The sequence below is a fragment of the Mobula hypostoma genome, chromosome 1, assembly GCF_963921235.1.
Source record: "Mobula hypostoma chromosome 1, sMobHyp1.1, whole genome shotgun sequence".
In the NCBI taxonomy this organism is placed as follows: domain Eukaryota; kingdom Metazoa; phylum Chordata; class Chondrichthyes; order Myliobatiformes; family Myliobatidae; genus Mobula; species Mobula hypostoma.
The window spans coordinates 151,043,388-151,115,476 of NC_086097.1; the positions used below are offsets into that span (position 1 = coordinate 151,043,388).

General features: G+C 41.6%; 1 long non-coding RNA gene across 1 annotated transcript; it reads left to right on the plus strand.

The window, feature by feature from the left end:
• Nucleotides 1-17,290: 17,290 nt before the first annotated feature.
• LOC134342392 (uncharacterized) lies at nucleotides 17,291-45,063 on the plus strand. The gene is made up of 3 exons (XR_010017015.1): nucleotides 17,291-17,537; nucleotides 42,421-42,496; nucleotides 44,903-45,063. It is a non-coding gene; the product is annotated as an uncharacterized LOC134342392 (long non-coding RNA).
• The last annotated feature ends 27,026 nt before the right edge of the window (nucleotides 45,064-72,089 follow it).

Here is a 72,089-nt window from a genome sequence, read left to right on the forward strand (position 1 = left end):
AGCTGGTAAACAGTGCAAACACAGATTGCAGTGATGGAGTAGATGTTATATTCACATTCGTATTTCTTAAAGCATCGATGGAAGCATTCAGCCTCTCAATTCAAAAAGGTTGCACAGAGCAATCCCATTCCCCCATTATTTACTAGTGATCTATTTTCACATGCCTATCAACTTCTCCTTTCAGCAACCTATTTACTCCAGGGGAAACTGGCAATTAACTTACCAGTCAGCGAGTCTTTGAGACATAGGAGGAAACAAAGCAACCAGGGGAATGAAGCAGTCTTCTCAAAAAATGTCCAAAGACCACACAGCAGCATTCAAAACCTGGATCAAGTTCAGACCAATGGAGTGCGTTAGTCCTTTATAGTGGACTGCTTGAACTTAAATATTACTTCTTCATGAGTTCTTTTGCAATTTCATCCTTTCAGACAAGTGCAGAGCATGCCAACATTCTGCTGATTTGCACCAAGTACCCCTTAGCCCCTTCGTGTTGGCATGGCGAGATTTGGAGGAAAATCAGGAAACTATACAATGTTCCCACTTGTGGGGGTCAAGATTTTATAGAGTGATGAGTGCCTGGAATATGCTGCCAGGGCAAATGTGCTGAGGTGATTAAAAGCCTCTTTAGACTGGCACTTGAATTTGCAGCGAATGGAGAGATATGGATATTGACCAGGCAGAAGGGATTAGTTTAGTTAGGCTTTTAATTACTAGATTCATTAATTCAGCAGCACATTGTGGGCCCAAAGGCCTGGTCCTGTGTTGTCTGTTCTCTTTTCTATGTTCTATGATATTTGACTTCTGCTTGAATCTATCAACATAATAAATAATTTGTCTGAACTAATCACTAATTTTTCATCAAGCCTTTTTCATGCAGTAATGCCAATTTAAGCATGATGACAATGTGGAAATATCCAATATGTTACCGCAGCAGTTTCAATGCCCCCTGGACACAGAGTCGCTCTGCATTATACATGATGATCCAGGAAGAATTCTTGGATAACATGATCCTGTCTGCCTGTGTCTGTTTCAGCTCTGCTATGGGATCTCTGAGGTTTTGGTATAATTATCAGTTATTATTAAATGACTGCACAGGCATTTGAAATAAAAGAAAAACAAATGATTGTACAAAACCATTTAATTAGCTTGACCTTTTATCTGCATTTTCAGGACCTCTCCCTTCTGCAACCACCCATCCTTGCACCAACATGAAGCTATGACTTCTCTCCAATTAAAAATAATACCCTTCTACATGCATTTCAGATTAAAAGCTTTGAAGCTCAAATAGTATTTCAATTGGCGTGAATACTAATTGTGTCTTTAATTATAGTTAAATCTATTCTAGTAAATTTTATTAGAAAAGGATTCTGCAGATGTTGGAAATCTTGAGCAACACACACACACACACACACACACACACACACACACACAAAGCTGGAGGAACTCAGCAGGCAAGGCAGAATCTACGGAAAAGAGGAACAAACAGTCCGTGCCCCTTCACCTCGAGGTAGGCCTACAATGAAGAAGTTTGATTCTCCTCAGTAAGACTCCCTCTCACTGCTAACCCTCAGTGGTCTCTCATGCTCTCTGCCTGCCAGCTTGTTCTCCTTCCCTCCTCCTCACCCCCCATCCTGTTCTGGCTTCGCCCCCTTCCTTTCTAGTGCTGATTAAGGGTCACATCCCAAACATTAACTGTTTATTCCTCTCCATAGATGCTGAGTTCCTCCAGCATTTTGTGTGAGTGGATAATTAGAAAGGGAGGTACTGTAGTTGCTTAATGGCAGAGAGCAGCTGTAGGAGAAGGTTAGCTGAAGCAGCGAGTTTAATTTTTAATTAAAAAAGATCTTCATTGTATTTCTTTAATAAACAGGGCATTGGAGAACAGGGAGGCGTTTTACACAGTCCACCCATAATATTTTTCATTAGTTTGGGAAGCGTAGGCTAGAGCTCTGTGTGAGTTAATACCCTGGAGGAATGAAGGTGCTTAGCACCAGAAACCAGTTAATTTGAGAAGGGAGACTGAAAGCAGTATACATAAATAAAGTGTTGCTCAGCTCACTTCAACCTGCGTTGCTGGGAGGAAATAATGAACCCATATTTTATGTTTCCCCCTTCATGAGAGATGGAAATTTCTCTCCCTTTTCACTACATAGATGCCGACCAAGACAGTTCTACATCACCTTCATCCAAACAGACATTCTGCATGTCGAGACTAAATAGTGTTTAATATTCAAAAGGAGAACCTTACCTGTTGTCTTCAGGTAAGTAATCTCTACATCAGTGACAACAATCAGTATTCACAATCTTATCTCTATATTTTTATCCTCTTCCCACTTCACTCTGCAGCCCCACAGCAATATCAGCTCAGATTTGATAACAGTACAAACCATGAATTTGAGTCTAGGATCCTGTGGTCTCAATAATTTTGAACTCACAGGAGAGTGTGTTTATCTGTGAAACCACTGGCTTTATTTTTGGCAGTAAATTTTATATTTAATGGCGAAGACCTGCAGTTATATAGATTTTCATGACCTCGGGATGTTCCTCAGTGCCAATGAAATACGTTTGGATATAGTTTTTATTGTAAAGAAGGCTACAGATTTGCAGCACAGAGGAGGTTATTTGATCCATAGAGTCTGTACTGGCTCACCATTAACAGCACAAACAGTCTCATTTTCCTGTTCTATCTATGTCACCTTTCAAACTTACTTCAATGCACTATTTAATAGGATATAATGCCTGGATGAACAAGTGGTATGACTGTTGTGGCAGGGCTCAAATATACCAGACCAATGTAGATTTAAAAGCAAAACTCACAGAAAATACAACAAAGTAGGACACATACAAAAAGCATGTTGGGCAGACAAAAATAAATGGACTGCACAGGTAAGACAAAAAGCTAAAAAGTCAAGTTGCAGTTTCAAAAACAGCACTAATCTTCATGCTGCTGATGGAAAATATGATAATCATGAAAGTGACACAGGACTGAGTAGCCTTGAGATTTGCAATGTGCAAACCGAAAATAGACAAGCAGAAGTGAATGGTAAATTAATTAAAAGGAAATTAGACACTGGTTCGGCTGTTCCAGTCATTCCATAAAATGAGTTTTAATAGAATTTCAAAGATGCTGAACTGAAGCCTGCAGATATCCAACTAAGAACTTCTACCAGAGAAAAGATAACTCCTGTGTGAATGATATTCATAACAGTGAAACACAACAACCAACAAGTCACACTGGGCTTGTTTGTGGTAAAACCAGGAGGGCCAGTATTGTGAGGGCATGAATAATGAGACAACTACAGCTTGATCGGAGATCCATCCATGCCACCTCCCCTGCAAAGGAGTCAACTGACAGCGAATTAAGAAAGGTACTGGGTGATGCCACAGCAGTGTTCAAGTATGACACTGGAAAAGTCAAACATATCAAGGATAAAATAGTGTCCAATGAAAATGCCACACCCATGTTTTGCAAATCCCATCCCATTCCTTATACCATCTGTGATTGATCGCCAGTGGACTAGATTGCATGGGGCTGAAGGAATTCTTTCGAAGGTTGAGTGGAGCCCATACACAGCACTAATGGTCCCAGTAGACAACAAGAATAGGTCTGCCATCATCTGTGGTGATTTTAAGATCACCATCAAGTTGAGGTGATTCAATATTGAGTTGGAGTTTGTGGTTGAGCAGGGAGGAGTGTTATGTATTTAATATTTCAGTAATATTGCAAGTACATTGTTTGATTAAGCATTCTTTATTTAAATAATTCATTACAGGTTGAATGTAAAGGTACATGAAAGGCACATGAATGGTACATGAACCGTCATATCATGTATACATGTGTGCCCTTGCTTAAGGTAAAAATGACGTTAGACTCACATTGCCAGCTCCCTTATTTTCCTTTTAATTAGATCTTTTGTTTTGGAATTACAGAATATACCAAGGTGGGTTTGACGTTGCTGTGTGAACAGACTAGACCCATATTCTCTTGAGATTAGAAGTACTGGGGAGATCTACCAGCTTCATACAGTTCGATACATAGAGGATGTTTCCCCTGGCTAAGGAATCTAGTATCAACAGTCTAGTGTTTCAGAACAAGGGTAGAGCATTAAGTACAAAATCAGGGAGAAATATTTTTGGTAGTAAAACTATGCACTTCTCTACACTGGAGTGTTATGGAGACTCAGATGTCAATATGTTTCTGGATATTAAGGGAATCAAGGAATGCAGGGATAAGTACAGAAAATGTTACATTTTGTGGAGAATTCCTCCACTGGCCACATACCTGTAAAAGTAAAGTGGGTGATAATAAGTTAGGAGTCTGGTTGACTTCTGTTGCTATTGTTATTTTCAGAAACTTCCCTAGAAATAAATATTGGATGACTTATAAAGTGTGTTGCTGACGTAAAATTACTATTTCACACTACCACAGGAAGTCAAGATCTAATATGTCAGGTGCAGAAGTGTTAAGTCTGCTGGACGTATTTGAACTTGAGCTACATTAACACCACTGCATTTTCTATCAATTTTCCATCTCACTGTAATATTTCAAAATTCCCAAATTCAATCTTAGTTGCCTGTTTTTTCAGAATTTGGCAAAAGAAGTTTGTGAAGGAACTCTCCCAGGCATCTAACAATTATATCAAACACCCTGAGCTTAGTAAACATGAACAAAACATGCATGAACCTCAAATGCTGAAAAAATCTCTGTACTGCAAAGTGCTGCAGGACATTCCTTCAATGTCCTTCTCTTTGAATGATGCTAGTAATTCCCACTGATTAAATTTGCATTAAGAGCATAGGCCCAAGAATCTCTTTTCACTGATTATTTTATGCTGTCCAATTCTTTAACAACCATTTAATTTCTCAGTGGTAAAGACAAAGCTAAGCATGCTGGAAAACAATACATTGAAAGTACATTGCAAGTCTGTAAGATGATTAGAGAGAAAACTGAGTTCCAGTGTATCTATTCAGTTCTAATAAATTACCAGATTCTTTAAGGTGAATGAAAAGAAAAACTAGCTCTGGATCACCAATGTAAGACTTTGCATTTACATAGACCTTCATCATCTTACAGTCACAAAGGAAAATAACTAAAGACAGATTCTCAAAACCACAAAACCTACTCAAAAATATTAGAAATGCAAATCTAGCTTACTGAAGAAAAATATGCTGACATTTGATTTGTCTTCCTAATTTTCATTAAAGCAGGTGAGATTATTCTGTTCATATGAATCATGGTTGCACACAAACTAATAGACAGCTCATTTGGAAACCTGATTTCATGCCTGCATAATTAAAAGGAGGGACCCATCTATGTCCCTGTTTGGGAACAAGTAGGAGAACAAATCATGTAGAAATTGGATTCTGTTCTTTGCTGAATGGAATCCAAAGTGTAAATACAGAATTTAAAGTCAAAATCACATTCGGCTCCTTTTAAAGTTAATTTATTGCAGGAATTAATACAAACAAACGCTGATCGTAAAACTTACTGGCTTTTATGCTAACAACAGGAATTCTGCAGACGCTGGAAATTCAAGCAACACATATCAAAGTTGCTGGTGAACGCAGCAGGCCAGGCAGCATCTCTAGGAAGAGGTACAGTCGACGTTTCAGGCTGAGACCCTTCGTCAGGACTAACTGAAGGAAGAGTTAGTAAGAGATTTGAAAGTGAAAAGGGGAGGGGGAGATCCAAAATGATTGAAAGTGGGAGGGGGAGGGGGAGATTGGATCTCCCCCTCCCCCTCCCACTTTCAAATCTCTTACTAGCTCTTCCTTCAGTTAGTCCTGACGAAGGGTCTCAGCCTGAAACGTCGAATGTACCTCTTCCTAGAGATGCTGCCTGGCCTGCTGCGTTCACCAGCAACTTTGATGTGTTTGGCTTTTATGCTGATATTTAATCCACAGATTGAGCATTATCTTCATAAAATTATGCACTCAGGAACAATAGCACATTCTCCTGCAGCAGCACACATTACATTATTCCAGTTATCCTTTCGGTGTATGAGATCATCACTGACATGTCCAGTATTTACTGCCCATCCTTAGGTGACTGAACTGAGGGGATTGTTAGTCCATTTCAAAAGATATTTATGAGTCAACCACAATGTTGAGTGTGGTGGGGTCACAGATTGCCAAAAATGAAAGTGCACACCTCTAGAAGTACATATGGGTAAGCAAGCAGTGCTTTCTTTTTCTGATTGTGTTTCCTTGTAAATAATGTGTACAATCTTATTTTTTTTTTGCTTTTCTTGTAAATGCTTCTTACATGATGCGGTGTGTCAGTGAAGCTGCTGCAAGTAATTTTTTTTTATTGCACCTGTGCATACATGTACTTGTGCATATGACAAAAGAACTGAAATTTGACTTTAAGTATAATCCATTCCCTTCGCTGAAGAACATTAGCGAACCAAAATATACTTACAAAAGTCCTGTAGCTTCAAGATTATTACTTATACCAGCTAGTCCTTTCCAGGTTATCGAGTTAATCACATTTAAATTTCTAGGCTGTTGTTATGGGATTCAAATTCATCTCTCTGGATCAAGACACTGATCTCTCTTATTGGCAATCTTTAGCACTTTATATGATGGAAGAAATGCTGTATATGGTAAATTAAAGAAGCAAAAGGAAGATGAGAAATTTTGTGAAGCAATGAAGATAAGAACTGAAGAAATGATTTTGAGAAAGATATTGATAAGTGGTAGTAAGCTTAAGATGTATCTGGGAAGATGGTTTGAGAGGAATTCTTCCATTAAGAATTGGGGAATTTCAATCAAATTTTGCCAGGTTGCAACATTAAAGTGTAAAATTTAAAATTTCATCTGACCCATAAGACCATAAGACCCACTTTACATTAGATCAGAGTATTCCCTGTACTGGAATTTTGGATGAGGTTAATCAGAGGGATTAATTGAAAGGGAGTCAACAAATACTACACTAGTAAACTGGTAATGATATGGACATGGACAGATTTTATACTTCTATTGTGAAATATTTAACAAGATGTGATTCTGCTTGTGGGGGAGATGGACAGAAGAGAGTTTTTGTGAGGAAAATGGAATAGGTAGAGTAGTACAGATGTTATGCTGGACAGGTAACTAGCACATGTTGAAGAATAATGTATATACACAAGGTTTCTTTTCTGAAATTTTGTAATAGTTTACTTTTTTTTCCAAATCTCATACCTACACATTTAGTTTGTCTTCTCTTGACTTTACTGTATATAGCAGTATTCTTGAGGTCTGAGATAAGAACAGAAAATGCTGGAAAGGCTCAGCAATTCAGGCAGTGTTAGTGGATAGGGAAACCAATTATCACTTCAGGTCAATGCCCTTTGTCAAGATGGGGAAGTTTGCACAAAGATGCAGGGAGTGTTGAGGAGGAAAGGACAACATTGAGGGATTATCACTGAATGGGTAAAGCCAGTGTTGGCATGAGGATAAGTTATAAATTAAATTAGCTGGTTAAAGAGCTACAAAGAGCAGTTAGGAAATTAGAATCCAAGTCAAAGTTCAAAGTTCAAAGGAAATTTATTATCAAAGTACATATATGTCTCCATATACAATCCTGAGGTTTGTTTTCTTGTGGGCATACTCAGTAAATCCAATATCCATAATAGATTCAGTGGAAGACCACACCCAACAAAGCAGACAAACAACGTGCAAAAGACAACAAACTGTGCAAATACAAACGGAAAAAATAAATAATAATAATAAATATCGCGAACACGAGATGAAGAGTCCTTGAAAGCGAGTCCATAGGTTGCAAAAACATTTCAGTGATGGGCAAATAAAGTTGAATGAAGTTATCCCCTCTGGTTGAAAATCTTGATGTCTGAGAGGTAATAACTGTTCCAAAACGTGGAAATGTACATCCTGAGTCTCCTGTACCTTCTTCCTGATGGCAGTAGTGAGAAGAGAACATGATTTGGGTGGTGAGCTTCCCTGATTATGGGTGCAGCTTTCCTGCGACAACGCTCTGTGTGGATGAGCTTAATGGTGGGGAGGGCCTTATCCATGATGGATTGGGCCTTATCCACTAATTTTTGTAGGATTTTTCATTCAACAGCAATGGTGATGCAGCCAGTCAATATACTCTCCACCACACATCTATAGAAGTTTGTCAAAGTTTTAGATGTCATGCTGAACCTTTGCAAGCTTGTAAGGAAATGGAGGCAATGCCATGCTTTTTTTCATAGAAGGAGAAGAGAAGAAAGCCCTTAACTCTGAGTGGAGTCATTGGGACGCTGTCATGACGGCGTTTTTTAAGCAGGCTTTCTTATTTTTATGAGGCCAAGTTGCTAGCTCGACGGTCAACCCAGCATGGATGGAAAGTGTGCAAGGAAGCCGGCTAGATTTGAACCCTGGAGTCTTTGCTCCGAAGTCTGGCACTGATGTCACTACAGCTTTTTTTCATAATTGCACTTAAATGCAAGGCCCAGGACCGGTCCTCTGAAATGGTAACACTGAGGAATTTAAAGTCGCTGACCCTCTGAATCAGCTAAAACTGTTGAATCAGGTTTAATATCACTAGCGTATGTCATGAGATCTATTGTTTTCTGGCAGTTGTGCACTGCAATACATAAAAATATAAAAAAATATAAATTGCAATAAGAAATATTTATATATACAGTGAGTACATGGGTTCATTGTCCTTTCAGAAATCTGATGGCAGGGGGAAGAAGCTGTTCCTCAAACATTGAATGTGTGTCTTCAGGCTCCTGTATTCCTTCCTTGTTGGTAGCAATAATTAGACAACGTTGTGAACACTGATGGAGGATAGTAGATGGAATGAAGTCCAAGTGAATCGCTGTTTCATGTGAAGTGACTGCTTGGGTCCATGGGTGGTGGGAACAGATGAGATGATAAAGGAATAAGTTTGCACAAGGTAGAGCCATAAGGAGGTTCACTGGTCCTCCAGATTTGGGGGTTCAGCTAACAACCCTGACTGCTAAAACAGAACTGTTACAGAAACAGCAATGAAGAATCTTTCTACCTCTGAGTATGACAGTATTCCTGAGTCTCCACCTAGAACTTCCCGCCGCTGCCTGTAAGGAGATTATTGTATGTTCTCCTCGTGACCACATAGGTTTCATCATGTAGGTGTTCCAGTTTCCTCCCACAGTCCAAAAATGTACTGGTTGATAGGTTAATTGGACATTGTAAATTGTCCCGTGATTAAACTCAGATTAAAAATCGGGAGATTACTGGGCAGTGTGTAAGAGCCATAAAATGGGGAAATCAATGTTATGCCAGAGATATCCAACAATGTTGATGCCTTTGTCATCAACATTGACATAAGCATTCCTGGGGTCTGAATTTTAAGCCTTGCAAAGATTTTGTGGTGTTTCTTCCAAAAATTTAATAATATTTAATGGACAATGCTACTCCTTGAAAGTGCCATGTTTTAAATGAATGATGCAGTAACTCAGCCATTTGAAAAAGAATTACTGTGGCTCAGTTAGTTACTGTATTTGTTACATTTTGTCAAAAGAAAGTAAAATATCAGCAATATTTAACAAAATAACCTACTTGTAAAGTTACAAGGGTTTGTCTCTGTCCAAATGAAATAATGAAGTTATCTAATTGCTCTCACTTAACTCAAACATGACACCTCAGTATTATTGATGCAAGTTATTTTGTAAATTGAAACTACTAATTAGCATTTGGATCTATTCCCACAATGGTGCTTATCTGTGTCTTGCCCAAGTCTCTGACAAATCTGTCTGATAAATCCCTTGCAGAGATAACCAAGAGGGAAGATGAGGAAGATGAGGGTAGGGTGGTGAATGTTGTCTAAGGGGACTTAAGCAAGGATTTTGACTGGATCCCTCATGGCATACACACCTAGGAGGTTAGATCACACGGGATCCGGGGAAGATAGCTGACTGGATTCATATTTAGCTTATTGCTAGTGTGATGGTATTGGGTTTGCTGACGGTGAAGTTCTGAACTCAAACAAAAATCTTCAGCCCTATCTGATATAGATAACTACTGGTCCTCTCATTAAGGGGAGGTTATACTGTAGCCACCTACTTATCAAAGAATAAATTACTTCCCTGTTTATCCTCCATGGCGAGTTTAGCTGCCAGTACTCACTATCTGAGTAGTAGTCCTTCCCTCCCTGTCAAGGAGGAGATGATTTCAGAGAGTGAAATAGTTTAAACACATCCATTAATTTTTAGTGGAACACATTTAAATTGAGTTAACATTCTTAAAACATATTTAAAACTCAGAGAGAATTTCTATCTTATAAAAGATATCTAAATTAAAAATGATTTCTAAAACACAAAGGATTTCCAAAAAACAGGTACAATTCCTATAAGACATCCCAATGATTTGCAGACAAATGAATCTTCTGTCACAGAAATTGAAGGCAGAGGAATAGATTCTTGTCAAATTGATTTTTCTTGTTGTTTCTTGACCATTACTAACAAGCCAGACTGCTCTTTTACATGTACACTGTTCTTTGCTATTTGGTGTCTTCACATGCATGTAATAATTTTTCAGATACTTTTTCACACAGATCATCCAAAAGCTTCTGGGGACAGATATCACAAACAGCAAAATTTAATGCTGTGAAGCCTGACTCTCCGAGTACACAAATATCCCAACTATTGATAGATCAGCTATTTGATGTTCTAAGTGATAGTATCCATCTGGTCTGCAATAGCTGTTTTGCTGCAATTACTGTCTTACACTGTATCTCTTGAGCAATATGCTCTGTGCAGTGGGCCAGCAGCCTATGGACGGTTCTATTTGCTGGCAAAGCTTTCCTTTTAACTTCAGAGAGATTATTGCTTGCAATTTACATTAAGAACTGATGACTGGCTCCCGTTTATGTCAAGAAGCTGAACAAAGAACTTTGGATGAAAGTTTAACTCACTCTAAGCAACTCTTTAATCTCTAGAAGGATCAGCTGCTGTTAGAAATCTGAGCTTGGTAAAAAGGCCCCCAGCCTTGGACAGTGAAAATCCCTCACACGAGGAAGCTGACAGTACTGGTTGAGAGTTGTTTCTCGGACTGTGTCCAGTGGTGTGTCAATGCTGAGATTCTTGGTGTTTGTAATTTATATGAAAGATTTGGATGTGAATTTGCAAAGCATGATTAATAAGTTTGCAATTAATACTAAAATAGGTAGTATTGTGGATTGTATAGAAAACAATGAAAATAACAGGGGGATCAGCTAGAGATATGAGTTGTGGACTAGCAAATGTCTTTCAATCCAGATTAATGTGAGATATTGCACTTTGGGAGATCAAATCAGGGTGGGACTTGTACAGTGAATGGTAGGGCTCTGGGGAGTGTTATGGAATGAAGGGACCTAGGAGTGCAAATTCCAAGTTCAAAATAAATTTATTATCAAAATATATATGTGTCACCATACACAACCCTGAGATTCATTTTCTTGCAGGCATTCATAGGAATCCAAGAGACACAATAGAATCATTAAGAGTCTGCCCACAACAGGATGGAAAAACAATCAATGTGCATAAGAAAACAAACTGTGCAAATACAAAATTAAAAAGAAAAAAATAATAATAATGATAATAAATGAGCAATAAATATGAAGGGCATGAGATGGAGAGTCCTTGAAAGTAAGTCCATAGATTGTTGGAACATTTCAGTGATGGGTCAAGTGAAGTTGAGTGAAGTTATCCCTTCTGGTTCAAGAACCTGATGGCTGAGGGGTTATATCAGTTCCTGAACCTGGTTGTGTGGGTGTTGAGGTTCCTGTACATTTTTCCTGATGACAGCAGTGAGAAGAGAGCGTGCCCTGGATGGTAGTGCATAGTTCATTGAAATAAGCTTCACAGGAAGAATGTGTTTGACATGTTAGTCTTCAACGATCAGGGTATTCAGTATAGGAGTTGGGAAGTTATGATGCAGTTGTACAAGTCATTGGTGAGGCTGCATTTGACGTATTGTGTACAGTTTTGGTAACTCTGTTACAGGAAAGGTTCTATACTACTGTTGGTTATGCTGCTGGTATTTAGGAGAGCAATGGAAGTCCTCCATCTCTGGCGGTGTTCAGAGTTTCCTTTATCATGTCAGCAGCTTGGTTTTCACTACTGTCAGTCATGCAATTCCTGGGTGCAGGCTCAGGAATATCGTCGTACTCAGAAGTAGAAGGTTTCTTCAAAACTGTAACAGTTTTCTTTTACCATTCAGGGCTGTTGGCCCTGAGCTGAACCCACAAAAGCTGGAGGACTAGTGGACCACACTTAGTCTGGCCTCTACCCTTTGATCTGTTGGCGTGACCCTATCAAGAACTAACGCATGAAGCTGTGACTCCAGCCAACATAGCTCTCCAGGTCATTGAGGCTCACAAGCCTCCAAACCCTATGACAAGGTTGAGGTCCTCTCGGAGGATAGAAAAGAAATCATTAAACTAAAAAGAGTGCAGAAAAGATTCAGCAGAATGTTGCCTGGGCTTGGGAGCCAGAGTTATAAGGAGAGGTTGTGTAGCTAGGGCTTTATTCCTTCGAACGTAGGAGACCTAGGGATGAGTTGATAGAGGTTTTTAAAATCAAGAGTGATATAGACAGGATGAAAGCACATAGTCTTTTCTGATATAATGCATTTTCCCATGTTGGAAGTAGTAAAAGCAAGGGGGCATGGGTTTGCGATCAGAGGTGAGATATTTAAAAGGCAGAGCAGGGAAACTCCTTCACACAAAAGCTGATGTGTATTTGGAATGAACAGCCAGAATTATACCAGTGGCTAAGAAGAATAATGTGAGCTGCCTTAATAACTATTGCCAGGTAACTCTCACATCTACAGTGATAAAATGCTTTGAGAGGTTGGCTATGACTCGACTGAACTCCTGCCTCAGCAAGGGCCTGGACCCATTGCAATTTGCCTATTGCCACATTAAGTCAATGGCAGACACAACCTCAATGGCTCTTCACACGGCTTTAGACCACCAGGACAACACAAACACCTACATCAGGATGCTGTTCATCAACTATAGCTCAGCATTTAATACCATCATTCCCACAATCCTGATTGAGAAGTTACAGAACCTGGGCCTCTGTAGTCTCTCGACTTCTTAACTGGAAGACCACAATCTGAGCGGATTGGTGATAACATATCCTCTTCGCTGACGATCAGCACTGGTATACCTCAGGGGTGTGGCTTACCCTTGACTGTGTGGCTAGGCATAGCTCAAATACCATCTATAAATTTGCTGATGATACAACCATTGTTAGTAGAATCTCAGATGGAGATGAGAGGGGGTCAGGAGCGGGATATGCCAACTAGTGGAGTGGTGTCGCAGCAACAACCTTGTACTCAACATCAGTAAAATGAAAGAGCTGATTGTGGACTTCGGGAAGGGTAAGACGAAGAACACATACCAATCCTCACAGAGGGATCAGAAGTGGAGAGAGTGAGCAGTTTCAAGTTCCTGGGTGTCAAGATCTCTGAGGATCTAACCTGGTCCCAACATATCAATGCAGTTATAAAGAAGTCAAGACAGTGGCTATACTTTATTAGGAGTTTGAAAAGATTTGATATGTCAACAAATATGCTTAAAAACTTGTACAGATGTACCGTGGAGAGCATTCTGACAGGCTGCATCACTGTCTGGTATGGAGGGGCTACTGCACAGGACCGAAAGAAGCTGCAGAGGGTTGTAAATTTAGTCAGTTCCATCTGAGGTACTAGCCTACAAAGTACTCAGGATATCATCAGGGAGCAGTGTCTCTGAAAGGCAGCGTCCATTATTAATGACCTCCAGCACCCATTTTACCATTTTTCACTGTTACCATCAGGTAAGAGATACAGAAGCCTGAAAGTACACACTCAGCAATTCAGGAACAGCTTCTTCCCCTCTGCCATCCAATTCCCAAATGGACATTGAACCCGTGAACACTACCTCATTTTTTAAATATACGTTTGTATATTATTTCTGTTTTTGCATGATTTTTAATTAATTCAGTATACATATACTGTCATTGATTTACTTATTTATTTATTATTATTATTATTATTTTACTTCTTTTCTCTTCTTCTATATTATGTATTGCATCGAACTGTTGCTGCTAAGTTAACAAATTCCACGACACATGGCGGTATTAACAAACCCGATTCTGATTCTGAAATAGTGGTTGAGGCAGGTGCATTAGCAATGTTTAAAAGCCATCCAGATAAGTATATAGATTGTAGAGGTTTAGAGGGCTATAGGCCAAATGTAGGCAGATGGGGCTCGCTTGCTGTGCAGCACAATCAGCATATATAGATTGAGCCAAAGTGCCTCTGTCCTTCCTGTAGTGCGATCAATCAAGCTGAGTAACCTAAGGGGTTGTTTATTGGTGTGTGGCTGTAGAGGTCGACTCGGGATCTACATAGTCTGGTGCAGAGTGGACACGAGTAAGTGGCGGCTGTGGTTAGTGGTTGAGTTTTCGGTTGTTCATTCTCTCCTTTTGCAGCTGCTGCTTGTTCTCAGTGGCAAAGCAGAGGTCACTCACATGTAGTGCAACTCCCTCTCAAACAGATCTCCTACAGGTGTGTCTGTTAAGAGGAATGCCCTTCCCAGTTTTTGGATGTAATGTTGAATTTCCTAAGGCTGATTTTGATGTTATTTTTGAAGCATTTCCTTTGCTCACCAAGGGCTTGCTGACTTTCCTTCAACTGGGAGTAAGGGATCTGTTTGGGGGGAGATGCGAGTGAGGCATTCATATGGCATGACCTAACCATCAGAGTTGGTGATGTTTTATCATGGTGGGGATACTGTTCATGTTGTCCTCCTCCAGGACACTGGTGTTAGTGTGTCTGTCCTTCCAGATGATCATCAAATTCTTTCATGAAGTTCTTTGGTGGTACTTGTCCCAGGGCTGTCAGGTGTCTGCTGTAGGTGGTCCATGACTCAGCTCTACACAGTAGTATAGGACGGACAACTACTCTATTGACCAAAAGTTTTGTTTGGACCTGTAAGTCAGTCTTCAAAGCCCTTTTCCTTAAACTTGCATAGACTCCACTGGCACTACTCAGGTGGTAGTTGATCCCTGACGTTGATTTCATTGTCTACTTTTAAGGAGAAAATGCTGACAAGGTAGAGGAAGTGATCTACATTTTCAAGGCCGATATCATCAAATCTTATGGAGGACTGGATAAATGGCTGGTTGGACAATGGCTTTTATGGGACCTGTATCTTCTTTACATTAAAAACAAGTCCCTGAATTCCATATGCTTTGGGAAAAGCTTTCAGAATAAACTGGTCTTCTTCAAAGTGTGTTGCATTGGCATTGTGTTCTGCACACTGAAGCTCCATGATAGTGATGGTGTTGACCTTGCTCTTGGCCTTGAGCCTGTTGAGGTTGAAAAGCCTGCTGTCCATTCCATACATGATTGGAATTCCTTGTGGCAGGTCTTGACCAATGAGGTGAAGGATGATAGCAATAAAGATGGCAAATAGGGTGGGTACAATGATGAAGCTCTGTTTGACCCCCGTCTTGGCAGTGAAGAGTTCTGACTCAGGCCCACTATCACTGAGTATTGTGGCCGATATCCCATCATAGCCTCAGTTTTCATAAGTACTTGTCAGGACATCCAGAGAGCTTGGTGGCCTACTGTCTCAAATGCCTTTGTCAATCTATGAAAGCGAAGTTCAAGGATTGCCTTTGTTCATGGCATTTTCCTATAAATGGTATGCTGTGAAGGTCATGCCCATAGTACCTCTGGGTGGGTGGAAACAACACTATGATTCCTCAGATAATGGTAGAAATCTACTGACAAGGATATGTGTGAGCACTTTGCCTGTTGTTGACCAGGAGGGAGATCCCTCTGCAATTACCAAACTTGGCGTTGTCTCCCTACTTGAATATGGTCACTATTAGAGCATCCTTGCCTGAGCTCTGAGAACAGGAGTTCCTTTTCCCAGACATTCATGAGCAAGGCGTGTGGAGCAGACTTGATGGGCCAAATGGCCTAATTCTGCTCCTATATCCTATATCTATATCTTGCGTCTCACGGTATGTGGCGCAGTGGTGCTGGCCCACCTTCCTTGAAAATCTGTGCTGGGATCCCGTCAGGACCAATTGGTTTTCAGGCTCTTGATGGCATCATGGACAATGCTGTAAACATGGGGCCCATGCTGTAAGATTCTGTGACTCTGCATAGTACCTCTGATTTCCAGAGAACAGTCTGTGTGCGAGAGCACAGTTTCAAGATGACCGCAACAGTTCAACAAGAACAATTTTCCAGTGAGGTGGCAGTGCATTCAGTGTCAGCGGCTTCTGCAGGGTCAAAGAAGGTGCTACTGTCTATTTAAATGTATTTTTAATGATTACAAGGTCCTGCTATACACTAAGAACTTAATGTACCGCAGGTCTGTCCCATCAGCGAGTTGCTCATTGGCAAAGAAAATGAAGGACTATGCATCATGCTACAGCTTGAGTCGAAGGAGGCGTACAGTTAATAGTGAGTGACTGTCTTAGTCACTTTTCTGGTGGTCACAAGAGCCTGTTGAACATTATTAATGTAGAATGCCACAAGTTTGATTCACTGACTTATTGGCGGATGGAGAGGGAGCTGTTTGGCCTCAGTTGTTGCAAGCATAGGCCTCAAGCCGTGGTGTCGCCTGTTTACAGCCACCAGGAGAGAAGTGTTTGAGCCGATGCATTCCACTGGGGGCAGTATTGGGGGCATCCAGGAGACAGTGCTGCCCCCTTCTCCCCCTCCTCCCCACAGTGTCTGCTCAGCAGAAGACAAGCTCTATCGTGGTCGACTGCAGATTTCTGCAGCATTGATGGACTTTTTTAATGCTTGGCTGTTTGTATCTCACCGATACCTTATGTGCTTGCGATTTTGTATGTGCCATGTGTGCTTTGTGCTCTGTATGACTGTCAGTACTGTGTTTTGTGTCTTGGCCCCCGAGTAGCGCCGTCTCGTTTGGTTGTATTCATGAGTAGTCATGTATGGTTGAATGACAATTAAACTTGAATTGAATTTATATGGTGCTTTTCGCAAACTCCGGAAGTCACAAAATGCTTAATGATTAATGAGGTAATTTTGTTAATGAAATGCAGTCACCATGGAAATGTAGTAAACATGGCAGCTAAACTGTGTGCTGCAAGGGCACAGCAAAGAGATAAATAAATAGGACCTCTGGTTTTACGAGGTATTGATTGAGGGAAAAACATTGAGGGATCAATATTGGGCCTCGATTTAACATTTCATTGAAAGGCAGCACCTCTGAAGGTGCAGGATCCTTTTAGTGACTGAAGTTTCACAATGGATTATGCGATAAATGCTGGCCTTCCCAGCAATGCCCACAGCCCCCCAAAAGAAATCAATGAACAGACATCTCTGGAGAGAAATTTGAAGCCACAATCATCTGACGCTTAAGTGCTGCTGCTGGGACGTTGTTGATTCTGAGTAGCATCAGTGACTTTTTGTTTGTTTGCTCTTCTCGTCTGACTGGGGTGAAGGAAAAAGGAAAGCAGCAATCCATCTGCAATCCCTGCCTCTGGTTTGCTCAGCAAACAAAGAGCAGGAATGAAGCTTAATACTTACTGACTTCGCTAATGAGCTGTCAGGTGAGTCATTGCTTAAAATAGACTTGAAGTTGTGAAACACTTAACTGCCTGTGATGTAGTTTGGAAAATGTCGTGTGCATTATGACCTTGGATGTTGTTTGCAGACATAACATCGTCTCTATGCGACTGATCTGCCTGTACAAAGGCCATTTCACACAACTCCAACAGTACTATACTTCTGTGCCAGAATTTAAGCAAATTAAAATAAAGTAGTCCAAATAGCACATTATTCCCTCATACTCTGCCAAACAGTTCTATCATAGAGTCATAGAGTCATTCAGCAACAAGTAGGCCTCTTGGCCCAATTTGATCATGTTGACCAAGACTCTCCACTCCTAGTTTCACTGGCTTGCACTTGGCCAATATCCCTGTAAACCTTTAAAATCCATGTACCTGTCCAAATGTATTTTAAATTTGTTTTTGTACCATCAGCCACTTCCTCTGCCCACTCATTCCATATGACCCTCCATGTGAAGAAGTGGCCCCTCAGCTCCCTGTTCAGTCTTTTCTCTCTCACCTTAAGCCTCTGCTCTCTACCATCCAGCAAATAATGTTAGCTCTCTCTGAATCCCAAGCAATCTAACCTTCCAGATTAGACTTTCATGCAGGGCCTTGTCAAACAGCACCCCTGAGGATTATAGAGAAGCCAGTAAAGAACTCATAAAGAGATTTAGGAAAGCCAGGAGGGGTTATGAAATGTCCTTGGCAAGTAGGATTAAAGAGAATTCCGAGGCATTCTCTGTAGACATCAAGAGCAAGAGGATGTGGGTGAGGTTCTTAATGAGTACTTTAAGACCATAAGACATAGGAGCAGAATTAGGCCATTCAGCCTATTGAATCTGCTCCACCATTCCATCATGGCTGATCCCAGATGCCACTCAATCAACTTCCGTCTTAAATATACATATGGACTTGGCCTCCACCGCAGTCTGTGGCAGAGCATTCCACAGATTTACTACTCTCTGGCTAAAAAAATTCCGCCTTAGCTCTGTTCTAAAGGGTCCCCCCTCACTTTTGAGGCTATGCTCTTTAGTTCTGGATACCCCCACCATAAGAAACGTCCTCTCCACATCCATCTATGTAGTTCTTTCAACATTCGGTAGGTTTCAATAAGATAATCCCGCATTCTTCTAAATTCCAGTAAATACAGTACTTTACATCAGTATTTACTAAGGAGAAGGACATGGAGAATTGGGAGATCTGTGCTGAGTGCCTTGATATGTTAGGACATTTCAAGATAAAGGAGGAGGTAGTGTTGGGTCTCTTAAAGATGTTTAAGGTGGATAAGTACCCAGACCTGATGGGATATACCCCAAACTATTGGCAGAGAGAAGAGATTGTTGGGGCCTTGATTAATACCTTTCTGTCATCTCTAGCCACAGGCAAGTTCCCAAGGACATTAATATTGTTCCATTATTCAAGAAGTGAAGCAGGGATAACCTGGAAACTATAGACTGGTCAGTGGTAGGGAAGTCACTGGAGAGAATTCTTAGGGATGGGATTTATGAGCATTTGGAAAGCCATGGCTTAATTAGCGAGAGCCAGCATGCTTTTTACAGGGCAAGTCACGTCTTTCTAACTGGACTGAGTCTTCTAGTGAGGTGATGTGGGTGTTTGATCAAGGTAGGGTTGTCTACATGAATTTTATTAAGGCTGTTGACAAGGTCTTTCATGGGAAGCTCATCCAGAGATTAAGATGCATGGGAGCCATGGTGAACTGGCCATTTGGATTCAAGACTGGCTTGGCCATAGAACACAGAGGTTAGTGGCCAAAAGGATGTATTCTAGGTGGAGGTGCATCATGAATGGTGTTCCACAAGGACCTGTACTGGGACCTCTGCTGTTTGTAATATATATAAATAACATGGATGAAAATGTAGATGGTTAAAATGAGTAAGTTTGCAGATGATATGAGGATTGGTTAGTGATGTTGTGTATAGCGCAGAAGAATATAACAGAATATAGACCAGTTGCAGATATTGGCGGAGAAATGGTAGATGGAGTTTAACCCAGCCAAATGTGAATTGCTGCACCTTGGTAGGTCAAATGAAAAGTGACAGTACACTGTGAAGGGCAAGATTTTTAACAGTGTTGACAAGCAGAAAGATCTTGGGGTCCAAATTCATAGCTCTCTAAAAGTGGCTACACAGTTTGATCCGCTGGTTAAGAAAGCATTTGGCACACTTGCCTGTAATAGCTGAGGAACTGAGTTCCCAAGTCAGGAAGTTACGCTGCAGCTTTATAAAACTCTAGTTCGGCTGCATCTGGAGTACTGCATACAGTGCTGGTCACCCCCATTATAGGAAGAATGCTGAGGCTTTGGAGAAGGTGTAGAAGAGGTTTAACCAAGATGTTTCCAGGATTAGAGGACATGCGCTATAATGTACGGTTGGACAAATTTGGATTCTTTGCTCTGGAGCAGGAGAGACTGAGGGGAGATCTGATAGAGGTTTATAAGATTATAAGAGGCATTGGTAGAGTGAGACAGTCAATACCGTTTTCCAAGGTTTGAAATGTCTAATACCAGAGGGCATGAATTTAAGGTGAGAGGGGGTAACTTCAAAGGAGATGTGAGGGGCAAGTTTTTTACTCAGAGTGTGGTGGGTGCCTGGAATGTGCTGCCTGGGGTGGTGATTAGAGGCAGATACAAGAGAGACTTGTAAGAGACGTTTAGATATGCACAGAAATGAGAGAAAAATTAAAATACCCAGGAGCCTTGTGTAGGCAGATTAGTCTAGTTAGCCATTTGATTACTAATTAAATTGGACCACTACAACATTGTGGGCCAAAGGGTCTTTTTCTGAGCAGTACTGTTCTATGGCCTATGGAGTTGTTATGTCGCTAACATGCTATGAGGAATTTTACATTGTTGCACAGGTATCAAAATTATATTCAAATCATTTCAACAAATTTTACACCTAATGTCAAATCAAAATGATCAGACATTCTTTCTAAATACTGATTCACACCATGCTGCTGGAAGTCCATCAAGTCTGCCACCATTCCATTAGTTTTTGATCCTCATGCAGGCATTAATATCTCAAGGCTTACTTTCTGCAGTACTCTCTCTGAGCTAGTCTCTCCCCTACCATCTGCACAATTAGATTACTTCTATCCAGTCTGTTAGGTTACTTCCTAGTGTGGTGTATCCCTGTTTGTAATCCAGTATCATTGTTGATAGGCAACATGCCACACACACATTGCATTAGTCTGCCTCCCAAAATTGCTTGGTTCCCAATACTGTTCCACTGTTTGCAGTCAGTATCTTAGCTCCTATCCTTGGACATACTTTGCTCAGACACCTCCCCCCCAAACCTTAACTTTCTTCTCCTAAATCCACAAGCTCGATTAAGCGCAAACAACAGGAATTCTGCAGATGCTGGAAATTCAAGCAACATACATCAAAGTTGCTGGTGAACGCAGCAGGCCAGGCAGCATCTGTAGGAAGAGGTGCAAGCGACGTTTCAGGCCGAGACCTGACGAAGGTCCTACAGATGCTGCTTGGCATCTGTATCCCTTATCCGAAATCCTTGGGGCCAGTTGCATTTCGGAATTCAGAATTTTTCGGATTTCAGACCCCCCCCCCCCCACCATACCAAAAAACATGTATGTTCAAGTCCCTTACTTAACCTGTCTTAGTGCGGTGGTCTTTAGGACCCAGCGGCGCACCAAACCTACGCTCATCCTCCCGTATACTTTAAATCATCTCTAGATTACTTATTATACCTAATAAAATGTAAATGCTATGTAAATAATTGTTATACTGCATTGTTTAGGGAATAATGACAAGAAGAAATTTTATTTCCAACAGAAACATTCAATAAAACATAAAAATATGCAGCTTCAAACAAACTGAATCAAACACATGGTAAATGACTTATTGGAATAAATATAGAACATCACTGTCACTATAAAACTTCAGTAACTTGTCTTTCTGTTTATTTAAATCATATACAGTGGTAGTTCTGACACTATTTTCTTCGGTAAGACGCCGCACAGACACACCACGATCAAGCTTCCGCAATAACTCCACTTTCTGTGTTATTGATAATGATAGATGCTTCCTTCTCTTTTTCTCATTGTTACCCATAGGGGTATCTGCAGCTCTTTTTGACATTTTCACTGTGAAATTAAACACACAATCAACAGTGAACACAAAATATCAGCGGACAGCAAATGCACGTGTAACCAGTACGAGCGCTGAGCCACAACTGACGTCTGGCGGCCTCTGCTAGTGCTGCCACATCACACCTGAGTGACGGCAGCTGTTGGCAAAAAAAACTTCGGATTTCAGAGCTTTTTGGATTTCAAAATTTTGGATAAAGGAATGTGCACCTGTACTAACAACAGCTGCATACAGCCAAAGTCTTTTCTGGGACCCTTACTCTTTGTGATTTTTATAAATGACCTGTATGAGGAAGTGGAGGGATGGGTTAGTAAGTTTGCTGATGACACAAAGGTGGAGGTGTTGTGGATAGTGTGGAGAGCTGCCAGAGGTTACAGCGGGACATTGATAGGATGCAAAGCTGGGTTGAGAAGTGGCAGATAGAATTCAACCCAGATAAGTGTGAAGTGCTTCATTTTGGTAGATCTAATATGATGGCAGAATATAGTATTAATGGTAAGACTCTTGGCAGTGTGAAGGATCAGAGGGATCTTGGGGTCCGAGTCCACAGGACACTCAAAGCAGCTGCGCAGGTTGATTCTGTGGTTAAGAAGGCGTACAGTGTATTGGCCTTCATCGATCGTAGAATTGAATTTAGGAGCTGAGAGGTAATGTTGCAACTATATAGGATCCTAGTCAGACCACACTTGGAGTACTGTGCTCAGTTCTGGTCGCCTCACTACAGGAAGGATGTGGAAGTCATAGAAAGGGTGCAGAGGAGATTTACAAGGATGTTGCCTGGATTGGGGAGCATGCCTTATGAAAACAGGTTGAGTGAACTCGGCCTTTTCTCCTTGGAGCGACAGAGCATGAGAGGTGACCTGATAGAGGTGTTTAAGATGATGAGAGGCATTGATTGTGTGGTTAGTCAGAGGTTTTTTCCCAGGGCTGAAATGGTTGCCACAAGAGGACACAGGTTTAAGGTGCTGGGGAGTAGGTACAGAGGAGATGTCAAGGGTAAGTTTTTTACTCAGAGAGTGGTGAGTGCATGGAATGGGCTGCCGGCAACGATGGTGGAGGCGGATATGGTAGGATCTTTTAAGAGACTTTTAGATAGGTACATGGAGCTTAGTAAAATAGAGGGCTATAGGTAAGCCCAGTAATTTCTAAGGTAGGGACATGTTTGGCACAAGTTTGTGGGCCGAAGGGCCTATATCGTGCTGTAGGTTTTCTACAACTTCTATAACTTCTAAGTTTTACTGCTGAGGTTTGCCACGTTGGAACCAATTTTAGACTAAAATTAGGTTTTAAATTAAGATTAAAGCTCTGAGTTCACATTTAGTACAGGGGTTCCCAACCTTTTTTTTTACCATAGATCAATTCCACTGAGCAAGGAGTCTATGGGCACCTGGTTGGGAACGCCTGATTTATGATTTATAAAACCTAAATCTATAAGGGTGCATATAAAGGCAAAGAACAGAAACATTTGTTTCCTCCCAAAAGGTGTAGGCTATCCCTGGAGATATGGAAACTAAATAAAGGGTGCAGATATTTGGTTTATGATTATTGTCACATGTACTGAGGTACAGTGAAAAGCTTGTTTGAAAACTGTTCATACAGATCAATTCATTACACAGTGCTTTGGAGGCAGTACCAGCTAAAGTGAATACAGAATAGCGTGTAACAGCTGCACAGAAAATGCAGTGCAGGTGGACAATCAGATGCAAGATCATAATGAGGTAGTTCATCTTACCACACAAGAGGTCTGAAAACGATGGATCGAAGTTTCTCTTGAGCCTGATGGTACATGCTTTCAGGTTTCTGCATCATCGGCCCAGTGGGAGGGGGTAATAGACAATGTCTGGGGTGGATCGGCTCTTTGATTATGCTGACTGCTTCACTGAGGCACCAAGAAATATAGACAGAGTCCATGGAGGGGAGGCTAATTTCCATGATGTGCTAAACTGTGTCCACAACTCGCTGTAGTTTCTTCTGCTCACGGGTTGCCATGACAAGCCATCAAGTCAAATCAAGTCAAGTCAATTTTATTGTCATTTCGACCATAACTGCTGGTACAGTACACAGTAAAAACAAGACAATGTTTTTCAGGATCATGGTGCTACATGAAACAATACAAAAACTACACTGAACTACGTAAAACAACGCAAACCTACACTAATCTACAGACCTACCAGGACTGCATAAAGTGCACAATACAGTGCAGGCATTACAATAAATAATAAACAAGACAATAGGCACAGTAGAGGGCAGTAGGTTGGTGTCAGTCCAGGCTCTGGGTATTGAGGAGTCTGATGGCTTGGGGGAAGAAACTGTTACATAGTCAGGTCGTGAGAGCCCGAATACTTTGGTGCCTTTTGCCAAATGGCAGGAGGGAGAAGAGTTTATATGAGGAGTGCATGGGGTCCTTCATAATGCTGTTTGCTTTACGGATGCAGCGTGTGGTGTAAATGTCTGTAATGGCGGGAAGAGAGACCCAGATGATCTTCTCAGCTGACCTCACTATCTGCTGCAGGGTCTTGCGATCGGAGATGGTGCAATTTTTGAACCAGGCAGTGATGCAGCTGCTCAGGATGCTCTCAGTACAACCTCTGTAGAATGTGGTGAGGATGGGGGTGGGAGATGGACTTTTCTCAGCCTTCGCAGAAAGTAGAGATGCTGCTGGGCTTTCTTTGCTATGGAGCTGGTGTTGAGGGACCAGGTGAGATTCTCTGCCAGGTGAACACCAAGAAATTTGGTGCTCTTAACGATCTCTACGGAGGAGTCGTCGATGTTGAGCGGAGAGTTGTCACTCCGTGTCCTCCTGAAGTCAACAACCATCTCTTTTGTTTTGTTCACAGAGACAGGTTGTTGGCTCTGCACCAATCTGTTAGTTGCTGCACCTCCTCTCTGTATGCTGACTCATTGTTCTTGCTGATGAGATCCACCACGGTTGTGTCATCGGCGAACTTGATGATGTGCTTTGAGCTGTGTGTTGCAGCACAGTCGTGGGTCAGCAGAGTGAACAGCAGTGGACTGAGCACACAGCCCTGGGGGGCTCCCATGCTCAGTGTGATGGTGTTGGAGATGCTGCTTCCGATCTGGACTGACTGAGGTCTCCCAGTCAGGAATTCTAGGATCCAGTTGCAGAGTGAGGTGTTCAGGCCCAGTAGGCTCAGCTTTCCAATCAGTTTCTGAGGAATGATTGTGTTGAATGCTGAACTGAAGTCTATGAACAGCATTCGAACGTATGCGTCTTTTTTGTCTAGGCGGAGGGTGATGGCAATGGCGTCATCTGTTGAACGGTTGGGAAGGTACGGTCCAGTGAGGGGGACAGCAGGGTCTTGATGTGCCTCATGACGAGCCTCTTGAAACACTTCATGATGATGGATGTGAGTGGGACGGGAGGGTAATCATTGAGGCAGGACACTGAAGACTTCTTCGGCACGGGGACGATGGCGGCGGCCTTGAAGCACGTAAGAACGACAGCGCTGCTCAGGGAAATGTTGACGATGTCAGTGAGAATCTCTGCTAGCTGGTCTGCACATCCTCTAAGCACTTTGCCAGGAATATTGTCTGGTCCAGAAACCTTCCGTGGGTTGACCCTGCATAGGGTTCTCCTCACATCGGCCACGGTAAGACACAGCACCTGGTCATTTGGAGGAGGGGTGGTTTTCCTCACCGCCACATCATTTTCCGCCTCAAAACGAGCATAGAATTCCTGACGAAGGGTCTTGGCCTGAAACGTCGACTGCACCTCTTCCTATAGATGCTACCTGGCCTGTTGCGTTCACCAGCAACTTTGATGTGTGTTGCTTGAATTTCCAGCATCTGCAGAATTCGTCGTGTTATAGAATTTATTCAACGCATCTGGGAGGGAGGCATCACCAGCACAGGCAGGTGGTGTTGTCATGCACCTGGATAGAATAAGCACCAGATAGGATTACAGCTCTATGTATCCATTTTCTGTACTTAGCCAGTCAAAGGTTCTCTTGTGTTAATCACTAAAAGTCTGTTTGCACTACTAATTACATCACCGTACACATTTATTTGGGCAGGTATTGTTTAAAATGTCTTCCTCTTCACACTTAGAAGCCAGAAACTATTGTTGCTGGTGTTACTGTAAAAAAACTGTGGAATTTCTCACATGCCTCTGAACTATAGCTACATCGATAAAATTCAATATTACTTCTTGTTATAATTATAAATAGCAGAAAAATTAGTTCTGATGAGAGGTTATCAACCTGAATCGTTGACCCAGTTTCTCTCTTCACAGATACTACCTGGCTTGCTGAATATTTCCATTAAATTTCAGATTTCCAATATCCTCCGCATTTTGCTTTAGTTTCTTCTATTAGTGTAAATTACCTTTCAGGTTTCCAAGATATCGTAGCAATTAGTACAACACTATTGCGGCTCGGAGTGTTCAGGGTTCAGAGTTCAATTCCGGCACTGTAAGGAATCTTTGTATGTCCTCCCCATGGAATGTATGGGTTTTTTCCAGACCCTCCAGTTGCATCCCACAGTCCAAAGACCGACTGGATCGGTTAATTGGTCACTGTAAAATGTCCCATGAGGTTAGGGTTAAACAGTTTTGTCAGGTGTTGCTGAGGCGACGTGGCTCGAAGGGCCGGAGAGGCCTACTCTGTGTTGTATCACTAAATAAATAAATAAAACAAAACACGTGTCTGAACTGTTTCACCTTAACGGGACACCTAGTAACAGGAATGTTGTGACAGAGAGAGACTATTTTCTCCTTTAAGGGAGTAATTGGGTAATTATCTGATACAGGTCTCTAGACAGAAGTCAGCAGGATTAGTTTTGAATGACTCAGGATAGATATCTATGTAAGAAGCAACAGTTTACAACAGGTCAAGTTTTCTGGCCTGTAGCTATTGAACACCGAGGCAATATTATTATTTAATGACATTTATCTTAATGTCTATCCCATTGGTATGCTGAATTTTAATATGTAACTTGCACAAATCCACGTGTTCATTCCTCTGCACAGTTTACTTTGTGAAGCCAGGGCTAATGTGATGAGTCTGAGGAATCCGTCATTCTCATGTGTAAAATACCTGCCCACCCCACCTGGAACCTGCTCCCTGAACTTCCTCAGAGCAGCTCCCACCAATGAATACTTTGATAACAAATGAACCTTTCAATTCACTCCATATATGTGCAAGTTTAGCACTTAGGTTTTTGGCAATGAGGACAGCAAACTGGTTTGAGGGAATTCTGGTCCCTTGTGTGAAACAGTTCTAATTCCCTCTTTATTCCTCTAGTGATTATCCATAGTTTATGTACCCTTGTTACCAATTCTCCAAGCAGTGGAAGTGATTGTTCCCTATTTACCAATCTGACACGGCTATTAAATTCTCTGTCAAACCTCTCGTTCCAACATGAAAGCCCAATTTATTTTTCACCTTTCCATCAAAGCAGTTAATCTCTTGTTCCTTGTACCATTTAGAAAGTGCAGAGGAGCAAAGGGATTTAGGTGTCCATGAACAGAAATCACTAAAAGCTACTGGACAGGTACAACAAAGTAATCAAAAAGACTAATGGAATGTTAGACTTTATCTCAAGGGTGTCGGGATACAAAAGGGAGAAAGTTCAGCTTCAGTTACACAGAGCTTCGTTGCATCCCATCTGAAGAAAAGCATTCAGAATTGGGCATTGTCTCTCAGGCAAACACTTATTGGACTTGCAGCACAATCACACCAAAATGCTACTGAAGCTTAAACGTTGAATTATGACAATAATTTGGGTTGGGTTTCTTTGAATTTAGAAGATTGAATTAATATTTTGATGAGTTTAATTTGACAAAAACACACAAAAAATGAACATTGGGTTAGAAACTTAACATTAGAGACACTTATGGGAAACAAGTTAGTAAACATTTTTTTTGCCCAAAGAAGGTTGAGAATGCATAGCTCTCTCTCCCAAAAGCATGGGTTAATTAAACATTTCCCAATTTGGATAATCCAATCTTGGCTAGTTGAGAGTATTAAAGAACAGGGATCAAGTGGGGAAATAGAATTCGGCATGAATCTCTTATGACATTACTAAATAATAGAACAGACTTAAAGAGCTGAAAGGCCCACTTCACTTCTGTGTTTCCGATTTTAAATTAATTAACCTTCAATTTTCCCATTCCTTGTTACTCCTTGCTTCTCCTGAAGGACTAATTCAATATGCAAATGTGCCTAACAAGGAGATTTACATTGGCTGTTTTTAATGACAAACAAGAGAAAATCTGCTGACGCTGGCAATCCATGCATCACACACAAATTTCTGGAGGAACTCAGCAGGCTGGGCAGCATCTATGGGAAAGAATAAACAGTCCACGTTTCGGGCCGAGACCCTTCAGCAGGACTGGAGAAATAAAGATGAGGAGTAGAGTTAAAAGGACACAAGGTGATGGGTGAAACTGGGGGTGGAGGGGCGAAGTAAAAAGCTGGGAAGTTGATTGGTGAAAGAGATACAGGACTGGAGAAGAGGGAATGAAATTGATTGGTGAAAGAGATACTGGGCTGGAGAAGGGATAGTCTAATAGGAGAGGACAGAAGGCCTTCCATAGCCTTCTGTCCCCTCCTGTTAGATTCCCCCTATCCAGCCCTATATCTCTTTCACCAATCAACTTCCCAGCTCTGAACTTCACCCCTCCCCCTCCTTGGGTTCACCTATCCCTCTCTGTTTCTCTCTCCCCTCCCCCACCATTTAACTCTACTCCTTATTCTTATTTCTCCTGATGAAGGGTCTCAGCCCAAAACGTCCACTGTACTCATATCCATTGACGCTGCCTGGCCTGCTGAGTTCCTCCAGCATTTTGTGTGTGTTGCTAGACTGTTTTTATATGTCTGCACTCTCCAGCCAGGTATTCGGATCATCACAAGACTTTACTGTCGTTTTCTAGGCTTTATTTTCTAAATAAGCAATGAGCTGAGTGGGGAAAAATAAAATTTTAGCACAGGTCAAAGGGAACCCATGAAAAAAAATCACATCCCATCTATTTACCACTTATCTTTGCAATCTGTCCTCAGACAGATTCTTCACATTGGTTCAATATATTTGCTCTATTGTTTCCTTCTGAAAATTCTGAAAAACACTGAATTTCCTATACTTGCACTCTGTTATTTTCTTACATGAAGTTTGAGCCAGATCTCAACAAATGCATACTGCAAGACATTAATAAAATAAGTTATTGGCTAAGGATATAAAAAATATCACTTTAAATTTACTTAATATTATATGCAGCTTTAAAGAGAGAGCCTTGGTAGATACACTAATAAATTTCAATATACTGATATCAAGATACATTGCAATAATTTCATTTATTCATTCTCAAAATCTATCATCTATGCCTTAAAAACTTGTGCAAGGAAAGGAAGATTTCTAAGGGATGGAATTTGAAGGAGTCATATTTTAGGAGACACAGCAAATGCAAATTTCAGTAGGTTCAATTTAATGTCAGAGCAATGTATACAATATACATCTTGAAATTATTTTTTTTTACAAACGTCCACGAAAACATGGAGTGCCCCAAAAACTGAAGGACAGTTAAATATTAGAACCCCAAAGCCCCCCAGCTCCCCCTCCGACGTATAAGCTACAGCAAAGTGACAATCCCCCCACCAGCAAAAAAACATCTGCACCCTCCATCGAGCACTCAAGCGTGCAGCAAAGCATCAATAAAATAAGATTTTGCATTCTGAAGCAAGAAAAGCCATAAGACGATAAGACATAGAGTAGGAGCAGAATTAGGCCACTCAGCCCATCACATCTGCTCTGCCATTCCATCTTATTATCTCTCTTGACCCTATTGTCCTGACTTCTCCCTGTAACCTTTGACACTCTGACTAATCAACAGTCTATCAACCTCCACTTTAAATATACTCGATGACTTGTCCTCCAAGGGCATCTATGGCAATGAATTCCACAGATTCACCACCCTCAAACTCAAGCAATTCCTTTTCGTCTCTGTTCTAAATGGATATTGCTCCATTCTGAGGCTGTGCTTTCTGGGTCCTAGACTCACCCACCATAGGAAACATCCTCTCCACATCCACTCTACTAAGTCTTTCAATAATCAATAGGTTTCAATGAGATACCTCCTTGTTCTTCTAGACTCCAGAGATTACAGGCCCAGAGCCATCAAATGCTCCTCATACTTTGACCCTTTCATCCCCAGAAACATTTTCACGGACCTCCTTTGGACTCTCTCCAATGCCAGCTCTTCTTTTCTTAAATAAAAGGTCCAAACTGCTCAGAATGTTCCAAGTGTGGTCTGACTAATGCCTTATAAATCCTCAGCATCACATTCCTGCTGTTCTAGTCCTCATGAAATCAATGCTAACATTGACACCCAAGTCCCTTTGCAGCTCTGATTTTTGAATTTTTTCTCCATTTAGAAAACAGTTTATGCCTTTATTCCTTCTACCAAGGTACATGACCATATACTTCCTTATACTATATTCCATCTGCCACATTTTTGCCTGTTCTCCCAATCTGTGAAAATCCTTCTGCAGACTCTCTCCTTCCTTAACACTACCTGCCCCTCAATCTATCTTTGTATTGTCCGCAAACTTGGTCACAAAGTCATCAATTCCATCATCCAATTAATCGACATTTAACATGAAAAGAAGCGGTCCCAATACTGACCCCTGTGGAATACCACTTGTCACCAGCAGCCAACCAGAATAATCCCCCTTTATTCCCACACTTTGCCTCCTGCCAGTCAGCCAATCTTCTATCCATGCTAGTATCTTTTCTGTTATCCCATGGCTCTTATCTTGCTAAGCAGCCTCATGTGTGGCACCTTGTCAAAGTCCTTCTGAATATCCATGTAAACAACATCAACCATCTCTCCTTTTTGTATCCTGCCTGATATCTCCTTAAATAATTCCAACAGATTTGTTAGGCAAAATTTCCCCCTGAGGAAACTATGCTGACTTTGGCCTAATTTATCCCACCTTCCCACCTACATCCACAACACTTCTCATGCCCCTGATCTCCTCAGTAACTTTCAATTCCCTGGCCCTGACTGCCCCATCATGGATGTTCAGTCCCTATGCACATATATCCCCCCATCAAGAAGGCCTCAAAGTTCTCCCTTTCTTTCTTGACAAAAGAACCAACTCATCCCCCTCCACCACCATTGTTCTCTATCTGGCAAATCTCGTCCTCACTCTGAGCAATTTTTCCTTTGGCTCCTCCCAGTTTCACCAAACTCGTGGGGTAGTCATGGGCACTCATATGGGCACCAGCTATGCCTGCCTCTTCAATGATTATGTAGAACAGTCCAAGTTTGAAGCCTTCCCTGGTTATACTCCCCAACTCTTCCTCTGCTACACTGACAACTGCATTGGCACTGCTTCATGCACCCATGCTGAGCTTTTCAATTTCATCAATTTTGTCTCTAACTTCCACCCTGTCTTTAAATTCATTTGGTCCATCTCTGACATCTCCCTCCCCTTTCTCTTCATCTCTGAAGACAAACTGTTTTATAATCCAACTTATTCCCATGGTTATCTCAACTATACCTCTTCCCACCAAATCTCCAGTAAAAATGCCATTCCTCTTTCTCAGTTTCTTCACCTCCACTGCATGTGTTCCCAGGAGTGGCTTTCCATTCCAGGACATCAGAAATGTCTTCCTTTAAACAACAGTTTCCCACCCTCCAGCATTAATGCTGCCTTCACCCCCATCTCCTCCATTACCCAGCATCTGTCCGTGCTCACCCCATCTTCCTGCCGTGATAGAGTTCCTCTTGTCCTCGCCTACTACTCCATCAGCCTCCACATCAACACATTATCCTCTGCAACTTCTGATGTCTCCAAAAGGATCTTTCCCTCCTTCCCATCACCACTTTCCACAGGATTCGCTCCCTCTGCAATTCCCTTACCCGTTCATTGCTCCTGGCACTTATCCCTGCAAGTGGCCTAAGGGCTACATCTGCCCATACGCTTCCTCTCTCACCGATCCAGGGCTGCAGTCAGCCCTTCCAGGTGAGGCAACACTTTACCTGCGAATCTGCAGGGATCTTCAACTGTGTCCGGTGCTCCTGAAGCAGCCTCCTCTACATTGGTGAGATCCATCATAAATTGGGAGACAGCCTCACCTTGGCACAAGAGGAGGCCAAAGACCCGTTAAAAGGATTTACTCCTTAGTCATAATGATCCGAGAGGTTCAGAAATAATCTGTATTTACCAATAAGTACCTTTATTGGCTCAACAGAAGAACATGTGATCTTACACCACTGAATACCTCTGTGCACACTTACTAAGTTCTCCTGACTCTCCATGAACAGTCAAAGAACAGTAAAGGTATTACCAGCAAAAAGAGTCTATACTGCTCACATGTTCCTCCTAGTTCCGCTCCAATCTCCATAGGTCCACATCCACGATGGTTGGTATGCTCTTTTGCATTTGAAGCTCCTCGTGGGAACCTGCAAGAAGCAAAACGGAGAGAATTTTTTGAAGACCTTTTCCATTCACCTGGTGTTCAGAGCTGTTTTTGAGAAGGTGCAACTTCCTCCTAAGCAGAATGATGAGCCTAATTAGGTACACCCTGCCCAAACATCCTGGGGTGTTACATCCTGGGGAAGTAGCTAAAGTGACAGGAAACCCCAAGTTCCCCAGAATGCCTGATTTTCAACCTCACTGCTACGGGCGGAAGTTCCCACTTCCTTCTAAAAAGCAACAATTATACCAGTGCCTAAGAAGAATAATGTGAGCTGCCTTAATGACTATTCCCGGTAGCACTCACATCGACAGTGATGAAATGCTTTGAGAGGTTGGACTAGAATGAACTCCTGCCTCAGCAAGGACCTGGACCCATTGAAATTTGCCTATCACTACAATAGGTCAATGGCAGATGCAATCTCAATGGCTCTTCACATGACTTCAGACCACCTGGACAACACGAACACCTAAGTCAGGATGCTGTTCATCGACTAGAGCTCAGCATTTAATACCATCATTCCCGCGATCCTGATTGAGAAGTTGCAGAACCTGGGCCTCTGTACCTCCCTCTGCAAATGGATCCTCAGCTTCCTAACCGGAAGACCACAATCTGTGGGGATTGGTGATAGCATTTCCTCCTCGCTGATGATCAACACTGGTGCACCTCAGGGGTGCGTGCTTAGCCCACTGCTCTACTCTCTATATATCCATGACTGTGTGGCCAGGCATAGATCAAATACCATCTATAAATTTGCTGATGATACAACCATTGTTGGCAGAATCTCAGGTGGTGACGAGAGGGCGTGCAGGAGCGAGATATGCCAACTAGTGGAATGGTGCCACAGCAACAACCTGGCACTCAGCGTCAGTAAGACAAAAGAGCTGATTGTGGACTTCAGGAAGGGTAAGACAAAGGAACACATACCAATCCTCATAGAGGGATCAGAAGTGGAGATGTGAGCAGTTTCAAGTTCCTGGGTGTCAAGATCTCTGAGGATCTAACCTGGTCCCAGCATATCAATGCAGTTATAAAGATGGCAAGACAGCAGCTATACCTCATTAGGAGTTTGAAGAGATTTGGTAGGTCAACAAATACACCCAAAAACTTCTATAGATGTACTGTGCAGAGCATTCTGACATGCTGCATCACTGTCTGGTATGGGGGGGGAGGTGCTACTGCACAGGACCAAAAGAAGCTGCAGAGGGTTATAAATTTAGTCGGCTCCATCTTGGGTACTAGCCTACAAAGTACCCAGGACATCTTCAAGGAGCCGTGTCTCAGAAAGGCAGCATCCATTATTAAGAACATCTAGCACCCAGGGCATGCCCTTTTCTCACTGTTACCATCACGTAGGAAGTACAGAAACCTGAAGGCACGCACTCAGGGATTCAGGAACTGCTTCTTCCCCTCTGCCATCGGATTCCTAAATGGACATTGAACCCTTGGACATTACCTCGCTTTTTTAATGTATAGTATTTCTGTCTTTTTGCACATTTTTAAAATCTATTCAATATGTGTATACTGCAATTGATTTAGTTATTTATTTATTATTTTGGTTATTTTATTTTGGTTTTTTTTTCCTGTATTATGTATTGCATTGTACTGCTGCTGCTAAGTTAACAAATTTCACGTTACATGCCAGTGATAATAAACCTGATTCCGATTCTGAGTTTGTCACCCCCTGAATGAAACTACTCCATGCACAAAATGGAGTTCCTGGCATTGAAATGGGCTGTGGTGGATAAGTTAAGTGACAAGTTTGAGGTGTGGACTGACTTGTACCCTGAACTTGGCAAAGTTGGATGGCACTTGTCTTCAATGGTCGGTGGCGTTGTCTGCTCATGACTTCAGCCTGAAGTATTGGCCGGGGAGTTGGAGCATTGATGCAGATATGTTGTCCCAACGCTTACATGAGGTGCTGGAAATGAACGAAGAGTGGGAGAGTGTTCCTGACTCTACTGTTAAAGCAATGTGTCAGTATTCCGCTACAGGGAAATCAGAGGCAATTCCCGAGCAGGATAGAGCCATGGATCATTTGGGAGCTTCTGGTTGCACCATTCCACAAGCTTACTGCAACTTAACCTCTCTGAATACAAAGCAGTTACCTTCCTTGAGTCCTGGGGCAGTGGCAGCAGCTCAACGAGACAACCCCTGTATAGATGCCATTTAGTTATCTGTTGCAGAAGGGGCTATGGCCCATGTTGAAAAGATGAAACACCCTACCATACCCTTACTGATGAGAGAATGGAACAAACTGGAGTTGAGGAACCAGGTTTTATACAGGGTCATTGTCTCCTCCAGACAGGCCTCGGTGTTCCCAATTGGTTTGCCTGAGAAGCATTGGAGGACTGTGTAGAAGTCACTTTATGATGATTCAGGTTATTTGGGGTTTAATAAGACCTATGGATTGGTCCAAAATCGATTCTATTGGCTTCGAATGAAGCCTAAGGTTGAAGAGTACTGTAAGTCGTGCATTCGATGTATTCAGAAGAAGGCACTGCCTATGAGATTTGCTCCATTATCCCATTTACAGATTGCAGGGCCACTTGATTTAGTGCGTATGGATTTCCTCTCCATTGAACCTGATTCCAGCAACATCGCAAATATCTTGGTCATCATGGATCACTACACCAGCTCTGCTCTAGCCTTCCTCGCAAGGGATCAGAGGGCATCTACAGTCACCCAAGTGTTATGTGAAAAGTATTTTGTTGATTATGGCCTCCCAGGAAGAATACACAATAATCAGGGAAGGCATTTTGTGAGTCAGCTCATTAATGAGTTACTGAGCATGCTTGGAGTTGAGAAGTCGAGGACCATGTCCTATTACCATCAGGGTGATCCCCAGCCTGAAAGATTCAATCAGACATTGTTGGACATGCTTGGAACCCCTGGATATCAGCAAAAAGAGCAAATGGAGTCAGCATATTGGGCATTTGGTCCACAGCTACAACTGTACACAGAATGAAATTAGCAGATACTCACCATGTTGTTTGATGTTCAGGCACAAAGCAAGATTACCTGTAGGTTTCTGTTCTGGAGCAGACAAAATATCTCAAGTATGTGTTTCACATGAGGAAAGAACTGCAAAAGGCTTATGAGCTAGCAGATGTCTCTGCTACCAAGCAAGATCAAAGAAACTAGAGGAGATATGATCAAAAGATTAGGGTCTCTTAACTGATGCCTGGAGACAGAGTTTTAATAAGGAATTTAGGCTACTTTGGAAGCATAAGCTGACGGACCACTGGGTGTCTATGCCTTATGTTGTGGAGAACCAGCTGTCAAACATACAGTGGCATGCAAAAGTTTGGGCACCCCGGTCAAAATTTCTGTTACTGTGAATAGTTGAGTTGAAGAGGAACTGATCTCCAAAGGTCATAAAGTTAAGATGAAACTTTTTTTTCAACATTTTAAACAAGATTAGTGTATTATTTTTGTTCTGTGCAATTTTAGAGTGAAAACTAGGAAAGGAGCACCATGCAAAAGTTTGGGCACCCCAAAGGTTTAAGCTCTCAGGTAACTTTTACGAAAGTCTCAGACCTTAATTAGCTTGTTAGGGCTATGGCTTGTTTGCAGTCATCGTTAGGAAAGGCCAGGTGATGCAAATTTCAAAGCTTTATAAATACCCTGACTCCTCAAACCTTGTCCCAACAATCAGCAGCCATGGGATCCTCTAAGTAGCTGCCTAACACTCTGAAAATTAAAATAAATGATGTCCACAAAACAGGAGAAGGCTATAAGATGATAGCAAAGTGATTTCAGGTAAACGTTTCCTCAGTTCGTAACTAATTAAGAAATGGCAGTTTATAGGAACAGTGGAGGTCAAGTTGAGGTCTGGAAGACCAAAAAAACTTTCCGAGAGAACTGCTTGTAGGATTGCTAGAAAGGCAAATCAAAATCCCTGTTTGACTGCAAAAGACCTTCAGGAAGATTTAGCAGACTCTGGAGTGAAGGTGCACTGTTCTACTGTGCAGTGACACCTGCACAAATATGACCTTCATGGAAGAGTCATCAGAAGAAAACCTTTCCTGCGTCCTCACCACAAAATTTTGCTTCAGAAGTTTGCAAAGGAACATCTAAACAAGCCTGATGCATTTTGGAAACAAGTCCTGTGGACTGATGAAGTTAAAATAGAATTTTTTGGCCAAAATGAGCAAAGGTATGTTTGGAGAAAAAAGGGTGCAGAATTTTATGAAAAGAACAATTCTCCAACTGTTAAGCACAGGGGTGGATCAATCATGCTTTGGGCTTGTGTTGCAGCCAGTCAGTCGGGGAACATTTCACTGGTACAGGGAAGAATGAATTCAATTAAATACCAGCAATTTCTGGAAGCAAACATCACATCGTCTGTAAAAAAGCTGAAGGTGAAAAGAGGATGCCTTCTACAACAGGATAATGATCCTAAACACACCTCAAAATCCACAATGGACTAGCAAGCTGAAGGTTTTGCCATGGCCCCCACAGTCCCCAGACCTAAACATCATTGAAAATCTGTGGATAGACCTCAAAAGAGCAGTGCATGCAAGACGGCCCAAGAATCTTACAGAACTAGAAGCCTTTTGCAAGGAAGAATGGGCGAAAATCTCCCAAACAAGAATTGAAAGACTCTTAGCTGGCTACAGAAAGCATTTACAAGCCGTGATACTTACCAAAGGGGGTGTTACTAAGTACGAACCATGCAGGGTGCCCAAACTTTTGCTTCAGGCTCTTTTCCTTTTTTGTTATTTTGAAACTGTAAAAGATGGAAATAAAAAAGTAATCTTGCTTAAAATATTAAAGAAATGTGCCATGTTTAACTTTATGCGTTTTGGAAATCAGGTCACCTTTTACTCGCTTAGCTATTCACAGTAACAGAAATTTTGACCAGAGGTGCCCAAACTTTTGTATGCCTCTGTACCAGTTCTCTGGGTGAAGCCAGAAGATGGGAATGGCCTTGTCAAAATTCTCCATCGGAATCTCCTTTTACCCCTCGAGTAGGAGGCATGTGTTGACTCAAAACCTGAGCTGGAACCTACAGCTGGTAGGAGAACTCTGCGCAGAGGGAGGAGAACAGAAAGGCAATCAGCAGAAAGACCTGAAAAGGGCCCAACTACTGAATGCCATATGGACTCAGAGGATGAGGAAATGGGTGTGTGGTATATGTTATCCTATGCAAACTCCCCAAGAATTGATGAAGAGATTTCTGAATCTCCCAACCTTGACTCAGATGTATCTGGGGGTGGGAGGGGGGACAAGCAGTGGACTGGAGGACACAATGCTAGACAATGAAGGGAAGCTGGGCCCCAATGTAATTGGGGATGAAGCCAATCCCAGTCTGGTGTCAAGGGGACCTGAGTTGCTGGAAAACATGAGTAATGGACAGAGGGAAGCTTCCCCAAGTAGACAGGAAAGATCCCATGGGGTGCCTGAGGATGAAGAAGCTGAAGATGATATGAGGTCTCAGAGAGTCTGGAAACCTCCAGATAGGCTGGCATATACACACTGGAGAAACTGAGTGTTGCATCTATCCCCATAGTGAGGAATGTTACTGCCATTTACAAGTGGATTGAGGGTCCTGAAATTACAAAATTTATTTGAATAAGGTGCTATTAATAATGGCTTAATACATTTCAAAGTCATTTGGAAATGACTAATTTTGGTGGGGGGAGAATGCAGTCCCCTAGTTAAGATTTTTACTGCTAATGCTGTAGGGTATTTCATTTAGTAGCTTTCTGTAGAAGCTGTGTGTCCCGCTGGAAGCATGTTTGGGTATTGGTTAAAGGTAAGGGGCTATGATATTCTACTCAGGAATGTTGTATCAGCCAATCAGGATAGCGGAATTGGGAGAAGGTTCTCGAAAAAACTGGGTGGTGAGAGATTTGTGATAGACATTGGTGGGATTCATGGTCTTTTTGGCAGGAGAGAGGAGAATATCGGGAGAGACGGCCATAGGATCCGATCTGACTGGAAGACCTGATTGCAAGGAGTACTTCACAAGTCAAAGGAATCCAAGATGGGAAGTTCTACTGGTGATTGGCGATGAGAATTCGACACCATGAGTAACAGTCATACCCAGCTCTTGAACAATACAAGCTCCAACGATGTGCACATTTAGACTGGTTTAATTGTAACGGGCCCTTTTATCTTTTTTCCTTATCTTCTTCTTCTCAATAACTGATTGATAAAGCTGAAAATAATAAATACACTTTCTTTATAATTGTATATGATGTACAATCTGTTATTTCTTGCTAACAGATAATTGTGTATGGCCAGTACTTTACATAGCATTCGCTCATATTGAGGTCCTATTAATGAAAACATTCCAACTTTCCTGTTTGGTTGGATCCAAATCAACCCGACCTTAGATGTATATTGTTTAAGAAAGGTGGTCTTCTCACCACTGAGTCCAGTGGCTCAGTGGCTGTTAGCAGAGCCAGCTAACAAGCCAAGTTTGCATAGGAGCCCAGTTGGGGTGGGGTGGGGGGGTTGGTTACAAAAGCTTCTCAATCCGCTAACTTCCCACTAATATTATATGCCCTCTCCTTTGTTTTGGTGCTGTCTTTGACTTCCCTTGTCAACCACAGTTGCCTTATTCACCCTTTAGAATTCTTCTTCATCTTTGGAATGTATCTGTCCTATGCCTTCTGAATTGCTCGTCAGAAACTCCAGCCATTGCTGTTGCCATCCCTGATAGTGTCCCATTCCAATCAACTTTGGCCAATTCCTCTCCCACGCCTCTGTAATTCCATTTTCTCCACTGTAATACCAACGCATCTGATTTTATCTTCCCCTCTCAAACTACAGAGAGAATTCTATCATGTTATGATCACTGTCTCCCAAGGATTCCTTGACCTTAAGCTCCCAAATCATTACACAACATTCAATCCAGAATTGCCTTTCTCCTAGTGGGCTCGACCACAAGCTGCTCTAAAAAAAAAACATCTCCATAGGTATTTTACAAATTCCCTCTTTTGGGATCCAGTACCAACCTGATTTTCCCAATCTACCTGTATATTGAAATCCCCATGACTCTTATAACATGGATCTTATTGTATGCCTTTTCTAGTTCTTGCTGAAATGTATATCCCATTTCCTGGATACTGTTTGGGGGCCTGTATATAACTCCCATCAATGCCCTTTTACCCTTGCAGTATCTTAACTCTACCCACAAGTAGTCAGGATCTTCCGATCATATTTCATCTCTTTTTAAGGATTTGATTTCTTTTTTTATCATCAGAGCCATCCCACCCACCCTGCCTAACTGCCTGTCCTTTCAGTACAATGTATGTCCTTGGATGTTAAGCTCCCAAATATGATCTTCTTTCAGCCACGACTCAATGATGCCCACAACATTATACCTTTAAATCTCCAACCTCGCGGCAAGATAATCTACCTTATTCCATATACCTCGTGCTTTCAAGTATAACATCTAGTATAATGTACTGGAAGAACTTAGAGGGTCAAGCAACATCTGTGGAGGCAAAAGGATCATCAACATTATGGGTCAAGGTGCTGCATTCTCCACTTTCCTTGTACTATCTCAACTAAAATTGACAGTGTTGGGCTCAAATGTTTCTTCAAGTTTTTTTACAATGTCCCCGCATAAGCCCTGGTTTGTGATACATCAAAAATTCACATTTGAAACATCGCTGACTTTTCTACTAATTTATCAACATGCTTCTTAGTTCTGATCCCTTCCATGGAACTGAATGATGTTGTTTGCCTTAAAGAAGATCTCCACAAAGCCAAAGTGTGGCTGAATCTGCTTGGGTATTTCACCATGTACTTCAATCACCAATTTCCTGCTTTACTCAGGAGAAGTCCTCTTGCTCAGACAGTCTACTTTTTACTACACAGTCTCATGTCACCCTCACAAGCAGCAGCATTCCAAACCCACCACCAATGCAGTGTCTATCAAGAGCTGCTGAGAAAAAATCTCTCTCAGTTTAGGCAGAGCTTAAAACAGATATTCCTTTAAAAAGACAGTCATTTTCAAAGAAATCAGTAGTGTCAGATACAACAATGCATCCAGGTTGTACCATATGGCACATGTAATACTTGAAGTTGTATTCACACTCCTGCAGTTTCTCATGCAATGTCCTAAACTATGCAGATGAACGCAAGAAATTCTGCTGATGCTGGAAGTCTTGAGCAACGCACAAAAGAAATGTTAGAGGAACTCAGCAAGCCAGGCAGATCAATGAAGGGGAATAAAGAGCTGCTTCCCTCTTCTGCGCCCTCCATTTCCTTCCAGTCCTAGGAAGGGTCTCAGTCTGAAACTTTGACCATGTATTCCACTCCATAGATGCCATCTGGCTTGCTGAGATCCCCCAGCATTTTTCATGTGTTCCTGCATTATGCAGCCCACTCTGCTGTGGCATTATCAAATACCTTCCAGATCGCAATGATTTTCAGTCTGTTGTCAGCGCCTGTTGCAGCCACAATGCTCCCCACTCCTATAATTTTTTTTTAGATTTGGCTGTACATTTCTGCCCATTTATGCAATTGATTGGGACTCTGGTGACTTTGACATGAACTCGTGACAGCCCTCTCCTTGGGGTGGCAGTGTAGAGTAGCGGTTGGGCGAGTGCCAGCAGCCTGGATTCAGTTCCGCCACTGTTTGTAAGGTGTTTGTGCGCTCTCCCCGCGACCCTGTGGGTTTTCTCTGGGTGCCTCACTTTCCTTCCACATTCCGAAGATGTACTGGTCCCATGGGTGTAACTGGGCAGCACAACCTTGTTGGGCCAGAAGGTCCTGTTAATGTGTTGTTTCTCTGAACTAAAATAAATCAAAACTCCAAGTCAAGTAATAAAGAATCTAACATTCAACAAAGTAGTCAGCGCTGACGTTTTTGGGAATGACGGCTTAACACAGCAAGGGATTTTTAGAGTTGTTGTTCTGGAAGGTTTTTAGCTTTTAACAACCATACGAAGTGTTCTAGAGCTGGGTAAAATTTGAGATGCAGGAAAAGAATTGCATGCATATGGTTCTGAACGTTGACCTCACCCTCACCCTATTCACACATTGACACTCCATAGTGAGAAAGTGTAGACAAATTGCTATGTGCCCAAGAGTGCTTTTAAGAGTGGTAAGCTAGCGTTCTAGGATGCAGGGAAACTTTAAGCAGTGACAACGACATAGAATACTGGATTTTGGCTGAGATATTTCGCCAACGAACAGTGTAGTTAGTGCTGGCTACATGCAGTAAGGTTGTAAATGAGCAGGGATATCAAACCTGACATGCTGTCATGCAATCTGATTCCCGGGCTAATCACATGATACAAAGTGCAAACCTGCTCTTGGGGGTTCATCAGTTTAGCTTCCTCTAACTCTGCTGCAGTTCACAGAAAAATAGACAAATTCAATGACAGACAAGAGAATACCTGCTGATGTTGGAAATCCGAAGGAAGGAGAGGGAAAAGGGGATGGGGAATGGTGCCATCACTAGAAATCTGAGAAATTGATGTTCATGCTATCAGGTTGGAGGCTACCCAGACAGAATATAAGGCTATTCCTCCAACTGAATGTGGCTTCTTTGCAACAGTAGAGGAGGCCATGGATAGAAAGAGAATGGGAAGTGGAACTAGAATGGGTGGCGACTGGGAGATTCCACTTTTTCTGGCAGATGCAATGTAGGCCTCTTGTATATCGATGAGACCCAACATAGATTGGGAGACTGCTTCATTGAGCATCTATGCTCCATATGCCAGAAAAAGTGGGATCTCCCAGTGGCCACCCATTTTAAATCCACTTCCTCTTCCCGTTCCGACATGTCTATCCATGGTCCCCTCTACTGTCATGATGATGACACACTCAAGTTGGAGGAACAATGCCTTATATTTCGTCTGGGTAGCCTGCAACCTGATGTCATGAACTTCCTCAAACTTCTGGCAATGCCTCCCCCCTCACCATGCCCTATCCTCATTTCCCTCTCTCACCTTATCCTTGCCTGCCCATCACCTCCCTCTCGTGGTTTTCCCCTCTTTTCTTTCTCCAATGGCTGTCTGTTCTCTCCTATTAGATTCCTCCTATCCAGCCCTGTATCTCTTTCACCAATCAACTTCCCAGCTCTTTAATTTATCCCTCCCCTTCCAAGTTTCACCTATCACCCTGTGTTTCTCCCTCCCCTGCCCCACACTTCAACCCTACTCCTCATCTTTTTTCTCCAGTCCTGCCAAAGGTTCTTGTCCTGAAATACTGACTGTTCTCTTTTCACAGATTCTGCCTGGCCTGCTGAGTTCCTCCAGCATTTTGTGTGTGACAAATTCAATGTGTTTATACATTAAATTACTTAAATTAAGAGCATATATTTAAAATGTTAACTTATTCTCTATATTTTAGGCTGAAACTGCAATTTCACTGGCGATGTGAAACTGCACAGTCATGAAGTTCTATCTTCAGAGTTATTATGGCAAAGGTGAGTTCAACCAAAAACACAAGCGATCCACTTGTTTCATACCTTTAGCTTTTGTTTGAAGATTGAACAGCTAATTAATCATAATCAAAAGAGAACAGATTCTCATATAGTGAACCGCAGCATCACCTTGGATACCCCATGGAATCTTAATGGGAAGATAAACAGACGTTAGAATCTGAGCTGCTTTCACAGTTCAGTATCTGCAGCTGCACTGGGTTGATTTGGAACCCTGACGTGGCTGATGTCCTGCATAATAGCAGGCTATTATTGGCACAAAACAATAAAGAAAGCACGATCATATGAGAGGGTAATCCATTAACAAATTGGTCATAAGTGAAGCTCCAGACACACCAATATGCTTGCTGTTACATGATACAAGACTTCACACGGTTGAGGACAATTCATTGACTTTCAGAGGTCATTAACTAATGATCTTGGTTGGCCTGAGGTAGATTAGCACCTTTAAAGTATTCTGCATTTTTGAATACTTGGGATAGTCAATTAACCTATTTAACTCTTTTTATAGCTGTAGTTGTTTGAAAGTTAGCACAAATTTCAGTTTTTGACAGCATTTCTGATGTAAGCGTATTATTCCAACATAATCTACTCCATAATTACTTTGCATGGACTTAATTTTTCTGTTTTCCTTTCCCACTCCTCTTCTGAAAACACTGATGCACAGATTAATGTTCTTCCAATATTCCACACTTGAGTGGCACTGTCTGGTGCCTTGCTTCAGCGACCATCATTCTCACACATGCACTTCTGTTTGGTGAGTTTGTGTGAAAATTAACCTTGCTGCTTTTCTTAATTAACCCTGACAACAGCTGTAGGGATTTGCTATTACTTCATATGAAGTCAATTCCAGTTGAAACTTAGCACCATGCAAAGTGGTCGCTAGCGTGCTACAATTAGTCTGTGTTCTCATAGGTTGTGGCTTTGAATAGCCAAGATGAACGGTAGTCTTGGACATTAACAATTTGCCCCTCCATACTTTGGAAATAACATCCAATATCTGCCGTTGTGGGAGACTCGAGATTAAGGATGCCGACAGGCAATTATGTGGTTGTAATTGAGACTCCAGGGTGGTGTATTGCCTCCTGGGTGCGAGGGTCAAGGATGGTGCTCAGTCAGTACAGGAAGGTGAGCAGCCAGAGGTCATAGTCTATTTTAGAACAATTTTTGGGTTTAGCACACTTACATTTAGCAAATGACTGTATGATGCCTGTTGTACCTTGTTTCGTCGAATAAAGAAGCTGCTTTATATCTACCTGTACTTTTCTCCAGTGGCTTAATTCATGTAACAGCAGTTTTTATAGGTATCGAAGATATAGGCAGAAGCAGAGGTAATGTTCTGCAAAGTGATTTTAGGGAGCTAGGTAGAAATTATAATGCTGCAATTCCACGGTTGTAATCTCAGGATTACTACCTCTGTCACATGCTAATGAGGTAAGAAATAGACACTTCAATTGGACATGCAGTTCAATATAGAACACAGACATCCACAGCACATTACAGGCCCTCCGGCCCACAACTGCCTAGAATTTCCCTAGCACATAGCCCTCTATTTTTCAAAGCTCCATATACCTATCTAAGAGGCTCTTAAAACCCTATAGTACCTGTTTCCACCACAGTCGCCAGCAGCCCATTCCACGCACCCACCACTCTCTGAGTGAAAAACTTACCCCTGACGTCTCCTCTGTATCTACTTCCAAGCCCCTTAAAACTATGCTTCCTTGTGTTAGCCATTTCAGCCATTTCAGAGGAGAAAGCCTCTGACTATCCACACGATCAATGCTTCTCATCATCTGATACACCTCTATAAGGTCACCTCTCACCCTCTGTCACTCCAAGGAGAAAAACCCAAGGTCACCCAACCTATTCCTATAAGGCCACATTCTCCAATCCAGGCAACATTCTTTTAAATCTCCTCTGCACTCTCTCTATAGTATCCACATCCTCTCTGTAGTGAGGTGACCAGAACTGAACACAGTACTCCAAATGGGGTCTGACCAAGGTCTTATATAACTGTAACATTATCTCACGGCTCTTGAACTCAATCCCAAGGCTGGTAAATGCCAACACACCATATGCCTTCTTAGCAACACTGTCATCCTCTGCAGCAGTTTTGAGTGTCCTATGGACATGGACCCCAAAATCTCTCTGATCCTCCACTCTGCCAGAAGTCTTACCACTAATATTATATTCTGCCTTCGAATTTTACCTTCCAAAATGAACCACTTCACCCTTTTCTGGATTGGACTCGATCTGCCACTTCTCAGCCCAGTTTTGCATCCTATCAATGTCCCGCTGTAACCTCTGACACCCCTCCAGACTATTCACAATACCCCCAACTTTTGTGCCATCAGCAAACTTACTAACCTACCCTTTTACTTATTCATCCAGGTCAATTATAAAAACCACAAAGAGGAAGGGTTCCAGAACAGATCCCTGCAGACACCACTGGTTACCGGCCTCCATGCAGAATACGAACCATCTACAACCACCCTTTTCCTTCTGTGGGCAAGCCAATGGAGTTAAATTGACTTTATATCTTACATCCTTCACATATGTGACAAGTAAAAATCTTTACGTTACATCTCCAAATGAATGTGCAATGTGCAAATTATAGCTATTTGTAACAAATAGTATGTGCAGTAAGATATACAACAGGGCAGTCAATATAGCTTAGAAATACAACCGTATCAGCAAGAATTAATCAGTCTGATGGTCTCGTGGAAGAAGCTGTCTCGGAGCTTGTTGGTCCTGACTTTTATCTGCAGTACCGTTTCCTGGATGGTAGCAGCTGGAACAGTTTGTGGTCGGGCCCTTTTTACGCACCTGTCTCTGTAAATGTCCTGAATCGTGGGAAATTCACATCTACAGATGCACTGAGCTGTCCACACCACTCTCTGCAGAGTCCTGCAATTGAGGGAAGTACAGTTACCATACTAGGTAGTGATGCAGCCAGTCAGGATGCTCTCAATTGTATCCCTGTTGAAAGTCCTTCAGATGTGGGGACTCATGCCAAACTTTTTCACCCCACAGCCAGTATGTGCAGACCACGTGAGATCCTCAGTGATGTGTATGCCGAGGAACTTGCCGAAGACCCCACTGATCAGAATTCAGGATCATGGTGCGGTAAGGGTCAAGGACAAGGAAGTAAGGTAAGGAAGCCTTGGATAACCCGAAGGGTCCAGTAATTATTCAGGAAGAAAAAAGAAGCATGCAGGTATGTAGGGTTCAGGAAGATAAGATAAGATTAGCCTGGACCCTTGTGGAATATGAAGTTAGCAGAGCAGTGCTCAAGCAGGCTATTAGAAAGGCCAAAAGGAGCTATTAAATGTCCTTGATAAGGAGGATCAAGGAGAATCCCAAGGTATTGTATACATCTTAAAATAACTAAGGAGAGGTTGGTCTGTTCAGAGATAAAAGAATTTGTGCTTGAACCAGTGAAATTGGCTGGGGTACTAAATGAGTACTTTGTAAGACCTGGAGACCATAAGACTTAACAGCAGAATTAGGTAATTCAGCCTATAGAGTCTGCTGTGTCAATCAACCATGACTGATCTTTCATCCCTTTCAACCCGGTTCTCCTACCTTCTCCCCATATCCTTTAATGCTGTGACTAATGAACAACATATCAACCTCCACTTTAAATATACCCTATGACTTGGCTTCCATAGCCATCTGTGGCAATGAATTCCACAGATTCACCACCCTCTGGCTAAAGAAATTCCTCCTCATCTTTATTCTAAAGAGACACCTTTCCATCTGAGGCTGCGCCTTCTGGTCCTAGACTCCCTCACTATAGGAAATATCCTTTCCACATCTACTCCATTTAGGCCTTTCAGTGTTTGATAGGTTTCAATGAGATCCCCCCTTATTCTTCTAAGCTATAATGAGTATGGGCCCAGACCATCAAACACTCTTCACATGTTAACCATTTCATTCTGAATCATTTCCATGATCCTCCTCTGGACTGGATCCAGTGCCAGCGCATCCTTTCCTAGAGAATGGGCCTAAAACCGCTCACAATACTCCAAGTGTGGTGTGACCAATGCTTTCTAAAGCCTCAGCTGTGTTGGTACTTACTGAGGAGAAGGAGTTCCAGTATAGTGAAAATACGCTGGGGCATTTTGAGTTTAAGGAGGGGGTAGTGCTGGGTCTTCTTAAAAACATTAAAGTTTCCAGAGCTGATGGCATAACGAAGAGGAATTGTGTTTTACCTAGAGTCATAGAGGGATGCAACGGGAGAGCAGCCCCTTTTGCCCACTGACTGAACACAGATCATCAGCCACCAATTTACATTAGTCCTACATTAGTCCCACTGTCAATTCTTTGCACATTCTTATTAGATAACAACACCCCCCCCCCCCCCCACCCGGCAGATTCACCTGTCACAACCATGGACACAGAGTCTGAGTGCTCTTGCAGGCAGGCAGCTGAAAGAAGATGACAATCATGCATGTGAGAACATTCCAGCAGATTAGGGTTCCTTTGTAGTTGTATTTAACTCTCTTCCTTTCGCTTCAGTCTTGTCATGTCCTGAACGAAGTACAGCAACGCTCCGTTTACTTTCGTCCTTGTTCCGGTAAAGAAGATCAGTGATTAGGTAGAGTCTGTTAAGGGAGCAGTGTTAATTTAGTTCCATATTACTGCTTTTGAGCTGCAGTAATAGCGTTAGTTAGAGAGTGGCCTTGTTGGCCTAGCGTTTATTATTTTCCTTTGTTCTATACACAACCCTTGGATCAATTGGTACCCAAGGGTTCTAAGAGTGGGGACAGGCAGAAAGAATACCAAGGCTAATGTTCCCCCCCCACCAGTTTGACATCTCTGAGGACAGTACCAACCCAAAGCCCATTCTTCACTGCACTTGCATATCTGTTCTGGTGACTTGGAATAGAAACTGAGGTGAAGATGACACAGTGATCCAGATGATCCAGCCTGGGGTGAGGGACCTCCCAACAGGCTGCTTGTCCCTGCCACTGTGCACCCCAGAATGTTGGAATAGGGTTACCCTTCCCATCTGGTTGGCTACCCGGGGCTTCAACAGACCTTAGAATTCATAAAGAAATGATTTTGGTGGCCATCTATGTCCCAAGATGCTCACGACTTTGTCTCTGCCTGTCCCACTTGTGCCCAGAACAAGGTGTCACATCAGCACTCTGCTGGTCTGTTCTTCCCACTGTCTGTCCTCACTACCCTTGGAGTCCCTGCTGCTGAATAGTTGGTCCAACACTGCAAGTGCATTTGGAGATGGGCCAGGGCTTTTCTGCTGCGAACCCAGAATCAATATGCCCGGTTGGCTAATTGGCTCTGTTGACAGTTAAGGCCTCTCAAGCCAGCAAAAAATGTCTGGCTGGTGTCTACATTGAAAGTTGAGAGTCGCAAGATGGTCGCTCACAATGTGGGACCATCTATAGTAAAGAAGGCTGTCAACTGAGCCTCTGTAGGCTGAACCTACAGAAGATCCACGAAGATTCACATGTCCCACGTCTCCCAGAAGTCGGTGACTCCCCTCCCCCGTTGCTCCAATCACTCCCCCATATCCTGCTTGATGGATGGGTCACTGGTCTATTTTGTGCAGCACAGCCTGGCATCTCACTGGGACCAAGGCAGTGTCCAGTACTTTGTTGATGAGGAAGGGCATGGTCCTGAGGATTGTTATTTGGTTCCAGCTAAACACATCGCGGACAAGTCTCTCATTTGGGACTCCAGTGGGCACAGGCCTCAGGCGCATCGGGAACTGTGCTGTAGGGAGGAGGGCCCTGTCACAACTGTGATACAGCTGTGCAGTCTAGGCACACACACAGGTAGCAGCTGAAAGAAGATGGCAACCACACACATGAGACTGTAGGAAATGGAGGAGATGTGGGGTAAGGGCAGATCTGTGGGAAATGGAGGAGATGTGGGTGAGGGCAGCACCAGTGGTGATGGAAGGACTTTAATGCAATGGATTTTTGAAGGGGCAGGTACAAGTAATATTCTCCTCCTTTACTTAAGTAATGTCTTTGATAATTTATTCTATGATTTTCCACCCCATCTGTCATGAAACTTGAGGCTTGAGATGCAACCAGCCTCCTGTTACTTGATCTCAGTAGAGCATCTGTTAAGTGTGATGTTGGGAGTGACTGTAGCAAGTCACCTTCCTGGAAGAGAGGTGACTTTACATGCAAGTTAAATACAATATAGCGACAATCAAATCATATTTCCCTGAATGAAAAGTAATCAAAAGCATTACTAGGATTTGACACAGCATCAGTGAAGGATTGATGACCTGTGGCCATTCTATGTGGTTTGCAGATGAGCTTGCAAATGATCATTTTCCCATGCTGTTTCTGCTCTTGTCCTTTTTGATCATTAAGGTTGTGAGTCAGAAGGTGCTATCAAAATTAGTTTAGTGAGTTGCTGAAACACTGCAGGCACAGTTCATCAACAATTCATAGAATAGATTTTGATCCTTGTGTTATACACTCCATGGCCATTTTATTAAGTACACCTGTACATCAGCTCGTAAATGCAAAATCTAATTAGCCAATCATGTGGCAGCAACTCAATGGTTAAAAGCATGAAGACGTGGTCAAGAGCTTCATTTGTTCTTTGGACACCAGAATGGGGAAGAAATGTGATCCAAGTGACTTTCACCATGGAATATATGTTGGTGCCAGATGGGGTGGTTGGGGTACCTTAGAAACTACTGATCTCCTGGGATTTTCGCACACAACTGTCTATAGAGTTTGCAGAGAATGGTGCAAAACAAAAAACATCAGTCAGTGAGCAGCAGTTTCGTGGGCGAAAATGCTGTGTTAATGAGAGAGGTCAAAGGTGAATAGCCAGACTGATTCAAGCTGACAGGAAGGTGACAGCAATTCTAATAACCACATGTTACAACAGTGGTGTATAGAAGAGCATCTCCGAATGCACAATATGTTGAGCTTTGAAGTGGATGGGCTACAGCAGCAGAAGACCACAAATATACACTCACTGACCACTTTATTAAGTACAGGAGGTACCTAATAAAAGGGCCACAGAGTGTACGTGCCCATCGAACAATGTTCTGAATGGATAGCATTGTGCTTTTTGATGCAGTAAAGTTTTCATTGATCTAGGTACTAGTATGATGTTGATCACCTTTCACCTCTGCAAATCAATGAATAACATTAACCGAGTATCCATTTCCTTGGCACCTCAGATAACTCCTTAAATGGTAGGTAGACTTCCCATATGCTAATGAAGGGCCTGTCTGAGGACACTCAGCAATGATGGTCAGCGTTGAGAAAGGCATGCATTAGGAATGTCCGGTTTAGGTTTTGGTAGGGTTGGAATGACCAAATATTTTCTTGTGCTGGTTTTTCCCTGTAAAATTTTTACATATATTTTGAGACATAGTTATCAATGGAAATTAAAATAGGGAGAAGCGTGTTACAGAAAATATCACGAAAAATCAGAATTACTCCTTATAATACTCAGAGTGCAGCATTTTATCAGCACCAGATATGTCATTGTTCCACTTAAATTGTAACCCATAATTCTACATATATGGTACTTCTCTGACCTTTCTATGTAAAATCAAAACTGGAAAGTTCTTCTATTAATTTTCTAGAAATATAACCAGAATTTCCACTCAATTGCTTTTGTAATTTCAGTGGTAAAGCGGGGAACTTGTGCCTGTAGGCTTGTGTATGCTAATCTCGGTCCTTCATTCATGAATTAAATTCGGATGATATATTTTCTTACAATCTTCAGCCTTTCCAATCCCAAACATGTACATAAACATGGTTCATTTATAAAGCATGCTTGAAGTGTGTACATACTTGAACTGCAGTGAAGAATGAACATAAAGATAGTCAAGGGAACAGATATTAGGCAGAGTGACAGAAGTTCAGTGAAAGAGGTGAGTTTTAAGGAGTGTCTGCACACAGGAGAGAGAGAAGTAGAATAAGTTCAGGAGAAGAATTCTGCTCTTGGGTTAAGTGTGTTGAAAGGACATCTTGTCTCTTTGATTCCCCTCAAATTCTCTTGAGTTTTTCAGACCATGTGTGGTTTGCCTTTGCTCCTCATCAAATATTACTGTCAGAGTCTGACAATAGTTAAAATCTATTGTTTGTTACTGGTGAGACCAATGAACAGTAGTTAATACCTTCTAATCACTGCAGATTTTCACTTCTTTCTTGGATATTGGCACACCCTTCCTAACTTCACAATTCCCCAACCACTCTAATTGTTAAAAATAAAGATAAAACTAGACTGCGGTTTCTGGAGGAGCAGTTCTATTGTAAAGACTTTAAAAATACCCAGATCTATAAAGCATGATTTCATACCAAGGCAAATTAATTTCTCTTTTTCAACAGAACCAAATGAAATTCCAATGTCACGTAGATTTCAAAAAATGAGCCTTAGAGGAAATCTTCCAAAAGAGAGGTTAGGATGAGTAACATTTCAAAGAAGCTACAGAAAAAGGAAACAAATATACAGTCAATGACAAATGCTGTGAAAGATATTTCAGATGTAAAAATCAGTGCAAAGGCAATAAAGTTCAGCATTGTTAAATTAGAAAAGTTGACATTTCTCCTCTTTTTCTCATTTATCCATGTCAATGAATTTATTACAATAGTGAGAAGATTTTCTGGAAATTCTGCAACACACATCAAAGTTGCTGGTGAACGCAGCAGGCCAGGCAGCATCTCTAGGAAGAGGTACAGTCGACGTTTCAGGCCGAGACCCTTCGTCAGGACTAACTGAAGGAAGAGTTAGTAAGAGATTTGAAAGTGGGAGGGGGGAGGGGGATATCCAAAATGATTGGAGAAGACAGGAGGGGGAGGGATGGAGCCAAGAGCTGGACAGGTGATTGGCAAAGGGGATATGAGAGGATCATGGGACAGGAGGTCTGGGGAGAAAGACAAGAGGGGGCGGAACCCAGAGGATGGGCAAGGGGTTTAGTCAGAGGGACAGAGGGAGAAAAAGGAGAGTGAGAGAAAGAATGTGTGTATAAAAATAATCTCCTTTTTCTCCCTCTGTCCCTCTGACTAAACCCCTTGCCCATCCTCTGGGTTCCGCCCCCTCTTGTCTTTCTCCCCAGACCTCCTGTCCCATGATCCTCTCATATCCCCTTTGCCAATCACCTGTCCAGCTCTTGGCTCCATCCCTCCCCCTCCTGTCTTCTCCAATCATTTTGGATATCCCCCTCCCCCCTCCCACTTTCAAATCTCTTACTCACTCTTCCTTCAGTTAGTCCTGACGAAGGGTCTCGGCCTGAAACGTCGACTGTACCTCTTCCTAGAGATGCTGCCTGGCCTGCTGCGTTCACCAGCAACTTTGATGTGTGTTGCTTGAACTTCCAGCATCTGCAGAATTCCTGTTGTCTGGAATTTCTGCAAATTATTTTGCAAAGTTCTATTGGAAAATACATTGATTTGCATGTAATACTTACCCATTCTGTAAAAGAATCTCTTCGTATAAATTTAAATTAGTCACTGGCTTGAAAGAAGGGCAGGGAAGTGGGCAGACTCCAGGGATTATGTGTTGATATAATAACCTTGAACCCATAAGTATTTAGATAGCTACTAAATGGCTATCTTAATCTTTAAAGTTGTGATAATTTCACAATTTGAAATGGGGACACTTCTTTTTACCTCATTAGGGAGAGAGAGAGAGTTTGTGGTATGTCAAATGACTGGGTGAACGAGTAGTCTTTGGGGTACTGCAAGTCTGTGTCTTTATTGATGCTTTGCTGCATGCTTAAGTGCTTGGTTGGGGGTGCCGATGAATTTTTGCAGGTGGGGGAAAGGGGGTTCATTGTTTTGCTGCTGCTTATGCGTGAGTGGGGGGGAGCTGAGCGGGGCTTTGTGGTTCTAACATTTAACTCTCATTCATCCTTCAGGGCACTCCTCTGTTTTTCTGGCTGTTTCTGAAGAAAAAGAATTTCAGAATGCATATTGTATACATTTCTCTGACATTCAATGTACCTATTGAACCTACTGAATTTTCAGAAGTTTCAATGCAGACACTTGTTGGATGCCAGCAGTAACACCGTGGGATAAGTCTTGCATCTGTTTAAATGCTTATTCATGCCATTTCCCTTGGTAGTTGTGTTACCTGAAAGCTGAAAAGCAGGACCTCCAAGATAGTAATCTATGGATTGCTATCTGTTCCACGTGCCATAAGGCCATAAGATATAGGAGCAGAAATTGGCCATTTGGCCCATCGAGTCTCCTCTGCCATATCATCAAGGCTAATCCAATTTTCCTCTCAGCCCCAAACTCCTGCCTTCTTCTTGAATTCATGCCCTGACCAATCAAGAATCTATCAACCTCAATGTTAAATATACATGGAGATTTAGCCTCCAGTGCTGTCTGTAGCAACAAATTCCGAAGATTCACTACTTTCTGCCTACAGGAATTCTTCCGCAACTTCATTCCAAAAGGACGCCTCTATATTCTAAGACTGTGTCCTCTGGTAGGAAACATCCTCTCCACATCCAGTCTATCAAGGCCCTTCACCATTCGATTGGTTTCAATGAGGTCACGCCTAATTTTTCTGAATTCTAGTGAATGGAAGCCCACAGCTATCAAACATTCTTCATGTGACAAGCCATTCAATCCTGGAATCATTTTTGTGAACCTCGTTTGAACCCCCTCCAGCTTCATCACATCAATTCTAAGAAAAAGAGCCCGAAACTGCTCACAATGCTCCAAGTGAGGCCTCACCAGTGCTTTATAAAGCCTTCTCCCATGAATCTCAGCCAGTGGTATGGAGAGGACCCCACATGCTCCCTCTGCCCAACTTCAGCAACACTAACACACATTCTGGTGGGCTGCAAGACCAGCCTTACTCAAAGCCGATACACCTGGTGACACAACCAGGTGCTACGGTGTCTTGCAGCGGTGCTGGAAAGTCGGTGGATGAACGTCAACACTCTCCCTCCCCCTTCATCCCGCTGGCCATTAACAGCATTTGTCCGAGAAGGTGAGGGTCAAGCCAGACTCGATACATTGAGACCAGACACTGGGCGGCTAGGCAGGGCACGTGATTGGAAGATGGCGGCAGACTTAGGCCAGAGGCTCTGCTTCCCAACTGAAATTGCGGAAACCAACCTCAGACCAGACCTTGTGCTATGGTGGGCCTCACTCTATCTCGTTTACATCATTGAGCTTACAGTGCCCTGGGAGGATGCAGTGGAGGAGGCCTACGAGCGCAAGAAGCTGAGGTACACTGAGCTTTCAGCCGATGTGCAACAACATGGCTGGAGAGCAAGGGTCCAACCCGTCGAATTAGGCTGCAGAGGATTTGTAGCCACATCAACATCAAGGCTACTCCGGGAGTTGGGAGTGTGAGGTAAGACACACCGACAAGCAGTCAAAGATCTCTCCAGAGCTGCTGAAAAGGGTAGTCAGTGGCTCTGGATGAAGAGAAACGATTCCATCTGGGCCCCAAGTGAGTGAAAGGCATCTAGGGGGTGAGCCCGGGACGCCGGGATTCACTGCTGAACCCTCTGGAGGTGTCGTGGGCCTATCAGCGAAACACTGAGGAAAGAGGGCGCTCACTTGATAACCCAGAAGATGCCACCACACAGTTGGCCACCCCACAGAGTCTAGGCAGCATTGTTTCAGGAGTGCAAAGAAGGGATATTAACATCTCGTCCTATATAACATACCTCAACATTACTTCCTTGCTTTTATATTCTAATCATCTTGAAATGAATTTGCCTTCCTCATCACAGACTCAAACTGCAAATTAACCTTTAGGGAATTCAGCACAAGTCCCTTTGCATCTCAGTTTTTTGTTTTTTTCCCTTTATTTAGAAAATAGGTAATCCTTTCATTTCTTCTACCGAAGTGCATGACCATACACTTCCCAACTGTATTGCATCTACCATTTCTTTGCCCCTTCTTCTAATCTGTCTGTCCTTCTGTAGCCTCTCTACTTCCTCAAAACTACCTGACCCTCCACCTATCTTCATATCATCTTCAAACTTTTGCAACAAAGCCATTAATTCCATCATCTAAATCATTAACAAATGACATTAAAAGAGTCAATCCCAACACAAAACCCCTGTGGAACTCTACTGGTCACCAGCAGCCACCCAGAAAAGGCTTCCTTTATTCCCACTATTTGCCTCCTGCCAATCAGCCACTGCTTTATCCCCCTAGGATATTCCCCATAATAGCATGGGCTCATAGCTTGTTAAACAGCCTCATGTGTGGCACCTTGCCAAAGGCCTTCTGAAAATCAAAATACACAAGATCAACCAATTCTCCTTTGTCTATCCTTGTTACTTCTTCAAAAAATTCCAAAAGATTTGTCAGGCAAGACCTCCCTTGAGGAAACCATGCGGACTATGGCCTATTTCATCACGTGCCTCCAATTATCCTGAAACCACATCCTTAGCAATCAACTGCAACATCTTCCCAACCTCTGAGGTCAGACTAGCTGTCCTATAGTTTCCTTTCTTCTGCTTCTCTGCCTTCTAGAAGAGTGGAGTGACGTTTGCAATTTTCCAGTCTTCCGAAACCATTCCAAAATCTAATGATTCTTGAAAGATCACTACTAATGCTTCCACAATCACTACAGAACCCTGGGTTGTACACCATCTGGTCCAGTTGACTTATCTACCTTCAGATCTTTTAGTTTTCCAAGAACCTTCTCTCTAGTAATGGTAATTTCATACACCTCATGACCCAGACAACTGGAATTTCCACCATACTGCCAGTGTCTTCCACAGTGAAGACTAATGCCAGTGACAGTAAGAGTAGGATAACTTGGCAAATGAATGCGTGGCTGAGGAATTGGTGCAGAGTGCAGGGTTTCAGATTTCTGGGTCATATGGATCTCTTCCTGTAATCTGGAGAAGATCGGCTGACTGGCAAGAGTCAAAGGGTAGGATTAAAAGGGGGCTTATCTGGTTGGCTATAGTAATATTCCGAAGGGTTTGGAGTTAGGACCACTTCTTACATTATATGTCACAGATTTGGATGATGGAACTGATGGCTTTTTGGCTAAGTTTGTAGACTATATGAAAGTAGGTGGAGAGGCATGTAGTGCTGAGGAAGCAGGGAGAACGACAGATTTGGAGAATGGACAAAGAAGTGGCAGAGGAACATAGTGTCAGGAAGTGTGTGGTCATGCACTTTGGTAGAAGGAACAAAAGTGTAAATTCTTTTTGAAATGGAAAGAAAATTCAAAAATCAGAAGTGCCAAGGGACTTAGGAGTCCTTGTGCAGGATTTCCTAAAGGTTAGTTTGCAGCTTGAATCAATAGTAAAGAAGGCAAATACAATGTTAACATTCATTTCAAGGCGGTGAGAATATAAGAACAAGGATGTAATGCTGAGACTTTATAAGTCATTGTTCAGACCAAACTTGGAGTATTGTGAGCAGTTTCGGGCTTCTTATCCGAGAAAAGATGGGCTGGCATTGGAGAGGGTCCAGAGGAGGTTCATGAGAAGGATTCCAGGAAAGAAAGCATTAAATTTGTAAAGAACATCTGATGACTGTGGGCCAGTACTCACATAAAAACTTAATAAACACTTTAGACCATGCTGAGTCATAATTACTTCACAGAGTGTGCTACTTAGACTAACGTCTTTTATAAATCTTTATTTGTACTCAGGGTTAACTAGAGACATTAGATACGATACTGGAAAAGTATAGATAAGGGAGAAAAGGTTAAACCGGTGTACTTTAGGCCAGAGAGCCTCACATAAGTGGAGCTATATGAGAGGATTCTCAGGAATAGGATTAATGTACATTAGGAAAGTCCTACCCTGCTTAGAGACAGTCAGTGTGGCTTTGTGAGGGGCAGGTCATGCCTTACAATTGATTACGTTTTTGGAGGAGGTGAGAAAGAAGCTTGATGAGGGTAAGACTATGGGCATTATTTACCAGAACTTTAGTAAGCTATTTGATAAAGGCTCATGTTAGGTTGATTCAGAAGATAAAGATGCATGGGATCTAGAGTGAATTGCAAGTTTAGGTTCAGAACTGTCTGACATATAGAAGACTAAGTGAACGGGTGGAAGGTTGTTATTCTCGCTGGAGGTTCATGACTAGCGCTGTTCTGCCAGGATCAGTACTGGGACCTCTCTTGTTTGTAATGGATATGAATGATTTAGATGAAAATGTCGATGGGTGGATTAGCAAGTTTGTGGTTGACACCACGACTTGTGGAGGTGTGGATAATGTAAAGTACTATCAAAGTATATATTGGGATAGAGATAAGGTAGAAACATGGACAGAGAAGTACAGATGGAGTTTAATTTGATTTGATTTGATTTAGAGATACAGCAAGTTAACAAGCCATTCAGCCCACCAAGCCCATGCCACCCAATTACACACGAGACCAATTAGCCAACTAACCCGCACATCATTAGAATATGGGAGGACAGGGGGGCACTAGGAGGAAACCTACATAGACATGGAGAGATCGTACATTACAGACAGTGGGAAACGCACATGGTCATGGAGAGATTGTACATTACAGACAGTGGCAGGAATTGAACCCAAGCTGCTGGTGCAGTACTAGTCTTACCCTAACCGCTGTGCTACTGGGGCAATTGTGAGCTGTTGCACTTTTACAGGTCAAATGGAAGAAAAAAGTATATAGTTGATGGTAGACTCCTTTAAAGTTCAATGTAAATTTATTATCATATATGCCATTATATACAACGCTGTGACTCGTTCTCTTGAGGGTATACTCAGTAAATCCAAGAAACATAATAGAATAAATGAAAGACCACATCCAACAGGATGGACAAACAACCCGTGTGCAAAAGAGAACAAACTGTGCAAAGACAAAAGAAAAACAAAGAGCTAATTATAATAATAATAAGTAAGCAACGAATATCCAGAACATGAGATGACATGTCCTTAAAATTGAGTCCATAGTTTGTGGGAAGATTTCAGTGATGGTGCAAGTGAAGTTGAGTGAAATTTTCTCCACTAGTTTGAGGTTGAGGGGTAATAGCTGTTCATGAACCTGGTGGTGTAGCCCTGTACTAACACTGAATGTGGAAGAGAATTGGGATGCAAGTCCATAGTTCACTGAAAGTGGCTACACAAGTGGATCAGATGGTAAAGAAGGAAATGGTTGCACTAATTGGTAGAAGTGTTGAAGATAATAGTAAGGAAGTCATGTTACAGCTCTATAAAACTTTAGTTATACCACACTTGGAGTATTATTTGCAGTTCTAATTGCCCCATTATAGGAATAATGTGGAGGTTCTCAAGCAGGTGAAGAACTTTACAATGATGCTGTCTGGATTAGGTTGGCCAGACTAGGGTTGTTCTCTTTAGAGTATTGGAGGCAGAAGGGAGACCTGGTGGAGGGTTTTAAACTGATGAGAGGCATAAATAGGATAGGCAACCGGAATCTGTTCCTCGTAATAGAAATGTCAAGCACCAGAAGACATGCTTTTAAAGTTAGAGGGAGGAAGCTTAAAGAGTGGTAAGCTCTTTATGCAGGTGGTGGTAAGGTGTCTGTAATGGGTTACTGGGATAAGAGTGGAATCTGGCAGTTTGGTGGAGTTTATGAGAAATTTAGGTATGAATATGAAGGAATGGAGGAATATGGATGATAAACAGGAGGAGACTATTTGGGTCAAATGGCCTGTCCATGCAATACAGTTCTGTCTTCTATATTCCATGATCTTCTTCTTTTATTTCTTTCAGAACTGGAAACCTTAAATGAAAGAAGTACACTAAAGATGTTCCTTTTTTTCCATTTAGAAACTAATTTTAGGGTCAGATACGAATGAAATCAACTTGATTCTTTATTCAATGGCAAGATGTGGACCATGTGAACAACCTCTGCAGTGAATCTTTGGAAGATCAATGTCAGTGTCGACTAGTTTCAGCAAAAACCATTCTAACTGCAGATGAAATGAGCTATTGATTCTTTAACTGTGCAATGATGTCCAATACGGATTCCAAAATGGAGACATGGTGCAAGTTTGCTGTGCACCCTGCACTTGCTAGATTTTTCTGGCACACAAGTTGGAAGTCTTGAACTATTATTTGTTATTGTAAGCAATTATAAGTTAACTGACTCCATTCCATTACTAAGGTAAAACACATAAGAGCATTCTCACTAGTAAATCATATTTTCCTAAATATTAATTGTAAGTAGACAGTGCTGCATAAGTTTTACATGAAGCATTATTTGTTCTTGGAAAGATGAGGAGAGAGCAAAGTCATTTTTACTTCCCATCTCTGCTGATGATGGGCCACCTTCATCTCTGCCATGGCCTTACACAATGGTCATGTCGTGATGCAATCAAACAGGATATTAAAGGAGTTTGACCCATTTATAATGATACAGCAACAGGAGAGGATGAACATTTCTGAATAATCATTTAAGACCAGACCCATGTTGCCTTGGTTCAAATATTCAGCCAGCCAAAGATAACATGCAGCAAATCTCCGAATATCCATCGTCCAACCATTCTTAACTACCATCAAGGTTTCAGTTTTCATGCTCTAGTTTTCACACTTCCTTCCCAGTCTCTGGGACCAGCTCTGAAAGAACACAGAGAGTAGAACATTGAACAGGAGAGTGCAGGAACAGGCACTGTGGTCCATGATGTTGTGCCAAACTAATTAAGCTTATGATGCCTAATTACACTAATCTGGATATGGTCCATATCCCTCCATTCTCTGCGTATTTACATACCTATCTCAGAGCCTCTTAATTATTTCTATTATATCTGCCTCTAATGCTGACATTAGGATTTGGTTTTCCCCGGGAGACAAGAGGTACAGAGTTTGAGTCTTTTGATTTGTTTCATAATAAGCCATTGTTTAGGTAGTTGATAAAAAATAGGACAATGGGAACACTGGATGAAAGAAATGGCAACTATTGATTGAAAATGAATTTGCTGTGCTTTCCTGGCAATTACCACCTACTGTATCATAATCAACAATCAAGACATATTTTGGAACAAATGGATTATAATTACCTTAAAGTTAAAGATTCAAGATCAGAAGGAAAATTCTGTGAATTCTCATTTTGGAAATTCAGTTCCATTGAACACTACCACCAGATTTCAGAAATGGAGTAGAACATACAACAGCTATATGTACAATAATTGCAACTGAGGACAACTTTTTCCTTGAGGTGGTATGGTAGCACAGCAGTTTGCCAATGCTTTACAGCATAGGCTGTAGGATTGGGATACAATCCCCACTGTGGAGCTTGTATGTTCTCCTTGTGCCTGCGTGGGTTCCTCCGGGTGCTCAGGTTTCCTCCCACATTCCAAAGATGTAGGGTTAGGGTTAGTCAATTGTAGGTATGCTGTGTTGGTGTTGGAAGTGTGGTCACACTTGCGGGCTGTCCAGCTCACAATCCTCACTGATCTGATTTGATGCAACCTATGCATTTGACTGTATGTTTTGATGTGTGATGTATGCCTGGACTTAATCTTAGAGAAATGAAACTGATAAGGTAAACCATAATTGGTCAGGATTTAAGTTGCCATCCAAAAACACCTGACGTTAACTTCCTACAATCAAAAAAACAGAAAATTTGCTAAGAAAGAGTTGTGATAAAAATAGAATTTTTGATCTCATATTAATCAGATTTCATGTACTCTTAAGCGCAAGGATTATTTTCTGTGCAAATTCCAACTCGAGCATGTGCACCCGATTACGATTTCCAATTGAAAATCATGTTCTTGTGGATGACCCTTTTTAACCACTTTTTAAAGTGATAAAATGTGTTCTGGTTGCTGACTTTTGAGAAGAAATCATTTAATTTTCAAAGGAAGAATAACCTAATAATTTGTGTGTGTACTTTAGTCTTCGATTTCTAAAACCTTTCTGAGAAATGTAGAGTGGTAGCTCAATAAGTAGTTGTCACATAAAATCAATGTCAAAGTCTTTTGTTAGCAATATTTTGTTGCAAAAAACTGCAGAGATTTAAGATTCTGTCTTTTCATATGAAGTCTGGGTCATGATCACAGTTCACTGAAGTAGATTAGCTTGCTATATCTAACTTACTATGTTTCTAAATGGCATTTAAACAAATTTGGCAAAATTGGACTTCATTAGGGCTGTTTACTGGTCAGAAAATAGAGGCAAATGGAGGCACAACCCTGAATTTAAAGGGACATTCCCTATGCTCTGACAGGCAGCAAAGCTTCAGACACCATTATTGATGCAGAAATACATTGGTATTCAAGAATTAGTCTTGAATATTTTAATAAGCCGCCAATCATTAGGTCTGAGGACTCAGTCCAGAAATTAATTTGCTCTGAGTTGAGCAAATTACACTCAGGATTACGATGAATTTGGTCGTTAAAAACCAAGCAAAAAGTGTAAGCTTCTATTGCTGTTCACTATAATGTGGAGTAGGGAAGAACAGGGCAGTGATCCCTACACATTAGCGTCCTGGCAGCACACACTTTGGTCCATCTTCCAATGGCACTCTCATTTCCTGTGGACTTGCTGAATTCATCAGGAAGGACAGAGTATAAGAGGGGTGACATTAGCAGGCAGTGGAGGCACACAAGTTAAAACTTCCCTGCGTTGCTGCCTTATGGTAGACTGAGAGGGATCTGCAACCAGTCTGAGTTGACATCGGAGGACATGCTCTTCAGCAACTGGCCCAACTATTCCAACATCTCCTTCACTGTCAGGTTTGTTTATCTGAAGGTGATGAAGATCTGGTTTGGAGAGGCTGAGGTGTGTAACAAGAATTGGCTGAAGTGGACTGGCCAAGCCAAACAAAAGTTGTGTCTGTAGAAATAAAGCTCCCTGACAACAACTGGGAAGGAATTTTTCATCAGGTGCAGTTTGCTCTCAGCCATGCTGTACTTGCTGCTGTGACTTGTTCCTGGCTCCTCTATCTTGGTAATTATCTAGGACGCACCCCAATTTAGTTGGAGGTTCAAAAATGGGGCAAATCCAAGAAGTCACGATGCATAAGTTCCCAGAGAATGGGGAAAATTGTGCCAAGCATTGCCCTCATCATATTGACCACCTTTGGGTGTGGCTGCATCAGGCGGGTGTGGATCCAGTCTATGAGGGGACCAAGGGTTGCTACATGCTAAGGTTCTACATGTCACTGCTGTTGCAGAGGATGGGCTTGGTCCTGTTATTATGCAATGTCCTAGTCAGCTGACATCGTCTTTTATGGAAGAGTACTTCCAAGTAAATACCTCTGATCACAAGTCATCAACCAGTGATCACCCTGGAACGTACTGAACATAATGTGAGACAGAGGAATGGTGTGTGTTTGTTCCCTGAGAAAATGGTCCAAGCCATTTGGAAGAGCCTCTGAACACCAGATCGGACTACAAGCACCAAGCCCTTACTTGACTGGTGGTGAGAAGTGCCATCCCATTCAAAGTCTTTCATCTCCAGATGACATAACACCTCTAATGTATGTTGCCCTCAGGACTGCTGCAGCAGGGAGAAGATGGTCTCCCATCTCTTTGCAAACAGTGGATTTGCTAAGAGGGTGTGGAGATAGATGCATCCCCAGCTGCTCTGATCTATGGGCTTTTCCCAGCGATACACACCAAGACAGACATCAAGTGCTACCGGAAGCTCATCAGCCTGGTGAAAGAAGCCCTTGACTATGCCCAGAACCCATTGGTCTTCTGGCACAGTGAGCTGTCTCTAAGGGAATCCTGCAGACTGGCTCAGTCCAGGCTGCAGGACTACTTGCTAAGGGATGCAATGAAACTTGGTGTAACCAATGCTAAGGCTTAGTGGGGAAGCACTGCAGTTTAGGATCCTTCTACTACTGCACATGAAGGGGTGGAGAAGTCCATCGAACAAAATAAAGGGCATATTACCCTTGATTGCACACTACTGAATGTAGCAACCATGAACATGAAAGTTTTTCCACTGCTTCTTCCTTTGTATAAATACTTTTTATTATGAATAAAGTCTATTTTTAAAATTTCTAAAGATATCTTCCATTAGAAACCAACCCCTACCCCCCAAACTCCACCTTGACCATAGGTACTGAAGGGTGCTTCAGGAATTGGAGCAACTTGGTTGACAAAGAACCACTGAGATACCTGCATCCAGGGGTGTTTCCACGCATCAACCCTGCTTGCATGTTCTGATGGTAGCCACCATGAACCTATGTGGTGCTGTCAGAGTAGCTCAGCTCAGTAACGGCAGACTATTTTATAAATGGTATACAATACAGCCAATGTGAAGGGAATGAATGTTAAGGGCGGAAGAAGTACTACCACTTAAGCTTCCCACCCCAGTTTTAGATTGGACTCCTTCCATTCTCCAACTTTCCAATTAAAAATATGAAGAATTACTGTGTAATTATAGTTTGATTTTTATTTTTCTGGAAAAATTAGATAACTCTATGTTAATTCTTTTAACCAAAAATAAATGCTTGGTGGTCTCTTCACGGATTTCAACATAAACAATATTTTATTTTATTTTATTTTATAGGATCAGCAAAATGATTTTCAGGTCTTTTCTTTTGAAATAAGCAATTAGAGTGCAGCAAGAAACCTAGATTTTATACTTTAGAGGAATAAAGAAGAAAGAGATTGCAGTGCAATGGACTTGAACCAGCGTCATTTCTCTGCTATCAGTGGCTCTTACTGTACACGCTCTAGATAATCAGACTTGAGGAAAGTGATTACTAGCAAGGTTTGCTCCAAGCCTTATTTTGACAGGTCAGTGATGCATTGAAAACTTGTCTGAAGTTAGGCAAATAGTGGATTCATTTTTTGACTCCTGTGTGATATTGACTGAGGAATAAAATATTTCATAGTTTAGATTTTCTTACAGCTCTCTGTGATCTTTAATTCTCATTGTTAGGTCTGTTTAATGAACAATATTCTTCATAATCTGTACTAACAATGCAAGGACATATTGAATTATGAACAGAAGTTAATACAATTGCCCTTTTATCTCATGGCATTGACTTTAAAACAAACTCAATCTGATTCTGTTGCCCTGTTCAGATCTGATCTTTAAATTTAGATTAGGCTAAATGTGTCTGGTCTTGTACTGCTCCCCCCACCCTGCTTCAGGAGCATAAGAATACATAAATATACAAATTACAAGTAGGAGTAGTCTGTTCAGCTTCTGAAGCATTTAATAAGATCACGGTTGATCTGATAACAATGTAACCTAATCAAGAATGTGCCTAAATCTGTCTTTAAAATATTCAGAACCTGCTTCCGCTAACCTGTCATGAGGACAATTCCAAAGACTCATGGCCTTCTGAAAGAAAACAAATTCATCTTATCTCCAAGTTACTGTAAATGGATGGCACCTTATTTTTAAACTGGGATTTTATGAATTTCAAGCATCACTTCACACTTTTGTAAACTCCAGCAGTTGCAGGTCAAACCTATCCAATCTTTCCAAATAAAGTTACCTGCCCATTCCCACAGGAGTCCAGGAAGCTTTTTCTGATTAGCTTCTACAACATTAACATCCTTCTTCAAATAGGGAGTTCAATGTTGTAGACAACAGTGTAGACATGACCTTACCACTGTTCTAAATAAATGAAATATGATCTCCCTAATTCTGTATTCATTTCCTCCCACAATAAATGATAATATCCTCTTAACTTTTGAAAGTATTTGCTGTACTTGTTTACTAGTCTTTTGAGGAGGTACTTCTGCATCTCAGATCTCAGTGATCTCTCATTATTTATGCAACATGCTGTTTATACTGTATTTTCCTGCCAAAAGGAACAATTTCACGTTTTGCCGCATCACATGTCACTTGCCAAACCTTAGCTCACTTATGAAGCCTGTCTATATCACACTGTAATTGACTTGTGTCCTCTTCACACGTAGGGGAAAAGTTGAATGGGCTCAGCTAGGACCTGATGTGAGTTCCAATTAAGTGCTTCCAAAGACAGGTAGAGTCTGTAGAGAAGTAGTTCTACTCTCTTGTGACACAGTGCCTCCATAGGGAGTAGAATACTCCGGTGAAAATGCCTTAGTTTCATTGGACTTTGAAGGAGCATCAGACAAAACAGTAAGACACTGCTGGCTTTGCTGAGCAGATTGGGATGGACTGAAGGAATATTTTGAGGACTGATGAGGTACTGTTGGTACACAAGTTGTTCCACCCTTGGGAAATGGAATGGGATTTGTGTCCTGGGCTGTGGAACCTGGGATCAATTACATCACTTTAATAGCCATCAGAACATTCCAATAGGGTTCATAGAGTTATAGAAAAGTGCAGTGTAGAAACAGGCCATCTAATCCGTGCTGAGCCATTTAACCTGCCTACTCCCATCGACCTGCAACGGGACCATAGCCCTCCACATCCCTACCATCCATGTACCCATCCAAACTTCCCTTATATCCTCACTTGCACCACTTGTGCTGGCAGCTCGTTCCACACTCTCACAGTCCTCTGAGTGAATTCAGGTCAAATCTTGGCTTAGTGTATTGAAGTTTTGTTTTCTGAAGCACTTGAACCAATGCAGCAGAGCTTCAGAATTTATAAAATCTTCCTTAGGCAGAGAAACTTTGTGAAAATCTGAATCCATACTACTGTAGTAAGGTTCAGGTGTACTGTTATCTTGATTTCCCAAGACTTGGAAAACGGGTATGATATAGTTTAGACTGCATTGGCAACCTTTATTTTGGCATGGACTTCCTTTCTCAGATTTGGAAGAAGTGATTGACAAATAAAAAGTTGACTCAGTCTATTTGCAGCCTCCAGAATGCAGTATTGATTGCAATAGAACCAACAAGGGCTCCGAGGACCCGTGTGCCTTTAATTGAGTGTGTTGTGTTGTGAGATAAGACAGTGGAGTAGTTTGCCTGCAATTAATATTGAAAGAGGATGACCTTTTTGGGCTATGAGCCACCATTTGTGAAAAGAACAGTGGCAAGATCCTTATTGCGATATTATTCCTTCTGCTTGTGCTCAGTGGGCTTAAATTATCATCTAGTGCCTCAAGAGTTTTGGCAATTTTGGATTCTTTAAAAACTTACTTCAATTTTGCAAAACACCCTTATTAAAAAGAAATATAAAAATAGGTCACAGTAGTCTATTTTTAGGTTCGCTTCCTCACATTACCATTGCAATCTTTATTTATGAAGTTTACTTTTCCCTCCTGATTTTGCAAGTCATTTTAAGCTACAGTGCCCATTAAGTTCTTCATGAATGGTTGCTAATAAGGTTAAAGTAAAGCAAAACTTGAAAGTGACACAAATTGCTTGGTAGAAAGGACGTTGTGCATATCTGTGGTCTAAGGGAGTTGCTTGGAGATGAAAGTTAGAGACTATTTTCTTAGATGATTATGCCCTAATCTCAGGGGTGCACAGAAACCCCAATACAGCTAGTTTTTGTGGCTCGACTGCATTTTTTGTAATTTGGTTCTGATGCCCATTCCAAACCTGGAGATAACATTAATAATAAAACTAACCAGCTTTGCTTATCCTTAGCCCATGATATTCAGTCCCAGCATGTCTAGTCACTGTTCTGTATTCCACTCAGAGTGCTGTTTCGATTCACATGATGTCACCTGGATACAATTTGCATATTTAAAAATAGCTCTCACCAGCTAAAAAAGAGCAAACTACTGTTCGGAGATTGTGCATTAGTCAGAATGGGCAGATCTCCAGTTTTATTCCAAGTGACACCTCAGCATTATACCAGAGAGAAATAAAATCAGGTTTTGAATTAAGAAAGTCAGTGCAGTTTCTTTTAACTGTGAATATGGCAATAAACAAACCTTCTAACTTAACCTGGTAAAGTGTCTATGGGCTGACAAAAAGGAGTTGCATAAATGAGTGGAAATGAGTGACGTGAAATATTTTAAAAAATGGAAACTATTAGGAGTACTGTATCCAGATTTGGACACCATACTGGCGAAGAATTCAAGGTCTTAGTGAAATTACTGAAGTGATTTGCTAGAATGCCACCAAGGATGAGACACTCCAGAAAGATGAGAAAATAGCATTGTTCTTATTACAAAGGAAATACAAGAGTCTACAGATGCAGTAATCCGGGGCAGCAAACAATGTGCTGGAGGAACTTAGCAGGTCACCCAGCAATTGTGGGAGTAAAGAGTCTGCTGATGTTATGGGTTGAAAACCTGCATCAACCAATTTGTGGATCAGATGCTCTATAAAGTTTGTCCTCTTAGCTTAAACCAATGCCCTCTTGTTTTTGACTGCACTGCCATGGAAGAAAATTCTGTGTATCTATCCTATCTATGCCCTTCATAATTTTATATACCTCTATTAGATCACCCCTCAGCCTCCCTCGCTGGGAGCCCAACCTCTCCGATTTCTCCCCAGAACACAAGTTCTCCATTCCAGCTGAATCTCCTCTGTTTGATAGTTGCTGAGGATACATTTCCATGCTGTATCTCTCTATGACTCTATGATTAAATGTCTATTCTTGTTATAAGAATTTTGGCAAGAGAGTCAGTGAAAATAAAAGAAAACATTTTTAATGTTATTATCTTGAATGGATTCAAAGGATAATGGAAACAGATTTCACAACAATTTCCAAACAGAATTTGGTAATTGCTTTCAGAAGACTGTGGTTCAAGTCCATCCAACAACATTGTCTTGAGCAAACAAACTGAGTTGAGTAGGATAGGGATTGTTTATTATTGGAGCTGTGATCATGAGGGAGAACATTAAACTGAGCTCATACTCACTCTGCACGTGAATGTAAAAAAAATCCTACTTTGAGAAATGTAAGGGAGATATATCTGCTGTTTTAACAAGATCTGCTGTTTTAACATCCCTCTTATTTAACACCACTAAAAGACTTGAATAACTGGAAATAGTTACAGTCTATTATTTTGCATGTTGCGCAAGTTACTGCTGCATTTCCTGTATTACACCAGTGACTGCTCTTCAGAAGAACTGCTAACTCTGTAAAACACTTAGGACATCCTGAAATCCTGGGAGCTGATGTACTTGCATCTTTCGGTTTCTTACTGTACACCAAAAGAAAGCATTAACCACATTGAAACAACTAATCACACCAACGTTAGTTACAGTAATGGCTGCCTATGATGCCTGCAAAGTTACTTTTGGGATCTTTGTATGATATCCCTTTGCTGCTTTATTGGATATTTCTGTCTCAGTCAAGATGTAAACAAAGGAAAATCATAAAATCAGTGTATTTGCCTGTTAATATGGATATCAGTTTTTAGGATTGAAGTGATTACCAGACAATGTTGCTAAATATTTCCGATCACTGTTTAGCAATTTTCAATAAAGGAGAACAAAATAGCATTTTATTACCATACTAGCAGAGTATGAGCACAGAGCAATAGAAAGTGTTACCCACTGGGCATGCAAAATCCATGTGTGAAAATCTAATTTTCTAATTTCAAAGAATGGAAAATTAGCTCCATTCACTTAATGTGAAAAGGCAAAATTATGCCAGTGGACATATTCAAAATTTCAGTACAAAAATATTCAGACCTCTGGCCAGGTTGGACCTCATGTCTAATCCAATACCCAGACACAATTTCAGTAGACAGCGATTATCCTGCAGCAAGGAGTTGTAAACTAATTCCTAGCATGGGTGATTTGACGAGGAAAATAAATGAGGAAAATCTGACTATTTAGCCTTTGAAACGTGATGACAGAGAGTAATCTTCAGAGAACATAAAAATCCAAGCAACTCTCCATACATGGTGAAAGGCAAACGTACAGGTAATGACAGGGTGATTCTTCACATTGAGGGCAGTGAACACATGGTAAGTGTTCTTGATAAGTTATTAGAAAAAAAAACAACCAGATAGTTATGAATTATTGGATCTGGACAAAGGAACAAACTTCTGTTAATTGCTTGAGCTACAAAATGTTCATGGTCTTCATAATTTTTGTTGTCTTATTGTGTTAAGGTTTCAGGAGTTAGTTTGGCATCAAGAGATTTTTGAAAGGAAAACTATCAACTCAGTTGCATATTTCAGATTTCTCCTGATTTGAAAAGATGGTATAATGAATGGTTGAATAATTATCACCCACTTTACTCTTCCATAGTAGGAATTGCTACCTCTGTTACAAATGTTGGGTCTATACCAGATTTTCATGAGTTCAGCATCACCATTCACTCTCGTCAGTGGAGCTTTTCAGGATATTGAGTGTGTCCTTTTTCACAATGAAATTGTGACCCAAGATATTCTATCAATAAGACATAATATCGGAAACAAACTGTCAAACTGAAAATTCATGAAATTAGATTTCAGAAGCAGGGTTCAACATGCTTAATCAACCAAACCAGACTGTTAGCATATGTGATCACATGCTACAGCTAGAGAGGGTGCAGAAAAGATTTATAATGGTGTTGCCAAGACTGAAGGGCTTGAGTTGTAAGGAGAGAACAGAACAGATAAGCTAGGACTGTTTCCCTACAGCACGTAAGACTTCGGGGTGACTTTGCAGATGTTTATAATAAGGGGCATGGATGAGGAGGATGGTTACATTCTTTTTCTCAGGGTAGGTGAGCCAAAAGGAAGAGGGCATAGGTTTACCTTGAGAGAGAAAGATTGAATAGGGATCTGAGAGGCAGGTTTTTCATACTGACGGTGGTGGGTGTAAAGAATGAGCTGCCCGAGGAAGTAGTGGAGGAAAGTATAATTACAACATTTAAAAGACAATTGGATGGGCTCATGGATGGGAAAATCTTAGAGGGATTTGGGACAAATGAGACTAGCTCAGGAAGGCAGCTTGGTAGGCCTAAGGGTCTACTTCCGTGCTGTACAACTCCATGACTACGACTAACTCATCACAATTTGAAGCAAGTGGTAAGATCTACCAACTTGAAGTGTAACTAAATTAAGGGAAATTTAGATGGTTGTTAAAGTTCCCATGATATTATTTGAAGAACAGGCATTTCTACATTGTTCTGAAGAATACAGGCAAAATACTGATACACAAAATTGCATAAAGATTAAAGTTTAGCCCAATAAACATGTTGGTGTTTATTCTCCATATGAGCAGTAACCTTGACTAATGTCCACATTTGTACATCAACCATTGATTGAACCTATTCTTAAATATTGACATAGCCTCAGAACAAACTATTATCTCTACAGCACGTCCACAGACTTACATAGTTTATTGTGAAAACACTAAATCACCTCTTAGCTTGGATCGGACAACTTTGGTCAGATTACACCAAGAAACCAAGTATGGCTGGCCCAGGGTAACATTGAATGACAGAAAGTATTAAAATTAGGGAAGCTTGTGGGTATGAGGGATGTGATTCATTTAGAAATGTTGAGAAATTGAGCAGGGAAAGGAAGAATGCACAAAAGCATTCATTGATAGTTGCTTATAATGAAATTCAAGGAGAAAGACTCAGCAGCTATACACTGGCTATATGGTCCATCTATCTGTCTCAGGATTTTATGTTTGAGTCTAAAATGTCACATCTCAACCTCCTTTGCTACAGGGAAAACAGTACAAGCCTATCCATCTGTCCTCATAACTCACGCCCTCTCTAGCTTAATCCACAGAGAATGGAATAGCACACGATACTTGGAGTGCGGCCTAACCATACTTTTTTGTAAAACAGGCGGAAGTTATTATAATAGTGGCAAGTTTGGTCATGTGACTCGGGATTGCTTGGCATGAGGAAGAGGAATATAGTACTGGTAAGTCTCTGAGCACACAAAGCACCAGATATCATGATTATTCAATGGGAGATAAACCCAAATTGGGGAGGAGATAGAGAGAAACCAATGCAGGTACACACTGAACAATAAACCATTGACTGCCGTGCCTGGGCCCACATTGGAAGAAAAACATAGCTCTGATTGTAGGAAAGAGGAGGGAATATCTGATAGATACAGAGACATTCAAGGGATTCACAGAGGCATCATTGCTCCCTGGAGCCTATCAAATCTTAACCATATGTCTGAGCTTCCTACAGTTACAATATTCTAGATGGGTTTCATACACTTGATTTCCCCTTCGGATGTTTGCTGTGTCTCACCACATTCATAATGTCACTGTCTCTGCAGCTCTGCTTAATTGTTGAGTTTCAGGATACGTGAGGTTTTCTTTCATTTTCCCTCCCTTCCATCCTCTTGTGGCTCCTTTATGGGAAATATGCTGGTTGGTGGGAACAAGTGAGCCACAAAAGTCATATATTTTAATAAATTAGCATGAGGAGTGAGGAATGTTGGGATTAAACTGTGTGGATGCAAATGTCTTTGTGATGGATTTAATCATCCATTCCATATAGAAGGGCAGTGAAGGACAGTGAGTTCCGATGGAGGATCAACGAATGATGTTTGTGACTGAAGTTAGGGGAGCATATGAGCTTGAGACACTGGTCCAAATGAGGTCAGAAAGGAGCAAGCCATTATGGAAAAAGAAAGGACAGTTTGCAAACAAACTGTGGTCATGTCTTATCAGGGTTAATATTAGGGTGAGCTGTGCCCAAAGCCAGAGTTGGAGCAATTTCCATTACATGCCTGGGAGCTAAATTAACAGTTAGTTATAATATAAAAGCTATTGAAGATTATAGAGAGTACAAAGGCTATAACAGTGCATGTTATTTTGTTGTAACTTGCAACGTTTCTTATCGTATAATCTAATGTCACTTATCTTTGATAGCTTCCTGGAATATTTTGTGTGATACTAGTTGCAGTATCTAATGTATATAAGTAGTCCTGTTTCTAACGTTATTAAAGAAAGTTCTGAGTTATGTTGCCCTATGAGTCTTTGCTAGCTTTACCCCACCTGAAGGAGTTCAAGGCTGACCAAGGTTAAGATCTTTTAGGGAGCACTACTCTTTTATTTTTCATTTTTCTCTATTTTTCCCCTTTGTCTCCCTACATATACATAACTTTGCTTTATTACCTTGCAAAAACCTCACATTATTCCTCTTGAGCATGTGAGTCATGTTGAGGCGAATTGGTCTTTCACAAATACATGAAATTAGCAGTTTACAAGCAGGAATTTACATTGCACCTGATTTCTTTTTCCTCAGAGATGAAATTAATGGAAAGAAATAGCGCAGAATATAACATGGACTTTTGATTTGTAATTGCTCAATAAGTAATTTCATTGAAGGGAAATTTTATCCCAAGCATCCCTGTCTGGTTCGACCAGTCTACACCGATCTATCCACATTGATTCTTCTCCCCTCTGGCTGTCACCTGCATTATTACCACTGTATTCCCCTATATACACAGGGTCTCTCTCAACCAAATGAACATCCGTCCGAGATAATATGATTGTTCCTTTTTTTTCCATTTGGAAAAGCAAGCAATGTCAGTACTGCTTTACATCATCATTCTACATTAAACATGAGTTGATTTCCTCTTGGTCTACTTATTGGTCATGTTCTACAGACCCAGAGAAAATCACAAAGAAAATAACAGCAGCAAAGAGACTCATTATGTAACATTAAAGTCAACCATTGCTCCCATATGAGCAAATAGAAATAAATAAAACAAAAACGAAAGGGTCCACCAAAACAAGCAAACATACAAAAACAGGACTCTGGAGCTGGTTAAGTATGACAGCAAAGGGAAAGTTGGGCTCGAGCCAAATGATATATGCTGACACAAGAGTTACACGACTCTTGTGCACAAAACAGCTCTGAATCAAGTCTCCAGAACAGCACTTCAGTGCCAAGGTGAACCAGAAGCTATAGGATTA